Source organism: Acartia tonsa, chromosome 13, assembly GCF_053477335.1.
Source record: "Acartia tonsa isolate MP-2025a chromosome 13, ASM5347733v1, whole genome shotgun sequence".
Classification (NCBI taxonomy): Eukaryota; Metazoa; Arthropoda; class Copepoda; order Calanoida; family Acartiidae; genus Acartia; species Acartia tonsa.
The window spans coordinates 45,200,539-45,261,486 of NC_137272.1; the positions used below are offsets into that span (position 1 = coordinate 45,200,539).

The 60,948-nt window shown below is 30.9% G+C and overlaps 1 protein-coding gene and 2 long non-coding RNA genes across 3 annotated transcripts; all 3 read right to left on the reverse strand.

The window, feature by feature from the left end:
* Positions 1-15,255: 15,255 nt before the first annotated feature.
* Positions 15,256-16,779, reverse strand: LOC145303768 (uncharacterized). The gene is made up of 3 exons (XR_013873811.1): positions 16,673-16,779; positions 15,886-15,941; positions 15,256-15,337 (listed from the first exon to the last, which is right to left on the reverse strand). It is a non-coding gene; the product is annotated as an uncharacterized LOC145303768 (long non-coding RNA).
* A 1,415-nt stretch (positions 16,780-18,194) lies between these two features.
* On the reverse strand, positions 18,195-38,702 carry LOC145304187 (uncharacterized). The gene is made up of 5 exons (XR_013874020.1): positions 38,629-38,702; positions 24,990-25,157; positions 24,419-24,481; positions 18,775-18,897; positions 18,195-18,274 (listed from the first exon to the last, which is right to left on the reverse strand). It is a non-coding gene; the product is annotated as an uncharacterized LOC145304187 (long non-coding RNA).
* Positions 38,703-40,403: 1,701 nt separating this feature from the next.
* Positions 40,404-60,633, reverse strand: LOC145335336 (uncharacterized). Its single transcript, XM_080181072.1, has 7 exons — positions 60,592-60,633; positions 58,677-58,709; positions 57,057-57,151; positions 53,882-53,918; positions 52,709-52,738; positions 40,918-40,974; positions 40,404-40,481 (listed from the first exon to the last, which is right to left on the reverse strand). Exons 1-7 carry the CDS (start codon positions 60,631-60,633, stop codon positions 40,404-40,406), a joined length of 372 nt encoding a protein of 123 aa, XP_080037198.1.
* Between the last annotated feature and the right edge of the window lie 315 nt (positions 60,634-60,948).

Below are 60,948 nucleotides of genomic sequence, written 5' to 3' on the forward strand. Positions count from 1 at the left end.
ATGACATATAAAGATATCTTTAAAACATTAAAGAATTGCATGTTTAGGGTTTAGGGGGAATTAGGAAGGGTTTGCTGAGATCAGCTGAATTTGAGTTTCTGATTGTGTACATAGCACCTCATCCTATCTCAATATTTACTACTAGCTAAAAAAATCTAAATTTAAAAAAAATTTAATTTTAAATGTATAATAAGATATATAAGTTTTCCGGAATTTTAAAGTTAGGGGGTGATTTGAAATCTGCATCAAATTTTGAGGATTTTTTTTATAAAATTCGTTTTTTCTATAATTCTTTATCTAAAAGCGGAAATGCAATTTAAGTTAATTAATTTGATTGGTGGATTTAAAAAATCTGCGCACTGATTGGATGGCGTACATCATTCAACCAATTAGAGCCCAGGTAGTTTAAAATCCACCTATCCTATTGGTCAAAATTAATTAACTTAAAATGCATTTCCGCTTTTAGATAAAGAATTATACAAAAAACGAATTTTATAAAAAAATCCTTAAAATTTGATGCAGATTTCAAATCTCCCCCTTACATCGAAATTCCGGAAAATTTATATATCTTAATGTATAATTAATGTAAACTGAAAATAGCTTTCGCAATAGTTGGGTTAACTGCTGTACAACCTTGGAAATTAGGGAAGAAATGGACAATCAATTTTCAGTTGATCTTTGCTGACGTTGTTCTCAGTTCAAATAGTAGAAACAGTGATGTCAATGTCAATTTTTACGCGACTTTTAAAACAATTGTCAAGATTATTATTAATTGTAGAAGTTGATTTTTTCTAATAATACCAGATATATTAAGAGATACAGATGTACATCCCCAATGATAACTAACAAATGTGTTGGTTAATTAATTTGAAACCAACCAATCACAATTCTAAAAAAGTACCTAAAGTTTATGTAGCGAACGAATAAAAAAGTGGTTAAAACATTATAATTTACAGTTTTCTATTTTCATCCTTCTGATATCATCTTCCCTTTTATAAAAGTCGCAACAATATATTATTGTTTTATATAGTTACTAGTAAAAGTGGTGTTAAGAAAAAATTTTACCTGATATCACTTAAATAGATTATCAAGTTTGAAATTAGTCAGTTTTTAATTGTGTAGCATTGTGTATGAGTGAGGTTATATAAGCTTGGATTTTCATAATCATTCTGAAGGTATTCTTCTTACAAAAGTAACAGGATCCTATGCTGATGGATCTCACTAACCGATGAACTAATACTGTTCTTCTTTACAATCTAGCTTGTCATAGGTCCTTTGAATGTTTCTTAACTTTTTTTTAGAAGGTGGAGGTACCACAAACCCCTAAAAAATATAGGAATAAATTAAAATTTTTCTGTCATAGGATCTGTCTTACTGCTGGACCAATATGGTTTTCCCTTACAGATTAGCTTCTCATGGGTCCTGCTAAGGTTTATGACTATTTTGGAGGAGGGTACCACAACCTTTCCAAGAGAAATCCCCCTCCCCCAAAATTTAAAAAAAAAAGTAAAACTAAAATTGAAAATGGAGTGAGGGGTGGACGAAGCAAATTCAAATAAAACAGTTGTGTTATCAAATTCAACTCCCCCCTCCTCAACAGCCCATAGATGCCTCTAGAGGCTTAGTCGCTAGTATAGACCTGATGTACCATCAGATTTTTTATGCATGAATTTTGTTGGATTGTCAAGTTATACTAAGGTTTTACTGTTAATATGTACAGTAGAACTGTGAAGAAAGTACAGCAATAAATTAAAAGGAATTCATTTTATATTCAGAACCAATAGCTCTGCAAAAGTACTTTTGTTATCCTGAACTCTAAATATAACATCCTGACCAAAACAAGGAAACAAAGCAAAGAAAGGCATCAGCTTTTATGTGGAGGTAAATATATATAGATACAAGGATGACAACATAACTTAGAAACAAATATTGACAACTTTAAGAGTGTCAATATTTAGAGACTTAAAAAATCAAATACATGATATTTGATACCAAAGAACTAATGTTTTTTTTACTTAAATTTAGAGATATTTTGATATTATTATATTATTGTATGGTGTCTAGGGAGTTGAGGAATCAGAGTTTTTAAACATTGAGCATTGAGCAAAAAAAATATTAAGTAATGCTGTTGAATTGACAAAATTCTTATCAATACAATATCAGTGATAATTATTCAAGTTGATAATGTCTTCCTTCCTTTTGGTTGTTTCTCTCTCTATCTTTTATTAAAAGAATAATTTTCTTTCATGTAGGAAACCAGTATTAAGAGAAGATCAAACTTAAACTCTTGATCTCAACCAACCAGCACAAGATGATTAAGAAGATGGGCGAAATCTAATTGAAGAAAAGGACAAATCTAAATCCCAAGTTAGTATACTTCTGAAAACTAAAGACACTATGTTATCAAATCTCTTTGCTAAGGCGTTATGAAAAAATTCGTATTTGAAAATTTTCACATTTTCAAAACTTCATTCTTTGTGTAAATTTGATTTGGGACTATGAAGACATTTTTATAATTGGCAAGGATAAATATTTGTGATTTTAATTTCTATTAGTCCGTAATGCTATGTGGGAAATGGGATTTTCTCAATTTCAGTTAAAGCTAAGTCTCTGAGTTTTCTAGTCAATATTCCTATTAATAAGCGTTATGTATGTTTAAGTATTTAAAATAAATAGCAGTCTGTGTGCTTAAAATGTAGAAGTTTCCATGAAAACTAATATTGTTTGTTCTGTCTAGAAATGGAATTAGACCCAGAGAGATTGTTTTGACTGAAGAAGCACAAAATATAGCTCATTCTAAAGAAAATCATCCAGAAATAACTCTTAACCCCATAGAGAAAATGGAAAGCAGCCCGGTTGAGGTATTAAACACATCTAATTCACAAGAGGATTTCCAGTCTTCACAAGGTCCTGATAAAATTGAGATGAAAAGGAATCCACAAAAGAAAATAACAACATCTGATTCCTCTTGCACCTGCAATCTTAAACTTGGAATTTATCCTTTAACTTCTCTTAGACCAGAATATTCTAAAGTTGTGGAGAATATAGAAAATACAACCATAAACTTTCATGGCCCAGCTGGTTCAACTGAACTAATAAAAGTCAAAGAAAAAATTGATGAAATTAAAGAAAAGATTGCTGAATATTATTATGATAAAAACTGTCAGGTGATAGCTATTCCTAATAACTGGACACTACCAAAGAAGCCATCTGTTATTGGACTTCCAAACAAAGAGAAAATAGATGAAGAATTTTTAAACAAGCACTGTGAAGAACTTTTGCATCATGAGATTGTAAGATATGCTAGAGAGACAAAGAAAGAAGGCCTTGTGATGAATGGATTCAATTCTCAAGATTGTCTTAAAGTATTACTAAGAAAAGCTAAAGCTGCCAGATGTAAAAATATGTTTGCTGAATTTAATAGATTTGAAAAGGAGATCAAAGATATTCTTGGTATAGAAGATATCTCAGAGGAAGTGCTGACTAAGACAATGGAAGAGCATTACAAGTGGAAGGAAGGTGAATTGAACAAGAATGATGTTAAAAGCTGGCTGTTAAAGCAGGAAATTATATTTTAAATTATTTATATTTCATGCTACATCAGTCACATTTAAATTGTGCTAAGAGTTCTAAGTTTTTGAAAATTTTTATACCCTATTTAGGACCCTTCCCAGCCGCTACATTTATTTTGGGAAATACTGTGCCATTGCAGTACAATTCATTTAAATCTACTGAATTTTCAAAATTAACAATTCAGATTTTAAGCATGTTTGAATATCTTGTAAAGTTATTGAGATAGAATGATGGTGATTTTTCATAACCCCTCCCCCAACCAAATAGTGATAATTTAAAGACCCTCTGGAATTTACCCTTATTAACCCATTAGTGCTGAGCGCCACTTTTATGGGCAGATCGAGCTGAAAATCTCAGAGAAGCTATATACTGGTCAAAATGGAATTCAAATTTTTTTGTTTTGCTCTAGTGGCGTGCACAGGAAAGTTGCAAAAAAACCTGGTTTAGCATAGCCATAAATGCCCAACGGGCATTGAGACCCGTTTTGGGCGGTTTCTGCCGGCATTAAAACCCGTTTTTTTCTAAATACCCGGTTATTTCAACAAAAAAATGAAAATTTAATTTTTGAACGCCCAAAGTGAGATGAACACTTTTTAGAACTTTGATACCATCCGTAATTGAAAACTACACAACCTTATGTAATCTATAAAGCTACAAGTAATATATGAAGCGATTTATTTCAAATTTAGTGTTTCGGCTATAGGTACCATCCTTTTCGGTTAAAAAAACCCGTTTCTCGAAGTTTTAAAACACACACACTACAAAAAAAGAACATATAAAATTTGGGTGTTATATATCAGAAAAAGAGCACAAAAATATTGGAGGACACATATAGAGATTACTAGGGTATAATGATTAGGGTGGCTCAAGAATAATAAATCATAAACAAATATTTAATGGTTGAAAAGTTAAAACTGGGTAATAAAACCAAAACCGAGCAGGGTTTTAAAACTGTCAGGTATTTATGGCCATGCCGAACCGGGTCATAATAGGGCATAAAAAAAACGATAAAAAATCATATAAAAAATAATAATTTGAATAAAACGAATTCACAAATAGATGTACTTGTCAATAAACATTAGATTTCATGAAAAAAATCAGCAGCTTTACTATAAAACCAAAAAGTTAGAAGGGGTATTTTGAATTCACCAAAATTTTTCAATTTTGTTGAGCTATACTGGCAAACAGAAGTAAGCAAAACTGCCTGCTCCAGGGGGAAATTAAAACCAGGGTAGTAGAGGGGGGATTCATACTGAGAATGATGCAATTATGAAGCTGGAAACTGTTTTTTTTTAACATTTTCTGGAACCGGGTTTTAATACCCGGTTCGTCACTCATGGGTTAAATTAATTTATATTATAATTAAAATTTAATTGTTAAATATAATCAAAAACAGGTGTTAAGAAGAAATCAAAACATAAAAGAAATCCCATTTGAAAAATTAAATAGCTTTTATCAATATCAATACTACAATCTGACATTACAACAACATAAGCTAGAATGGGATATACTAGTCATCTTTCCTGATATAAAATCTATAATAAATATTGAGGTAAAGCTTGGTCCTCAAAGTAAAGGCAATAAACTTAATTTACTGCATGAAGCTTCAAATCAGACTGAAAAACATTTCTTGTACTTCCTAAAATTATTTGGTTCAAAGCTCTCTGAAAATTGGAAATTCATCAAGGCAGCCTGTGTCCCTTACCTGAAAGTACAAAGAGATGCTGATAATCCGTGCAAACAGTGCAAAATTTATATTCTAAATGAGAATGACATAACTAACATATCCACTTGGATTGAATGCTTGGCATTAGATAAGGTTCAAAATGCCAGATCAACAGACTATGAAAATTTATTGGCAACAATCATTGGACAATCCTCTCTTCAGGATTACTTCAAAAATGATCTTATTATATCTCCTTTAGATAATGCTAAAAGGATTGAGAGATCAATAACAGGAAATAATCTAGGAATATCAGGTGAATCAGATTATGATCATGAATATATGCTGAATACAGAACAGTATCTGGCAGTCAAGAACAAATCCTCTATTCTTGTAATTGATGGAGATTATGGAACAGGCAAGACATTTGTACTGAAAGAAAGAGCAAAAATATGTGCCAATCAAAACAAGGAAGAGAAAATAGCATATATAAATCTCACAGGTCTTTTCATTGACAATGGAAAATTTGACAGGAAAGATTACAATGAACCAACAGTCATGGATCTTATTTCACACAATGATTTTATTGGTTATAATAATATTGAAGTAATATCCTGTTATAGCCTTTTTAACAAAGCTTCTTTTCTAGAAAACACCACAACAACAGAAGAGGTACTCAACTATTCACTTAAAAATTATCTTTGCAAGCATAATTTTTTACACATTTTTATTGATGAAATGGTTCCTTTACATCAATCCTGTGAATCTTGGCTAAATTCATCTTTAAAAACTGTCTGTATTTCTATGAAGTTTGATGCTTTGCAAATTTTGAAGAGTAATGCTTGGATTGAGAGTTTAAAACAAACTCTTGAAGCTTCGCATATTCATTTGAAATTTAACATGAGAAATTCTGAAAATGTTATACAGACTGCATCTAGTTTTAGTTTTCATAAAAACTTTAGCTTATTGCCAAATAAAAATATCAAAGGAAATCAAAATTACTTTCATATTAGCAATGATGTGTATGACTTAAGTGTATTAGCTGTTGCTGCCTTAAAAAAATATTTTCCTGATGTTGACAAAGAAAATATTGTAGTCTTGACTTCAACAAAAGCACTTGCTATGGATATCTACAATAAATTAAACAAAGCTCTACCAACAAAATGTGTTTGCATGCATCCATTTTCATTCAATACTATCACAGATTATTTAATAAATCCCAAAGGGGTATTCTGTACATCAATAGATAGCTTTCATGGAGCCCAAGCAAGAAACAGTATAGTAGTTTTAGATAGCCCAGTTGATGCATACAAACGTAGAAACTTTATTTTGAGAACAATAGCTTTAGAGATTGTTATTGTTGGAGATATTAGTTTTGACCTTAAACCAACTTCAGCATTTGAGGAAGATAATCAATTCATGCCAGAATGTGTTTTTTATTACAAGAATATATACAAGTTTGACTACTCTACCCTTACCTATGCAGTGTTGAACAAATATTTCATCAATAAACTAAAAGATAATCTTGTCATTTTGACTCATGAAGGCAAAGATATATTTGCATTATTAGAGAAGAAAATTTCTGATATATCAAGTGATATTGTATGTTGTTTTTTTCATACAATACATAATCTTCAAAAACTGAAAATTGAAATCATTGATCTACTACAAAAAACTAATCAGATCATAATCCTACAAATTTTATGTGAATATGATTTTGTTGAAGTTTGTGACATTATTTCTAAGGCAAACAATATATTGTTGTTTGCTGGTAATGAAAATTTGTCCAATGATATATTACAAGAATACAATTCAAAGTGTAGAAACCTAATTCTTCAATCTAGACCAAAGATTGCGTTGATTATTGATGAGGGAAATTTTGATGCTTTTACTGACAATGATGATCCTTTCCTAAAGATGTATAAGGACTATGATCTTCACAATACTATTATTTCTTGTCAACATTATAGGAATAAACACATGTTAGATCAACCCAGCATTACCATGGGAGTATTACACAAGCATTTCACCAAGATACTGGAGGAAAATCTTGTTATATTGACACCTGAAGGTGATGATATGCTGAAATCATTAGAGAAGAGAGTCTTTGATTTTTCAAGTGCAATTCAATGTTCATTCTTTTCTGATAATATATTTCATGGGTCAAGTGAAATCAATGATTTACTACAAAAACCTGGACAGATTATAATCTTACAAATTAAAGATGGATATGATTTTGAAAATATGTATGACTCCCTTTCTATGGCAAAAAATTTTCTTTTGTTTGCTGGCGAGGAAGGATGGTCTACAAGTTATGAAGAAAAACAAAACATTGAAAACATTGTAAAGTTTAAAAACCTTATCCTTACTGTGAGACCAAAGTTTGCACTAGTTATACATCAAGGAAACGTTAGCGAGTTCAATAGCCTACCTGATTATCCATTTGTGAATATTATAGAGGTTGCTAATCTTCACAATTATATAAATATTGTTCCACTTGATTGTAAACATTACAAAAATATTTACAATTTTGATCTACCTACCCTCACCATGGGGGTATTAAACAAATATTTTGCCAACAAACTTAGAGAAAATCTTGTTATATTGACACAAGATGGGGAAGGTATGTTTAAATCATTAGAAAGAAAAGTCTCTGATGTATCAAGTGATATTGTGTGTTCTTTCTTTAATTATTGCTTAATTGATAATACAAGTGAAATCAGTAACCTACTACATAAATCAGGACATATTATAATCTTTGAAATTCCATTTTTTGAGAACTTGCATGAATTATGCAAAATTCTTTCTTTGGCAACAAATGTACTAATATGTACTGGTTCATATTGGTCATGTGAAGGTAAAGAGCAATACAATGAACAATGTAGAAACCTAATACTTAATATCAGACCAAAGTTTACACTGGCTGTACATTGTGCTAACATTAAGGAGCTTGCTGGCCCACCTGATTATCCATTTCTTAATATGATCAAGGACTCTAATCTTCACAATTATGTGAATATTGTCCCACATGATTGTCATCATTACAAGAATTTTCACAAGTTTGATCTTATGAACATTACCATGGGAGTACTAAACAAATATTTCAGCAAGAAGCTTAAAGAAACTCTTTGTATTTTGACATTTGAAGGGTTTAAAACATTTGAATTATTAAAAAAGAAAGTCTCTGATTTAACAAGTGACATTAAATGTTCTTACTTTGATATTACATATCTTTATCGCAACTTTGCTGAGTCAAAATTACAAAAAGGAAAAAATGATATAAAAGATCTTTTACAAAAACCTGAACAAATAATATACTTTTCATTTAGTGATTTTAATGAAGTTTGTGCCCTTCTTTCTTCAGCAAAAAATGTCCTGGTTTTTTCTAGTGAAGTGGTCAATTATTTGCCAATTGAATTCCAAAAGGAAGAGAATGCAAAATTTAGAAACCTAATACTTACAATTAGGCCAAAATTTGCAGTAGTTATACATTATGGAAACATAGAGGAGTTTACTGGCCCAACTGATTATCCATTTCTAAATATGATTGAGATCAATAATCTTGATAAATATATGAATTGTGGTACATTTTATTACAAGAATATTTACAAGCTGGATCTACCTAGCCTGACCATTGGAGTTTTAAACAAATATTTCTTCAATAAACTTGAAGAGAATCTTGTCATTTTGATCGATAGCGTTACAGAAGCTAAAGAAATGTTTGCATTGTTAGAAAAGGAAGTCTCTGAAATATCAAGTGATATTGCATGTTCTTACTTTGATACTGATAGAGAATGGAAAAGTGAGGTTAAACATCTGCTACAAAAACCTGAACAAATTATATACTTAAAAATTTCATGTTTAGATGATTTTGATGAAGTATATTTTGACTTTCCTTCAGTACCAATAAATGTCCTAATATTTACTGGTAATATATATTGGTCAAAGGAAATGCAAAAGAAATTCATTGGAAAATTTATAAATATTGGAACAAAGTTTGCATTAGTTATGCATGAGGAGGACAAGGGTGATTTTTCTGGCCCACATTTGCATATGATAGAGGATTCTAATCTTCACAATTATATAAATGTTGTTCCGCATGATTGTAATCATTACCAGAATGCATACAAGTTTGATATTCCAAGCCTTACCATGGCAGTATTAAACAAATATTTCAACAATAAACTTGAAGAAAATCTGGTTATATTGACCACAGAAGCTGATTCTAAAGATATATTTCAATCATTGAAAAAAAGAATCCCTAATGTATCAAGGGATATTGAATGTTCTTTCTTTACTATGTATAAAATTGGTAGTTTAAGTGTAATCATTGAGACACTAAAAAAAACTGAACAGATTTTAATCATACAATATAATTCTAAAGAAATATATGAATTGCTTTCTTTGGCAAAAAATATTCTATTATTTACTGAGGGTGATGATTTGCTAGGTGAAGTAAAAAAGAAATACATTGTAAAGTGTAGAAACCTCATACCTGCTATCAGACCGAAGTTTGCACTAGTTATACATGATGATAACATTCCTAAGTTTTCTGATAATCCACGTCTGAATATGATCACAGACTCTAATCTTCACAATTATATAAATTATGTTCTTAATGATTTTCATCATTACAAGAATATTGACAATCTTGATCAAACAAGCCTAACCATGGCAGTATTAGAAAAATATTTTTCTAATAAACTTGAAGAACATATTGTTATATTGACACCTAAACCAAATAGTGAAGATATGTTTAAATCATTAGAAAGGAAGGTCTCTGTTGTATCAAGTGATATTGTTTGTTCTTTCTATGATGAGTTTACAATTAGTTCAATTGGTTCAGCAGAAATAAATGCCAAACTTAAAAAAACTGGACAGATTATAGTCTTTAACATTCCATTTTTTGATGATATGCATAAATTATGCAACATTCTTTCTTTGGCAAAAAATGTTCTCATATTTTCTGCTTATAGATATCAACCAAGAGATAATAAAGTGAAATACTATGCAGGGTGTAGAAACCTAATATATAATACGAGATTAAAGTTTATACTCTTTGTACATGGTGGAAACATTGAGAAGCTTGCTGGCCCACCTGATAACACTCGTCTGAATATGATTGAGGATAATAATCTTCATAGATATGCATATAGTTTTGGTTATTTTCAAGATATTTGATGATAATAATGTAATTAATAAATTGTAAAATATGATTGTTATTTGAAGTTATTTAAAAGCAAAACTTCTCTGATTTTATCTTTGTTTTGTCATTTATAATAATTTGTGTTTAACATGATGATTGATAAAAAAATATTGGAATTCCTTAGATATCTTTATTTTATATTTATATTTAAGTTGATGTTTTTCTGAAGATATAATACACACTTGTTATAAAATCTGAAAATAATAAGTACAATTTACTATTCTTAAAATCACAATTTTGTTTTTATAGACAGTTTACATAATTGATATTCAAAATTATTGTAATGTATTAATGTAATAACATATGAAACATTTTAAAATAAAGTATAACAATATATAAATGGTAACTTCAGTAATCACTAAACCTCTCAAAGCAGATTGTTATAAAACAAATTAGGTCTTATCATAAAAATTGCCTTAGTTTACTATTTAGGGTTTTATTATAACTACTTACATAATACACAGGAATATGTAAGTGAGACTTAAAAAAAACTACTAAATTAATGATAATTAGAGGTGAAAAGCTGGTATAAAAAGCCTTTTTTTATAACATTATGATATTTTAATTCTTTTACCTCTAGCCACTATGGAAGGGCGGAAAATGTAGCAAAAGTTGCTTAGAACCACACCACGACATTTATAAAGCTTCCCTAAAAACTATAATTAATTCTGACCAACAATTTCCAAGATATCTAGCTTAAGAAAATAACCTTACTACTTTATATCATAGGATAGATTTTGCTTATGTGTAGATTATATAATACTCATTACCAAAGGGAATTGATTGAGCAATAAGGAACAATATACATTACAAATTACAATACTTTTTACAATTGTCAGAGATTCCAAGGGATAAGACAATGGACGATAAATTGATAAATTACCCCTTCTGTAGATTAAAATTATTGGTTGAAAAAATCAACTCTACTTGTTTGGAATCAACTCATTACCAAGAAAGTACCCAAAGTTTTAGAGCAAATAAAAATTAAAACTTGGTTATAAAACTTTGGGTTCTAGTATAATTTACAGTCCAATGTCCCATCCCTCCCTGGATATAACTTGAGATTTTGCATTTTTCTTGTGGTAGTCTTCTTTTCTTCGTTTTTCTTCACAGTTTTCTAGTTTCTGCATTTTTAAAATATTCAAAGAAGTTGTATCAACTTTTTTGCTTTTTATTTAAGATAGCTAGCCGGTCCTTTCAGTAAGTAGTAGATGTAAAATTTTTCATAGAATTCAGATATGCAATCGGTTTTTTTGTAGACCTCTTATTTTTTAAGTAATTTAAGTTTTTTAAAAAAATAATTAAGTCGGTTTTAAGGTACTAAAACGCAACAAAATAAAAGAAGAAAATAGCCAGTATAAACAAAAATAGTAAGATCTTTAATTTGACACCTTACTTTTAAAATTCTGTTGAGTAATTGTTGAAAAAATCTATTTTTTTAACCTCGGTTTAATCAAAACATTAAACCTAAATATTTTCTCATACAGACATAAAAAATATGGGTTCATATATACCATTAGAATGAGAAAAATAATATGAATCTATTGTAAGCAAAATTGAAAAAGTTTAAAAAAATTGTAATAAAAAATAGAAAAAATAAAAAAGTTATTTTAAGAATTGTAACTACTAAACTAGCCAATCACAAATCGCAAAAATTGACAAATTGGGAAGCTTAATCTATAAAATTAACCTATAGAATTGCCAGAAAAAAAGGAGAACGTTCATACAATATATACAATAGATACTACAATAAATATAGTGATATTAAAGAACATGTAAAGAATGAAAAATTATGAACAAATATGCATCAGTCTGTTTATAAAATTCAAAACAATGCAGTTAAAAATACATTATTGTTTCTTGTGTTTAAAAAATATCTGCTACATTGCATTGTCTTTTGTTTAGGTTTAGTTCAGGTTTGGTTCAAGCTAACCCTTTAAAGCCGAAAATTATGATTCTTAAAATAAACTTATTTTTTTTATTATAGTTTTATAAAACTTTTTTAATTTTGCTTAGAATAGATTCGTAATATTTTTCTGATTCTAAAGGTATATATGAACCCATGTTTTTTATGTCTGTTTGAAAAAATATTTAGGTCTAAAGTTTTTATTAAACCGAGGTTAAAAAAATAGATTTTTTCAATAATTACTCAACAGAATTTTAAAAGTAAGGTGTCAAATTAAAGATCTTACTATTTTTGTTCATACTGGCCATTTTCTTCTTTTATTTTGTTGCGTTTTAGTACCTTAAAACCGACTTAATTATTTTTTTTAAAAACTTAAATTACTTAAAAAATAAGAGGTCTACAAAAAAACCGATTGCATATCTGAATTCTATGAAAAATTTTACATCTACTACTTACTGAAAGGACCGGCTAGCTATCTTAAATAAAAAGCAAAAAAGTTGATACAACTTCTTTAAAAAATCAACAGTTTTTTATTTTTTATGTGGATATTTTGTTCGTTGATACCAGTTTCGTTCACAGGTTTTTACCAAGGGGGGAAGGGGGTAAAAAAAAGAAGAGACTTTCCAATTTAAATTTTTAGGGGGTGTTAACACCTACCATCGCCCCCATGGTAGGATGGATTAGATGATTTATAAAGTAATTGTTCAATGTTAATGGGAATCTTCAGAAGAACTTCAGACTGTTTAACTAAAATAAGGATGAAAACATCCATAATTAAGTAGCAAAGTATATAAAATCATGTATGCACAAACAAACATAGTGAGTTATAGCACATATGTTTAGTGATCATAAAAAGAGAAAATAATCTTTTACATTTCAACATAAATATGTAGCATAACCGATAACGTATCTTCTCAACTAAAAATATAAAATTATAATAAAATTTCCTAAAAACATTCTGTACAAAAAGTCAGGAGTTAAATAACTGAAAACCTTTCCTAACAAATTTATATTGCAAAATTTATAAAAGATGGGAGTAAAATATCATGGATCTTAATGGATAAGACAATTTGTGATAAATTGATATATATCCCCAAGAATGAAAAACAAATTTAACCCCACTGTACATTAAAATTATTGGTTTAAGCGTTTAGACACTGCTAGTTGTTTCACAAACCTATCAAAATGTAAAAAAAAATACCCAAAGTTTTTAAGCCAGCGAATAAGAAAATGTTATTATAAAACTTTGGGTACTAGTGTAACTAACAGCCCAATGTTCCCTTCCTCCCTGAAATAATATGCATAGAGAAAGATAACTTGAAGTATAAATCACAAAAAGTGTTAGATCGACCAAAAGATGTTATTATAAAGGAGGGATTCAGTGAGGGAAGGGACATTAGGCTGTTCATTACACTAGTCCCCAAAACTTTTATGGAACACAACTTTGGGGAATTTCATTGAATTTTTATATGTTGAGTTTTGAATGTTTGAAACACTAATTGCAATCTGAAGAAGGGGTAATTTTGTGTATCATAATTGGGAGATGTACACTGTACATCAATTTATCTCCAATAAATAACTAATATGCTAAAAAAAGTCATAGATAGACATTAGACAAATATACTTGATTATCCATACATTGTTTTGACCGTTTGTCTGTCGGTCATGGTATAAAGACATAAACATTTTTTTAAAGGTTTTGTGAGTTTTTTGATATGACAACTGAACATTTAGTCTATAACTTACGTTTGTCCATTACATGATTCTTTTTATGCTTTACTACTTATGGATCTAGTCATCCTTGTTAAATATATGGTTAAATTTTGATTTGATTTATAACCTGGGCATTTATGTAAAAGACAGTTTTGGATTAATGCTCGTTTTGGGAAGTTTTTAAACAGCAGCGCATAGATTTATCATCAAAGATTATATACAGAAATATTATTAGCATTGTCCTTTATTTTACAAGTTTACCCCTAGAATAAGTCTAGCCTCTAGAGGCCTCTGTATGGTAAGATTGAAAAATTAGCATAAAACCTTCTTAGGAAGTATTTTAGTTTTTTTAGTATCACCAAAGATTATATAGAAAATATTATTAGCATTGTCTTTTTTTACAAGTGACCCCTAGGATAAGTCTAGCCTCTAGGGGCCTCTATATTGTAATATTTAAACAATAGCTTAAAACCACCTTGGGAAGTTTTTTGACAGTGCATAGATGTATCACCAAAGATTATATGGTGCCTTCACACAAAGTTCTTGGTGAGCACTGAAATATTTTCCCCCGTCCACCTTTCAAGAAATACATTTAAAATAAGAAAAGTTTTTTTTACTTCTCTTAACCCTCAGGAACTATAACTGCGTTGCCGTAACCCAACTTAACTTTGCCTAAAGTGTAAAACCCTCTTCTTTATAATTTACTGAACTTCGCTATAACATTACTGCGAGGTTCCTTTCACTAAGAGAGGAAAAGTAAATTGCTGGTTACCCACCCACCCCCCTTCCTACCTATAAATTTTCAAAATATTTTAGATTTTGAAAAAACCCACAACCTAAAAAATGCCCTCAAGCTAACAGTTTTGAAAATGAAAAAGATCAATTTTCCTATAAATTTAAAAAGGGAAATTTTTTAGGTATATATTTTGCTGGATAATGCATGGTAACAAAATCTATGAATAATTTCTTTTCCAGTATCGCTTCGAATCCGATTGATATCCGGTGGATTAGAACCGGTTTTCAGACATACTGAAAAAATATGTCTTGCATCTCATTGTATCCAGTTTTCTACGAATATAAAAATGTACAATCATAAGATTAAAACAAGTTTATTTAGCGGTAGTCCGTGTTTTAATTCTTACAATTGTTTATTTTTATATCTGCGGAAAGCTGTATTAATAACTATTGTTTTATTTATAATTAATATTTGAATATTTTCCTGTTTAGCAGTTTGTAAATTTGATCCGGCTGTACTGCTACGAAGTAGTTGATCACTCTATAAATAGATAGATTTATGAATTATAAATAGATAGGGAGATAGATACATATATAAATAGATAGATAGACAAATAGATAGTTTTATTGATAACAATAATTCCTAAATTTAATCTTGTTGAAAAACTACGAAGTAGATAATCACCTTAAAATAGACACATAGATACATTGATAAATAAATAGATAGGTACAAAGATAGATAGATAGACAGAAAGAAAGATATAAATAAAGTTAGATAGATAGACAACAAGAAAGATATAAATAAAGATATATAGATTGATAAAAAGATAGATAGTTGTATACTAATGGATAATTTTTGTGATACATAGAGGAGCTTCGCCACTTATAATCTTAGGGCATAAATTATAAAAATTCAATTTCAAGCAGTTTGACTAAAACAATGTGTTTGATTGTAGCCTTTAACTCTAATGGACGCGAACGTTTTTTTTTTAATATAAATTCATAATGAAGTATTTCTTAATATCACCATCCTGACAGGCACAGGATGCCAGCAAACCTGGCAGGATCATCCAGGTTAACTATCGTTACCTTGGAAATATGTAGGTAGTGCCTTGTCCCATTCTTACAAGCGGGATTTGGAAACCCTAAAAATGGAAACTTAATTTTTTTGAGGCTCTGTATTGAAAGGGAAAGAGTGAAAAATGAAAATAGCCTTAAACCATCAGCATACTTAAACTCTCCAAGCGCTCCAACATGGAGAAACCAATCGGTTCATTGGCTAGCAAGGATTTAACGAATACAACCAAAAATTACTAGTGGCTGCGCCTTTATAGGCCTCTTGGGGAAAGTGGGGGAAGGTAAGTGGAATCTTCAATTTTTAATTTAGCTTTAATAAGAAAAGTAACTTCTCTTGGGATGGAGAGGTACCCTCCCCATATAATATAGTCATAAACCTTCCCATGACACATAAGAAACTACCCTGTAAGGAGAACCATAAAGGTTCAGCGGTTAGAGAGATGTTTAGCTACAGACAGATAGACATCCTGTTACCTTTACATAACAATTAAAAGCTACTGTACCTGATTTACTGTTTTGAATATCCTTCTTGCTATAGAGCTGGAAAAGTGGGTTAGGCATTGGGCCTTCATTGTTAATATACAATTGGTCCACTGGTTAGCTACAGACAGACATCCTGTTACTTTTATATAAGGATCATAGCTATTATACCTGATTTACTTGATTTTGAACATCCTTCTTGCTATAGAGCTGGAAAAGTGGGTTAGGCATTGGGCCTTCATAGTTGCTATACAATTGGTCCAGCTGTTAGCAACAGACAGACAGACATCCTGTTACTTTTATATAAAAGCTACTTTACCTGATTTACTTGGTTTTGAACATCCTTCTTGCTATAGAGCTGGAATAGTGGATTAGGCATTGGGTTTTCATTATTGCTATACAATTGGAATGAGGGTTTGTCTTTTGGCTCCTTGTTTTAAAAATACTTACATTTTACATATATTTATTATAGAGGGGACATTAGACGGAAAATTACACTGGTGCCCAAAGTTTTATAAACCAAGGGAGTAAGGGAGGGGACAACAGGCAATTAATTCAATTTGAGAGTTTTCACTGAAAGGCAATGAAAACCAGATTTATCCAGAAAATTTGAAGAAAATATTAAAGTATTCATGGTAATATTAAATATTATTTAGAAAAAAATTTAGAAAAAAAAAATTTATTTAGAAAAAAGCATTTACTTGAAAATTAGGTAAACAATACTCACTTTATACAAAAAAAGGGGGGGGGGGATTTGCATATCTTTTTCCCCTGTGTGTAACCCCTGTAGGTAATATCAGCAGTGCCCCAACCTTGTGGGCTACAAAGTATCCCAATAAATCTAACCTAACCTCAGTAATTAACAAACAAAAGAAAAACTACCCCCTCCCTTTTTTCAATCGTAAAAAAAGGAGCGGAGGGGGGTGTTTGTGTAAACAAGACTTTTTAAGGGAATACACCGACTATTTCAGAACAATATGTTTGTGTGTCTATCTATAAGTTTCAGTTTGTGTGTCTATCTATAAGTTTCAGTTTGTGTGTCTATCTATAAGTTTCAGTTTGTGTGTCTATCTATAAGTTTCAGTTTGTGTGTCTATCTATAAGTTTCAGTTTGCCAAATTAACAATTTGATTCGATATAAGCTTTATATTTATCTGTAATTCTACCCATCCATTTGTTTGTATGAACAGTTATCACTCCAAATTATTTGAACATAGGAGTATTCTTTAAAAACTTTTCACTAATGCCTCACTAAATCAGTGAGGATTGCTGAAATTTTTGGTGTAAAATCCTCTAAAATCGCATAAAAATCTACAAAAATTAAACCAAATCTTATGTTAATAACCCAAAATTTTTGTCGATTTTAGAGGATTTTTTAACAAAAATTTTTATCGAGCATCACTGATTTTAGTGAGGCATTGAGCCAATCTACCTCAGTTCTTAGAAGAGTTTTAGTATATCTACTTGCTTTCAAAATTGTATTCTTTTTTCTTTGTTATAAACTCGTATTATCTAAAGAAACAAATCTTTAAACACGTTTGACCTATTTATTCTGAATCCTCTGACGTTATTGTCCTATTCACAAAAAAATTATTTCAGAGAAAATATATGAACGTCGGCCTTACCTTACAAAAAAAGGTGATCATCCACAAAGTACCTAGTCTAGGAAAAAATCCCCCCTCCCATCCATGGTTTATTTTAAAATAAATTGAAAATGAGAGGGTAGTGTTCTATATTTTACGTACGGTCAGTTTAGGTTAGGTGTTTTAGTTACACTGTAGCACTACGGGTATTGGTCTCGCAGAGTTAGGGCCCTCTTTTTATCTTAAATTTTAAGTTTCAATATTCAAGTATTTCTATTCCTGGTAGTTATTACTGTAAAGGTCAAAGATGGAGCTGGGATGAGATGGTCCTGCAGGTACTAAAATATAGATAGATAGATATATTTTTGTACTTAGAGACTTTAAAATTTCATAAAGATCCGCCGCCGTTTTTCTCCGCCGACCACCAAATGCAGCGGCTGGCAGCTGCCAAATACAGCGGCGGCCGCAGAATTTATGTTTTGAAATTTCTAATATAAAATTTATGTAAAGATAAACATTTTCTGTAAAAAAATTGTTCTTCTAGCTTCAAAAATAAGAAAATTACAACCGTTTGAAATTTTTAAGTAAAAAAGGACCTAAAAACAAAGGTTGTTGAATAAAAGGGTGAAAGAAGCAAAAATTGACTTTGACTCACTTAGAGTCGGAAATTTATTATCAAACAGGGGACTTGCACAATTTGTTTTTATCTCCCTAACTCCTATAGGGACTGAGATGATATGGGGGGGAGGACTTTGAATGCCCTCCCCCCAACCAATAAGGTTAAGCAAGGGGCCCAACTGTTAAGGGTTAATAATTAGACAAATAATTATATTTTTACCTGCCGCGGGTTCGAATCCATTCAGTTGGTTAGCCTGTTGTAGGCCACCTAAGTTTGGCAGGTTCTGGACAAGGCTGGGGTACAGTTTTCCAAGTTGGGATAGCAAGTCTTGCTTTGTAGCTCCTTGAAAAAAAGTAGATTTCCCGATGATGATTGTCAAAATTACCCCTTTTGTGGATTGGAATTAGTGGTTGAAACGTTTGGACACTCAACTTAATGAACCAGCAAATAAAAATTCTATAAAAGTCCCCAAAGTTGTTAAGCCAACAAATAAGAAAACGTTATTATAAACAGTCCAATGTTCCCTCCCTCCCTGCAGAAACCTATAAAACTAAGAAACTGTTAAACAGATATACAAACAAAACGATAAGAAGTACGGACCATATTAAAAAAACACGTTTTATTCTTAAAACTTAAGATGCATTGACATAAATATTTTTTATCTACCCATGGATCTAAAGGGATAAGACAATGACCGATAATCTGGTATACACACCACATACCCAATTATGATACAAAAAGTTACCCATGTTGTAGATTTGGTGGTTGAAACGTTTGAACATCAACTTAAGTAAACTTTGGGGACTAGTGTAATAAACAGCCCTATGTCCATGTCCAATCCCTCCCTGCAGAACCTATACAACTAAGAAACTGTGAGAAAGATAAAAAAACGAACAAGAAATACAAAATTAAAAAACACGTTTTATTCTTAAAACTAAGAATGCATTCAATTGACATAAATGTATGGATGTAAAAATACGTGGATATATTGACAGGGTAAAATTTGTCGTCAATTTAGGTTGATAACTTATGCCTCATTTATTGATCAGTTCATTTATCTAGTAGGAGAATTAGGTATGGGGTAAAGAGGGCGGATGGAGGAATCATTATTTTAGCCAGCAGAGAGTATCAATTTATCGGAGTACATAAAAATTGAGTGCAACAGTCCAATAATAATACCTCCCTTCTTACTAGATGAACAAACTGACTAATAAATAATGTTCATATCAACAACTTAAATTGATGAAAAAAAGCTTCTGTCAATATATCCACGTATATTCTATATCCATTAATTGAGAATCTACCCACGGATAATTCAACAAGAAAAACAATATTAAATTTCACAGAATTTTTACTTGCGCTTTATGTATAAGAATTTTCAATAAAATAAACGTGGAAATATCAACACGTGCGTGAAAAATTGTCTGTATTGATTTCATGTGTTGATTTAATTAAATTTAATGTTTTAAAATTGAAGCTTTTCTATAATTAGGGTCTGTCCGTCCGTACGTCCGTCCGAGACAGATACCTTTTTTTGATAATTTAGTCATGTTAGAATTGTCCTATCAATTTCAAGCTTTGTATGGTGATTCCTGTAGTAGTTAGGTACGATTTAGAAAGCGTAGCAACTCTATAATCATTACCAGAATGTCCGTACGTCCATTTTAAACATGTTGATTTTTTACTTTTTTCACAACACATTTTTATGTGATCTAATTATCCGATTGTTCTGATTTTTGGTATATTGATTCCTGAGACAACAAAGTATAATATTATAAGTAAAGCAACTCTATAATCAAGTCCTGAAATGCAAGTATGTCCATAAACATTATCCTGAATCAAGAAGTTTTTCAACAAATTTACTTACAATTTTGCTTCGACTCTTATACATTTATATTCTGATTATTCAGTTCTGACACTATATAAGTGTTTAGGTCCATTTGTTCTACCGTTTCAGTGCTTCGATTTCATGGATGTTGTCATCCTTGTTAATCAACAGAGAGGGAGGGGACATTGGATTGAAAGTTACTTTGGTAAGATTTATAATTACGTTCTTATTTGGTTGGTTCCAAACCAGTGGTGCCTGAACTGTTCAACCAATTACCTAATCTACAGAATGGCTATTTTTTTTATTATTATTTCAATGTTTTACCTTTTTTGTAACAATTAAAGGCTTCGTTATAATATTTTTTACAATTTGGGGGGTTATCAACCCCTTCCCCCATCCCCTATTTTTATCGTCTTTGAATTAGAGGCGAACTTTTTAAGCATGAACTATCTTGTTTTGAATTCATTTGTCATAATGTAATATATTACTTTTTTTTTTTAAATCCAAGCTTTTCTAATTATAGGGCCGCGTCGGTCCGTCCGTCCGTCACGGACAATTTGCTCTTTTGGTTAATTTAAATTGATTAGAATAGTAATATCGATTTCAAACTTTGCATGATGATTCCTTTAATACTAAGGTGCTATTTAGGAAACATGCAACTCTGTAATCGTTACGAGTAGATCTTTTTAAAACATGTTGATTTTTTTACTTTTTTACAACATTTTTTGTATGCTATAATTATTAAGATAGACATGGAGAAATTATCCTATCATTTTCAAACTTTGCATGCTGATTTCTATGACATTTGGATACAATTAATAAAGTGTAGCAACTCTATAATTGCTACCAAAAAGTCTGTACGTCTGATTTTTAACATTTTGATCTTTTGTCCTTTTTTCTCATTTTATATTAGAGATTCGCCTTTATGGCTGTTTTCATGCTTGTTCATTAGATATTTTATACATTTTGTTACGAAGGGCATCTTTTATGTTATAAAACATGTTAAAAATTAAAATACTTAGTTATATAAAATAATTAAAACTATTCCTATAAACATTTTATATAATTTTAAAAGGAATTTTACTAATTAAGTAGTTTAATTATGCTAATAATAGAATATTAGTACTTTTTAACCAAAAAATTTAGTCTTTAAAAATATCTATTAATATTAGTGGAATAGTTATACTTTTTTTTGTATGTCATATGTTTCATAGAGATAGCGGACATTGGTCTCTTTATTACTTCTTTATTAAGGTTAGGTTTCATTAAGTTGAGTGTTGAAACGTTTCAATCACTAATAATAATCTACAGAAGGAGTAATTTTGTGAATCATCATTGGGGATGTACATATATTTATCGGCCACTGTCTTATCCCTTTAGATCCTTGATTCTTACATATCAACGTGACTCTACCTTCAATAAATGTCTTAAATAGATAAATACTTGTTTATGATTATTTCTATGAATTAATCAAAATTCCTCCCACTAGTTTAATTATATTTATCCAGGGATCTAAAGGGATAAGACAATGGCTGATAAATCGATGTACATCCCAAAAAATGATACACAAAACTGCCCCTTCGGTTATTAATATTATTGGTTGAATCATTTGAACACTCAACTTAATGATCCAACCAATCAAAAGTCCCCAAAGTTGTTAAGCCAACGAATAAGAAAACGTTATTATCAAACTTTGGGGACTAGTGTAATATACAGCCCATTGTCCCCTCTCTCTCTCTGATATTAATCTCTATCTCATTAAAGTTTTATAGAATAAAGTAAAATAAAATCAGTTTTAAAAATGGAGTTAAGTTTTACATGTAAATTTCAATGTGTTGTATCAACTCTCAATTGGTTCTTTGAAAATTCACCAATAGTGTCGGGAATATTAACACAAGTAGCAGAAAACAATTTGATGGCAGACGAAAAAGTTCCTTGGAATAGGGGGGCAGGTAGTTATTTGTATAAACATCTATACTATAGATCTGTTATCAACCTTTAAAGATTTTAGTGGCTGGTAAATGGTATTTAATCCCCTTAAGGCCTTACCCCTCCGGGAATCCCTAACCCTTTGGAGTCTATCCCTGGGTACCTTTAGCCTGCAGGGCTTCCAGTTACCCAATATAACCTAACCTAACCATGTTTAGAACTCTTTGAAACAATTTAGAGCAAAAAACTTATTACATGTGTTATGGTAATAAGATGTCTGTAACTTAAGATATTCCAAACCGCTAGAATGATATGGTTTTCTTTTACAGTGAAGCTTCTCGAAGGCTCTGGAAAGATTTATAATTATTATGGGGAAGGATACCAACACCCTCTCAAGAAAAATTATCTTAAACAAACCTATCCCTCCCCCCCACTAAAAAAAAATATTTACTATCTATAGAGGCCTCTAGGGGCGTAGCTACTAGCAGATAATAAACCAATCTTTGATGACTTCTCTAATATTCTTTTTAATTATCTTTCCAATCAAAATTAAATCCCATTACATGGAAAAGAGGTTTAAGATAGGTTTTCGGAATTTTTAATCTATTATAATTATAGATATTAAATGTTGTTATTTTGTAATATATTCTTAAAGTACAAATATCAAATTCAGGAATCTAAAGGGATAAGACAATGGCCAATACATTGTTGTACATCTTCAATGATGTTACACAAAATTACACCTTCTGTAGATTATATTTAGTAGTTGAAATGATTTAAAATTTAACTTAATAAACCAACCAATAAAAAATCAATAAATGTCATAAAAGTTGTTACGCGAACAAATAAGAAACTTTATTATGAAACTTTGGGGACTAGTGTAATAAACATTCCATTGTTCCCTCCCTCTCTGATTAAATTGCTGAATCACAAGAAACATAATATATTTTAATAATTAGAATTAATAAAAACGTTTTAACATTTAAAGAAGACCAAAATTGGGAGTAAAAAATCATGGAGGGAGGGGACATTGGGTTGTTTTTTACACTTGCAAGTTAGTCCCCAAAATTTAATTGTTTGTTGACACAATAATTTTTGGGACTCTAATTTAATTTTGATTGGTCGGTTCATTAAGTTGAGTGTCTAAACTTTTCAGCGGCTAAGTGTAATCTAAATAAGGGGTAATTTTGTGTGTCATGATTGGGGATGTAAATCAATTTATTGGCCATTGTCTTATTCTTTTACATCCCTGGTAAGTAATAAAGTCGATTTGATCCCTCAAAGTACCTAGTTAAGCACAGAATCCTCTCCCCCCCCCCCTATAACCTTATTTTGAAAATCACAAGGTTCAGATTAAAAGTACGTATCTTGTTAACTTTTATTTAAATATTTTTACTAAATTCTAATATTTTAAATATTTAGCTTAAATTCCTAAATTGTATAAGTATATTTAAAATATATTTAACATTAATATTGAAATTATTTGTTTTTTTTTATGTTAAGATATTTTATTGTATAAAATACAATAATGTAGACTTTATTGTATGGGAAAGATTTCATGTAATATACTTCTTTTACAAAGCATAGACTATGTACCTATTTTTTTGAAAATCTATAGTTTTAAATAAGATAATGTTAAATTTATACCATGGGATCGAAAGATATAATATAATATATTTGCTTTTATATTTTTAGGCGAAGTATCCAATGTTTGAAAGTTTATTGTATGTATTGTATTGTAATTAGGATAATGTGGACTTTATTTTATCAGAAAGATTTTAAAAATATACTTTCTTAATATGAAAATTTATTGTATGAAATAGGATAATGTAGACTTTATAGTATCGGAAAGATTTAAATAATATACTTCTTTTCAAATGCATAGCCTATCTATTAGCTAGTTTAGAAAAGAAATTGAATGATTTAAAAAATCAGTTGGTTGGGGTAGACAAAAGTCAGTTTGAATAATGAACAGTAAGACATATCCTCTTTATAAAATAATCAATACTAAAAATTTGGTATGTTTATTTAGATTATAAAAATCTAATTTTAGAAACAAACCAAATTATAAAAGAAGAGGAAAAAATATGACTTCAATAATTATACCTGAAATTTGAGAGATTTCTTGTTCAGGACTAACTAATCCAGCCACAGCAATGGATTGTCCACCTAGATAGATAGATAGATAAATATATAGATAAATAGATAGATAGTTATATAGATGGATAGATATATCTTCTTGTTCTGGGCTCACCAATCCAGTCACAGCAATGGATTGTCCACCTAGATAGATAAATAGTTGGATAGATTCGTAAAAACTAGCAATTTCTCAATTTATTTTAATGTAAAACATTATAAATACTTTATAAAAATTTAAAATTAAATTTTTTTAATTGAACAAAAGTATTGCTTTATTTAACCCACTATCCTATGAAAGAAATTAATCACCAACAAATTATTTTTGTCTTTGGCTTGGAAAGAAAAAAAAATTAGCGCCGCCTCATAATGCTGTGAAAATCTTTATTATTAACGAGATTTTAGGCTAGTACATAAAGTCTTAAGATAATAGCCAAAGTAAGAAAAGACGCATTTGTTCTAGAACCAGAAGAATAGTACTACCTTTAGATAACACATATGATATATAAATAAATTGATTATTGGGATTTATAGACAATACCTGCAATAGCAATGCCGCCAATGCCCGCCTGACTTGAGGCACTGGGCGCTGACACCGCCAGTCCATTTTGTCCTGCCAGGGAGGTAGAGACAGGTAGGGAGAAGGATAATCCATTAGTACCAACTATGGCGGTACCGATAGGTGCTGATTGAGCTGTCCCGTTTTTACCTAGAAATAATTTGTATATTAATCAATAGGATAGATTTATATTGTAGGTTTAATGTAAACAAAATGTACATAAAATATAGATAAAATGTAGATAAAATGTAGATAAAATGTAGATAAAATGTAGATAAAATATAGATAAAATGTAGATAAAATATAGATAAAATAAAGATAAAATGTAGATAAAATGTATATAAATGTATATAAAATGTAGTTAAAATGTATATAAAATGTAGATAAAATGTATATAAAATGTTTATAAAATGTAGATAAAATGTAGATAAAATGTAGATAAAATGTAGATAAAATGTATATAAAATGTAATAATATAAATTCCGAGAGCCGGCTCATTGGGACAAGTTTTGAGAGCCATTGTTGAATCTTATATGTAAAAGATTTTAGCTAAGATAAGCACCAAGTCATAAATACCTTGATCTAGAGATAAGCATTGGAATCTAATATGTGGTGGCTCTAAATATTTTTTTAGAGACAGTTTAAGAGTTTTTACATATCAAGACCCAAATATATATTGTTTAAATCACACAACCTTTCCAAAGTTTTGATAAAATTGATTAAAAGGATGAAATTATTAAAAATTAGCACAGCAGGATAAGTAATAATAATATTTTTTTTTATTTTTCAGTATTTAGAATGAAATGAAACTATATGAAATAATTTTCATTTTAGTATTTTTTTTACAAAACCGAAGTTTTTCTACATATAAGTTAAGTCCGTCCGCCTGTCCGTACGAGACAGTTATGTCCTTATTGATGAACATTGTCAAATATAGAGTGGCTGTACATAAAAATTGCAGAAAATTATATCTATCTATCTATCTATCTATCTAACTATCTATATATCTATCTATCTATCTAACTATCTATCTATCTATCTATCTATCTATCTATCTATCTATCTATCTATCTATCTATCTATCTATCTATCTATCTATCTATCTATCTATCTATCTATCTATCTATCTATCTATCTATCTATCTATCTATCTATCTATCTATCTATCTATCTATCTATCTATCTATCTATCTATCTATCTATCTATCTATCTATCTATCTATCTATCTATCTATCTATCTATATATCTATCTATCTATCTGTCGTTATCTGTAACAGGAGCCAAGATAGAGGGGGGCTCTTGAAGCCCCCCCCCCCCCCACCGATCTATTAAGGTGGGAATGGGGGCCCGATCTGTAAGGGTTAAATAAGAACATGTTAAAATAGTCCTATAATGACGTCATTAGATCCATCTCTTTTTAAGGGGTTTCCTTTCCCACTTCTCCTCTCACCTCTCCCTGACGTCATGTCATAAGGAAAATTTTCTAGGACACTATCAACATGTTCTTAAATAATAAAGTTCAATTAATTCAATTTCTTTAATAGCAGCGAAGCTTCTCTTAATTTACTTTGTCTATTCATCAGTCCGCCAGTCTGTAACGCTATGGGGACATGCAATTTTCTCGGCTGCCACCGAAGATAGACAGCGAATATTCCATATCAGTGAGCATTAAGTGTTTTCTTCTACTGTAAAAGAAAACAAGGATGATAACATCCACAAAAGCGAAGCTCTATAAACAAAGAACAAAAGAACATTAACCCTTGTAGAGTGTCAAAACTGGATAATCAGAATTTAAATGTACATAATTCGAAACAAAATTGTAGGTAAATTTGACTGACAGACAGACAGATTGAGTTATACAGTAGCTTCGCTATTAAAAATCTATCTATTCATTTTTATTAGTGGATGACAATGGATATATAGTGGATACTTGGCTATTATGGCAGTTCGTTAATCCAGTAGAGGGGTAGTGGATTGGGTAAAGGGGGTGGATGAGGGGGATCGTTATTTTAGTCAGCTACAAGTCTTTAATAGAGAAAATTTTTGATATTGTATTGAGTTAAGTTTTTTTTATAAAATGAAAAAGGGACATTTAAAAATAAGACTTAATTTAAAATGTTAATATATATTTGTCCATCCTTTACAGACAAACAAATCAACAAACTAAAAAAGAAGTATAAGATAGAGAAAGTATGGTGCGTTTTAGAAGAGGGATTTAAAGGGGTAAGACAATGGCCGATAAATTCATGTACATCCCCAAAGTTAATTCACAAAATTACCCCTTCTGTAGATTACAATAAGTGGTTAAAACATTTGGATACTTAACTTAATAAACCAACCATTAAAAATTTGGAAAAGCCAAAGAACAAGAAAACGTTATTATAAAACTTTGGGGACTAGAGTAAGTAACAGCCCATTTTACCCTCAATGTCGGGGTTTAGAAATAGTTTTAAAATAAACAATTGAATTCAAAATTATAGCGAGTATTAGTATGGATATACCCACCTAAGAAATGTAAGTTAGATATACTAACCTATCCTGTATATAAGAGAGTTCACTGTAATGGTTTGGTATCAAGGGCGTGCAGGAGGAAAACCCCATTTTCAACTTCCTAAATCTCAAGTTTTCTATCCTCTGAAACCCTGAGAGGGAGAGGCTTAACAACTGTGTTGACTTTTATAGGATTTTGATTGGTTGGTTTAGCAAGTGTCCAAACGTTTCAACCACTATTTACAATCTAAAGAAGGGATAATTTTAAAGAAGGGATCATTAACCATTACTAAGATATAACCAACCGTTGTCTACTTATAAGCCTTCTATACTACGATAAAGGAGCTCTATCTACCAGCTTATACCAATAACGAAATTAATTCGGGAAAAAATCACGAAACTTATACGTCTTTTTCAGCTGTCGTTGGGGGGCAACACATCGTAAAATTGACGACCTCTCCATTTGCCCCCCAAATATTATTTTAGATTATTTTCGCTTGTTGGTTATACCTTATTCCTGTCTATCTACCCTTTAAAGGGCACATTTACCACGTAGACTAGCTTAGTAGGCACTTTTGTGTTGCCATTTGACACTAAAACCTCCACCAAGTCCATATAGGGTCATAGTGGACTTTCGGAGATAGACGCACATCATAGTTCCCCTAAAAAATACACTATACTTTGAAATTTCACTTTTAAATGTTTAAAAACATTAAATACCAAATTGAAAAAATCCATGTTTCTTCGATAACTAGCGAACGGATTGAGCTAGAATCGATGTTAGGGTGTCTAAATGACCGTCTCAACCCCAGGAACTTACACAAAAAATTTGAAGACTCTGGAACAATTTTAAGATAGGCGGACCAAACGATTTGTGTTTTTGACTTACAGATTTTGGCTCAAATTTAAGCTCAAAAATTGAAAAAAACAGTTTCTCCTAGGAAAACTTTTTTGTCTTTTGAGCTACAGTCGATGTTAATACGGCAAAATGTTCGTCTCAACAAGCCACATTTAAGTTTTAAATATGGGGTCAAGATTCCAACTCCTTCTTTGTCGGGCCACAACTTGAAAGTTTGATTTTTTACTCCTCGACTTGTATCGATGGACACAAATCATGTGGTCCGCCTACCTAAAAGTTGTCCCAGAGTCTTCAAATTTTTTGTATGTGTTCTACTCATTGAGACGGTCATTTTGCTGTGTTCTGTAGATCTTCTGTAGCTTAATCCGTTATTCGATGGTTATCTAAGAAACTTGATTTTTGCTGAGAGGCCGAAATTTTTAAGCCTCGACTCGTATCGATGGAACATAAATCGTTTGGTCCGCCTATTTTAAAATTGTCCTAGCTCCTTTAATTTTTTTGTGTGAATCCAGCAAACTGAGACGCTCATTTTGCCGTGTTTAGATCCACTCTAACCCAATCCGTTCGCTAGTTATCTAAGAAACTTGATTTTTGCCGCGGGTAAATCTTATTTTCTCTCTCAGAGTTGCTATGCTTTTAAAATTTTACTTAATTATTATTGGAATCATCATGCAAAGTTTGAAAACAATAGGACAATTCTAACACGTCCAAATTATAAACTGATGACCGTGCAGACAGACCCTAATTAGAGTTTTGTTTAAAAAAGGTTTTCTAGTAAAAAAAAGTCAAACTGTATAATGTCAGGGATCTAAAGGTATAAGACAAAAGGTGATAAATTTATTAACATCCAAATAATTTTACACGAAATTACCCCACTTGTAGATGAAAAAATGGGGTTGAAACGTTTTGACACTCAACTTATTGAACCAACCAAAGTCTCCAAAGTTGTAAGACTAACAAAAAAGAAAATGTTATCATAAAACTTTGGGGACTAGTGTAATAAACAGCCCAATGTCATCTCCCTCCCTGGTATAATGTAATTATTGGAAGATGTATAGCCAGGATGTGCATGGGTCTTACAAGTTTTCAACAAAAATTTCAGCTTTCTACCTTAAATAGTAGTCAAGAAATACACGTTTCCCATTAGTTATAAAGATGGACGCATGGACAGACGCACCAAGTTATTTATAGAGTAGCTTTGCTGCTAAAAAAGATAACATAAGAAGCAATTTAAAGATAAAGATAAATAAGATATTGTTATAATATAACAAGGGATCTAAAGGGATAAGACAATGGCCGATATATTGATGTACAACCCCAAAGATGATACACAAAATAACCTCTTCTGTAGATTACAATTAGTGGTTGAAACGTTTAGTCACTCAACTTTATGGACCAACTAATCAAAAGTCAAGAAAAATCCCCAAAGTTGTTAAGCCAACAATTAGTAAACTTTATTTTAAAATTTGGGGACTAGTGTGATAAACAATCCATTGTCCCCTCTCTTTCTTAGGTTAACACTAAAAATTTCAGCTTTCTACGAAATTGATATTTCCCCCTAGCCGTACAGATGGACGGACAGATAGACACACAAAGTTATTTATAGAGTAGCTTTGCTACTAAAAAGAATATAACATAAAATGACATTTAAAGATTTTTTAATAACAAATTGTTATAATATAACCAGATATCTAAAGGGATTAGACAAAGGCCGATAAATTGATAAACATCCCAAATTATACACAAATTACCTTATCTGAAGATTAGTGAGTGAGACGTTTGAACACACAACTCAATAAACCAAGCAATCAAAATTCCCTATAGGCCATAAAATTATTAAATCAACGAATAAGAAAACTTTGGGGACTATTGTCCCCTCTCTCTCTGCAGTTATTTCCTATATAAGATTATAATATATTTGTGCGAGGGAGGTAATGAAAATAGCTTAAATCCACCCAGTAAGATATGTATAAAGCTGCCCTTAAAAGAACAACTAATTGAGTTTACCAATTTTCATGATTTTTAACTCTAGACAAAAAAAAACTCTTAAAATACTTCAAATTATTGAATATGTTTTAACTGTATCTATCTATCCATATATCCATCTATCAATCTATCCATCTATCCATCCATCTATCTATCTATCTATCTGTCTCTTTATCTATCTCTATCTATCTATCTATTAATCTTTTTGTCTGTCTATCTGACTATCTATCTATTTATCTAAGGAAGTGATAATCTGTGTCTGTCTCTACCAAAACAAGGATGACAACATCCATAAAAGCGAAGCGCTGAAACGGTAGGACAAACGGACATTAACACTTGTATAGTGTCAGAACTGAATAATCAGAATATAAATGTATAATAGTCGATGCAAAATTGTAAGTAAATTTGTTGAAAAAATGCTTGACACAGAATTATGTTTATGGACATACTGACATTTTTAGGACTTAATTATAGAGTTGCTTCGCTTATAATATTGTATTTTGATGTCCCAGGAATCAGTATCCAAAAAATGAGATCAATCGGATGATTAGATTACATCAAAATTTGTTAAAAAAGTAAAAAATCAACATGTTTTAAACGGACATTTTGGTAATGATTATAGAGTTGCTACGCTTTCTAAATCGTACCTAACTACTACAGGAATGACCATGCAAAGTTTGAAATCGATAGGACAATTCTAACATGCCCAAATTAACGAAAAAAGCTATCCGTTACGGACGGACGGATGGACTTGGACAGACGGACGGACGGACCGACCCTAATTATAGAAAAGCTTCGCTTTTAAAAATTACCCCTCACCCTCACAATTTTTTGTTTAAAAATTGAAATGAAAATGGGGGTAATCAACTCCCCCCCCCCCCAAAAAAAAAACCCATCATTTTACTCTTTCTTTTAGAATTTAACTCCCACCCCCACCTCAAATGCCCTAAGAAAGCCTCTAGGGGCGTAGCTGCTAGTATTAAGATAAAAAGCTGAGAAAAGCGGTTATTAAGCATAAATATTTCATTGCAGAGCTACTATTTAGCTTTTTTATCATTCTAAATATATTTCTTTATAGCTGGACTATATATCTGTCTATATTTAGTAAAAGTTTTACATTTAATTTTAATGAAACTGATAACCATGCGCTTTTAGCACTTTCAGACAAATGTCTTGCAATCATAAGAAAAGTTATCTGTATTGCTACAAGTCAAGTTAATTCACGAGTCAAAGCTAAACAAACAAAGACAAATATGTCCATAGCTTAAACAACATTGCATCTTAATTAAAATAAGGCTACATGGGACAATATAAAAGAATATAAAGTAAAGGATATTGAAAAAACTGTACAAATATTATTTTATTCAAACCCTCTGTACCTTTAATTCATGTGTATTAGGTTTAGTATATTCGAAATTACTAGTGTGATCTTTTATAAACCTATTCATTTCTTTCCACCCACTTTAGCTGTACAGGGATATAGGGACATTACAAAGGATAATATTTAAGAAAAACCATAGGAATGAGGTTGCATTGGAATTAATTACATTGGTATTCAAAGTTTTATAACCACATTATTTTATTCATTGGTTGAAATACTATTGTACTTTAGTTTATAACTAGTCCTAACTTTTCACCAATAACCAATATTCTACAGGAGGAATAATCAGTTTATCTTCATTGGAAATATTCATTAATTTATTGCCCGTTGTCTGATCCCTTAAAAGTCCTAGAAATACCTAACTTTAAGCATCCAAAATAAGATATAAAAATTGGAAAGAATTTTAATAAATATAATAGGTTTGAAATCTGCATAAAATTTTAAGGATTTTTTATAAAATTCGTTTTTTATATAATTCATTATTTAAAAGCGCAAAATACAATTTAAGTTAATAAATTTTGACCAAAAGGATAGGTGGATTGAAAACTACCTGCGCTCTAATTGGTTGAATGAAGTACGTCACTTAAGCTTCTCCAATCAGGGCGCAGATAGTTTTCAATCCACCAATCACAGATGTCAAAATTATTTAACTTAATTTGTATTTGCGCTTATAGATAAAGAATTATACAAAAAACGAATTTTATAAAAAATTCCTTAAAATTTTATGCAGATTTCAAATCTATTATATTCATAAAAAAATCTTTCCAATTTTTATAGCTTAATTCAAAAGTCAATGCTTTTCAGGGCTCGGCAGCAGCTCGTCAGCCGCCTGTAAAACACATGAAAATCAATATTTTACATTTTAAAAATCAGCTGAAAGTCTAAACCTGACCCAAATAGGGCAATAACTCTTTTCAAAAAAATTCAAGAGCATAAACAGGTTTTAATTTGAGGCTTAGTCGCGGCTGCCGAACCCTGTTGCTTTCTCTTAGCGGAAAAATCTTTTAGAAAAGTTATTGACAGGGTTTACTGATTAAATGTTTATAAATTAACATTGGAACATTAATTGCTTGGTCAAATGATTTTAATTTCTTTGTTTCTTTTTTAATTTCCATACTTCTTTTTTCTAGTTAATTTTTTAATAATTAAATAGATAATGAACTAAAACAAATATTTGGTCACATGGACATACCTACCTCAAAATAGCCTAAAACCAAACCCAAGATATACAACTACATATAACCAGCTATAATATGAATATATGACATTAAATTTAAGGTTTGATGCCCGTCTGTGTTTATGATCTTAAAAATAATATAGCAATCAGTTTAAATTTTTTCCCAATGGATTTAGGCTATTTCACTGGGCACAGTACCCTAAAAATTGAGGAAAATTTATATCTGTATACAAATTATTTCTTATAAATTACTTTTGAACCGAATTAATGATTTAAATCGTCGTGCAATAAAATGTACATATTACTAAAGAAATCGTGATCATATGATAAAAAGATGGGGAAAAATTCTGTTAGCAATTGCCACCCTTAAATATTATAATTCATATAACTGTCAAAACATTTAGGTTTTGAAGCCCTTATTAAGCTTTGGAATTGTGTTATATCAACAAGAATTTGATTATGTTGGTTATTAAGTCAATGTAAAATTTGGGGATTTATGAATATTTCCATGACAATTGAGAATTTGCTCTATAACTTCCCTTTTGTCTGTCAGGCAGAAAGTGTCATGTGTGACATCATAAAAATAGGTCTAAATCCATCGCCCTTTCCCACGTATTTTTATTACGTCACACATGACACTTTCCGTATCTCCATATTTTTAGTACACTATGAGCTTTACTTCTTCTGGATGTTGTCATCCTTGTAGAGATATTACTAGCGACTGCGCCCCTAGAGACGAGGGTCAGTAATATAGCATTAAATTATCCAGCGACCTATATTTAGCTTTCCTAATCAGACAAGTAAATACCAAATTTAATTATAATAGCACCAAAATAAGTTTATTGTTATTTTTTTAAAGACTTTTAAAAATTTGGGTTTGGCGAATCATCAACGACAACTGGGAATTTTATTACAGAAATATAATCTTTACCTTTTCAAGTAATAGTTCACGAATTCTAAAGGATAAATCGAAAGAAAAAAATATAAGTTATTTCAAAAATGTATAAGTTATTTCAAATATATCCTATCGTATAAAGTAGTAAGTTAATTTGTGTGTAGCTTCAGATTTCGATAACCACTTAACTGATTGAGTTCTCCTTTATCATTCTATAATTTATACCTATATAATTTAAGATTTAAAAAAATACCTCTTATTACTGAAGCAGATTAGATCAGGGAGGAAGGGATGGGAACACTGGATTGTAAATTCTATTTGTCCCCAAAGTTTTACAATCATATCATCTCATCCATTGACTTTTTTGTTAAATTAAAAATTAAAGCAACTGTTCTATCATAATAAGTTTAATTATGTGTTTAAATCAAACTTTTGTCCAATGTTTAAGCCCTGAAAATCCCAGGGCTACACCTATTTTTGTCTCAAGTTAAGATAACAATTTTAGTATGCCTTTAATTACACTGCTATATAGTTTTGTCTGTGGTTTTAACAAGGATGGCATTTTGCAAGTTTCGTGCATTTTTAGAGTATGAATAACACTCCAATGTTTAATATATAAAAGAATAGTAAAATATAATACAGACAGACAGACAAACGGACAGACAGACAAACAGACAGACGGACGGAGAGACATCATTCTACTTTGTATTATAGATTGTTAGATTTTGACTTATGTTTGAATTTCAAATATAATATTAAATATTCATTATTGCTAAATTTGGGTTTATTAAATAACTCATTTCATTAAAGTATTTATAACAGAAAAATTTTCAGCCAATGAAATTAAATTTCTAGTATATTGTTGAAATAATAGCAAGTTATAAGTTTAACATTAAAAGCTACACATTTTGCTAAATTGAAAGAATCCTTAAATTGGCTTTGATACAATAACTTTAAAACTTGATAATATAATATGATAAATTTAGAATTTACATAATATATAATCACTTATGGGATAACAATATATGTTTCCCCCCAAACAAAGAGCGCTTATATGCCTCTAGGGGCGTAGCCGCTTCTAGTACAGTGTTCCATACTATAAAGTAGTAAGGTTTTTTTGTCTGAAGCTAAAAATTACAGAAATTGTGGGTCTTAATTGGTTATACTTTTCAGGAAAGCTTTATGAATAATCTTGGGGTGAATTTATGCTATGTGTCTTACATTCCCAACTCGCCCTAAAGATTAGGGGCGAAGCAGTTTGTAGATTATACAGTAAAAGTCAAATAGTTTCCAAGTTTAAATAAAAAAAGAAATATTTTCCGTTCAGAAAAATTCAGTTGAGCAATTAAGACTATCTTTATTGCTAATCTATACATATGAATTTTTAGGGAAATTTGAAATTTACACATTTTCTATACAGTAAAAAAACGTTTTTAAAAGTCAAGCTTTTCTATAATAATGGTCAGTCTGTTTGTCTGGAATGAATAGCTTTTTTAGTTAATTTAGACATGTTAGAATTGTACTGTCAATTTAAAAACTTTGTATGATGATTCCTATATAAGTTAGGTACAATTTAGAAAGCGTAGCAACTCTATAAGCATCTGTTAAGTCCATTAAAAACATGTAGGTTTTTAACCTTTTCAACAACAAAATGTGCTATAATTATTCTATTCATCCGAGTTTTGTAATAGTTATTTCTTGCATCGTATTATAAACGGCTTTCCGCGGATATAGAATGTACAATTATAAGATTAAAACTAGTTTTTTTAGCCCCGAGGTGCCGAAGGCACCGGCTAAAAAACTGGTTTTAATCTTATGATTGTACATTTTTATATTCGTAGAAAGCTGTATATAATACGATGCTAGACTTAGTTTTTCGTATGGATGAGAACCAGTTCCTATCCACCGGATTCGAATGAATACGAGAATAATTATTCTTCTTACATCAAGGTATAATGTTATAAGCTAAGCATCTGTAAAATTAAGCCCTAAAAATGTAAGTACATCCATAAACATTATCCTGTATCAAGCAGATTTTCAAAAGAATTACTTACAATTTTGTTTAGACTCGTACATTTATATTCTGATTATTCAGTTCTGACACTCTACAAGTGTTACTGTTCGTTTGTCCTACTGCTTTGAATTTATAGATGTTGTCATCCTTGTTTTACTTTAATTTACTTCAACTATTTTACACTTGAAATTGCATGCTTTAAAAATCTTTAATAAAACACAAAGTATTCACAAAACAAAAAGAGGATTTTTAATAAATGTTTTAGAAAATTATGTTACAAAATATAATTTAAAATTTTACAACAAAAAAAATGCTAAAATGTGTATATGTATTTGTAAGTGGGTGTGTGATCTATCTATCTATTTATCTGTTTGTTTATTCTTCAAATATTTTAGCTGTTATTAGTTCGTTGGAAATTAATTGCCTCCCATGCAGTTTAGGATAAACTTTTAAACAAGGACAATCATATCTGTAGAAAATCTTGAGAAAGTAAAACTAGATAATTTCCTAATTAATATATGTACAGTTTAGTCGGGGTTTATAGATGCCATTGAAATAAAGTAGTATGCTTTTTTGTCTGTTACAAAGGATCTTGCTAACTGTTTAACCGATATGGTTCTTAAGGTCAGAAGTTTTTTTTAATTTTGGGGTGGGTATCTTCACCCTCTTAATAAGAGATACCTCCCCCCCCCCCTACCTTAAGTGCCCCTAGAGGCATCTATGGAGTGTAGTATTTAATATGTCTTTTATGGCTTGTAGACCGACAGACTGATAAAACTAGTTGTAAGTTGGATGCGCTGTGGTAAGGGCTTCCGTATGTAATTATAACACAACACATAATACACACACACACACATATACATACGCAACCCATACATATTGCTTAGCCTAAACATATCTAATATCTATCTATCTATCTTTTTTTCCTTCTTTCCATTGATAATTATTACATACGAACTTACGAAGGGAAAAAATGATATTTAAAGTGATTTTTTTCAACTTTTTTATAAAGGCAAAGTTGTTAGGAATTGCTTTGAGTACAACATATTAAAAATTTAGCCTACTAGGATTAATGTCTATTGTTTTATCTTTTACGCGGAAATTTACAGTCCCCAATGTCTAATAAGATGCTGTTATAATACTTTGGGTACCGCGGAATTTTACAGTCCCCAATGTCTAATAAGATGCTGTTATAATACTTTGGGCACCGCAGGAATTTTACAGTCCCCAATGTCTAATAAGATGCTGTTATAATACTTTGGGTACCGCGGAATTTTACAGTCCCCAATGTCTAATAAGATGCTGTTATAATACTTTGGGCACCGCAGGAATTTTACAGTCCCCAATGTCTAATAAGATGCTGTTATAATACTTTGGGTACCGCGGAAATTTACTGTCCCCAATGTCTAATAAGATGCTATTATAATACTTTGGGTACTGCGGAAATTTACAGTCCCCAACGTCTAATAAGATGCTGTTATAATACTTTGGGTACCGCGGAAATTTACAGTCCCCAATGTCTAATAAGATGCTGTTATGATACTTTGGGTACCGCGGAATTTTACGAGATCTTAGTTGACAATCTCCACCCCCCTCCCCCCTCAAAACAACTTAAAACTAACCCAAGACCTACATTAAACTTCCCTGAAAATTTTGTATTGATCGGTCCAGCGGTTAAAAATTGTGTGATTTAACTGTTTATGAGATCTTTGTTAACACATACATACAGACAGATAAATTGATTTATAGAATAGTCAATAAGATGTTTGATTTCGCAGTTTTATAGATCTTAAAAAAAATACATAAATCCCAATAAATAAAATCATTCAAGCCGTTTACAAGATTTTAATTAACAAATATAATAGGTTGCGCGATTTTTTAGCAGTATATTTTTCAAGTATTTGAAGAGTAATTAATTATTTATAAACAATACTTTCTTATCTTTAACATCTTTATTACCGTTACATATCAAATTTGTAAAGTGGCTCCTAAACACCAAAAATCTTTGAAAAAAATCGCCTTTGAAGACATGAATTGACTCCCAAAATTCTGGGATTATATATGTAAATTTGCTTATAATCTTTACTATAATACATATGAGATTCGATATTGGGAGCCAGAAAAAAATAGGAGCCGACTCGCGAATTTTGTATGTATATAAAATGTATATACAATGTATATAAAATGTAGTTAAAATGTAGATACAATGTATATAAAATGTAGTTAAAATGTAGATAAAATGTAGATAAAATGTAGATAAAATGTAGATAAAATGTATATAAAATGTAAATAAAATGTATATACAATGTATATAAAATGTAGTTAAAATGTAGATAAAATGTAGAAAAATGTAGATAAAGTGTAGATAAGAGTCGGTTGGTCAATTATGTGATATTAAAGAACAATACTACTCCAGAATTTGAAATGTCTGTCCGTTTGTAAAAAACAATTGGGAGGAATTTTAAATTTCATGATAAAGGTTTGAGATTCACTGTACTAACAAGCATCCAGTTTATAATTTACTTGGTCTTTAGGTCAGTCATGTACAAATTTTAAGCTTTAATTTTGTTATATTTATTTTCTATTACAATGAAAATCTGATCTATAACTAGGTTAGTGCGTTTGTCAATCAGAATTTTTATGGAGGTCTCGTCATCCTTGTTATTTACTGAGTACCCTTCCCAAAAAATAGCTATAAAACTTTCAACGAAGTAGGAAAAGCTACATTGAAGGAAACCTATGTCGGCTCAGCAGTTAGCGAGCTACTTTGGTCCACACAGAGAGATATCCCATTACTTTTATAAAAAATTTAATTTACCAGCTATGGCAACAGCCTGAGGTCTTGTCTGTGCCACTGGTAGTCCAGCAGTTAACTTCCAATCCTGGTGTTTCACATTATCAACAAAAAATTATTTTTTTAGCAAAGTTTCTTTATGATGAGGGCCAGTCAGTCTGTGATGTATATCTCTTTTCGTTAACATCAACATGTTAGATTTATCCTATCAATTTCAAACTTTGCTAGAGGATTTCTATAACTGTTAGAGAAAATGGCTTTCACATCCTTATAGTCACATGCCTTGGAATACAAGAAACATTAGAAACAATTTATTTCCTATAGTATTATTATGAAAATACATTTAGGTTCTAAATTTTGTATTACAATATTATTGCTTAAATAGACAAATTGGCTTATTTAACAGTTATATAATCTTTAAATTAAAACTAATTGTTGCAGGAAACAATATGCAAAGTTTGCTATCAATTGGACAATTTTAACATGTCTATATTAAGAATAAGAGCTAACTGTAACAGACAGACTGACTTATCCTAATTATACAAAAGCTCTTATTTCTTTTGTATATACTAGCAGCTACGCCCCTGCAGAGGCTTCTAGGGACACGTATAATTGTAAAATCTATTTTGAAATCAGCTATTTACAAAAAAAAAATTTCTTTTTAGCTAATTGCAAATTTATCCGCAGGGCGGCGTTATTTTTATCGATTTATCTGGGAAGTGTGGTCGTACCCTCCCCCAAAATAGTTATAAACCTTTCCGGGACTTAGGAGAAGCTACCCTGTTAAGGAGAACCCAATTGGTTTAGCGGTTAGCGAGATCCTTCGGTACAAACAGACAAAAGCACATCCTGTTACTTTCTTATAAGGATGTATACATTTCTTAATGTTGAAAACACCCCTGTCCATTATTTCCGTGTAGGATGAGATCATGCTGCTGTTGAAAGTTGTTTGAGAGATCCTGCTCAAACTTTTCATATTCTGTCTGTTCAAGTGTCAGTGCAGGGGTGACTGCTGGATCCTAGGATTATAAATATTCAGACTGTTCTGAAGTATTATGGTATTAAGAAATAATACCTAAAAAATACTTTCTTGTAATTTGTACACCAGTCCATACCTCTCTGTATGTGTGTATATAAAGATTATAGTTTAAGATTTCTACTAAGAGAATATTTTTATAGAATTTTGATTGGTTGGTTTTTTAACTTGAGTGTTTAGAGGTTAACTACTAATTGTAATCTACTGATGGGTATTTTTGTGTATTCTCAAAGGAAATATGCCTTAATTTATCGACCATTGTCTTATCCCTTTAGATCCCTGGATTTTACCTGATTATCCCCAAACAAAGGATCAGTTAATTCATCAGCACTGTCATTCAATTCAATTGGTCTGTTTTTTGTATAATTATACAATACAGAAATAATATTTGATAAAATAGCATTAAACCGTCCCGAATTTATATAAATGATTTGTTGTATTTATCATCTTAGACATATAATAACACGACGACTACATGTCCGTCTGTCTGTCATTGTGTTTATAAAGATCTCACTAATTGCTGAATTGATATGGTTCTCCTTTACAGTGAGGCATCTTATATTTCCTCGAAAGGTTTTTAGCAATTTTGGGGTAGAGTAACACTGCCGTTCCGAGATAAATTGCGCTTCCCACTACAAAAATTTGTTTTTTTTCCTAAACTAAATTAGAAGTGGGGAGGGGGTAAATATCAACACCCCCACACCCTCTTTAATGTGCCCCTCGAGAACTTTAGGGGCATAGCTCCTATTATACAAATATATGATTAAATTTTTTTTTCTGTATCATATAATTTCCTAAAATTCTGATTTTTATTGCCAGAAGGAAACAGATCTTTGTCAGTCTAAAAAATAAAATTTTATTAGCTCCTCTATAATTCAAAATGTCCGTTTGTCTGTCTGTTTGTGAGTAGATATGCCACAAAAACTAAATGTCTGTCTGACTGTCCATCTATCTATTCTGCTACAATAGAGTTTGTAATTATATTGAAAATATGATTAATTTTCGTGACTGTTATATCAGATAGATGACTGAAACCTATTGTGAAGATTCACATAATTAATCAGTATTTACTCTATGACTTACATTTATCTGTTTGTTTATAAAAAAGAATAATAATCTGTAATACACAAATAATAAAAAAATCAATTTATAGGCTTCCTAAATTAAAGTCTAAACAAGTCTAATGGAAATCAATCAATAAAAATCAATACTATGTCCAGAGGGGGTTAGTTTGCTTATCATCATTGAGAATGTAAATCTCTGTGCCACAAACTTACCAAAAGGTCTTCATCCAAGTATTGTAGAGCATCTTCGCTATTAGTATATTCATCATACTACAACAAAATAGATAGATAGATAGAGATGGATAGATAGATAGATGGAAATGGATAGATAGATAGATAGAGTTAGATAGATAGATAGATAGAGATGGATAGATAGATAGATGGAGATAGATAGTCAGAGATGGATAGATAGATAGATGGAGATAGATAGATAGAGATGGATAGATAGATAGATGGAGATAGATAGATAGAGATGGATAGATAGATAGATAGATGGAGATGGATAGATTTATAGATATCATCCAAGTATTGTAGAGCATCTTCGCTATCAGTATATTTATCATACTAAAACAATATAGATAGATAGATAGATAGATTGATTGAAAGATAGATATATAGAGATGGATAGATTTATAGATATCATCCATGTATTGTAGAGCATCTTCGCTATCAGTATATTCATCATACTAAAACAATATAGATAGATAGATAGATTGATTGATAGATAGGTATCATCCAAGTATTGTAGAGCATCTTCGCTATCAGTATATTCATCATACTCACACAAAATAGATAGAGATAGATAGATAGGTTTCAAAGGAAAACTGGAAAAAATGGTGACTAAACCTGTATTGTATTATGTAAGTGATTTCTATTGCAAAAATTAATTAGAACTAAAGGTTTTTAAGAACATTTTAAAAAACGTCAAACGCTACTCACATTGGAATGATGCTTTTCACAGGGATGGAGGGGACATTGAGCTGTAAATTACACTGGTACCCAAAGTTTTTATGACAATGTTATCTTATTCTTTGGGCACGTTTACTAAATTTTCATCGGTAACTTTAAAACTAGGAATGTTCAACTGTTTCAACCAATGATTTTAATCTACAAAAGGGGTTATCTTGATTATAATCATTGGGGATGTAAATCAATGTGCTTCTCTAATGTAATAAGTTGGTCTTGTTTGATTTGTGTAAGCTTCACTTTACTGGATGTTGTCATCCAAGTTGGAGAAAATGCATAGTGATGATTTCTATGGATATTTATATTCTTAGTCAACTTAAAAAATGCAAAAAAATCTTGAATTATTATAATGTTCATTATAATCATCTAAAAAATCTTTTCTTTTAATTTCGAAATTAAAATCTAATTGTTGTCAGGGATATTAATGGAAAAGACCAATGATGATAAACAAAATTATCCCTTTTTATATTATACTTATTGGTTTAGATGTTTGGACACTTCTAGTTTAAAACTAACCAATCATAATACAATAAGTCCTATAAGTTTTCATGCCAATGAACTAGATGATAAGGTTTTAAAGCTTTGGAAACCCGTGTAATTTACAGTCCAATGTCCCCTCCCTCCCAGAAAATTCCTGATAGTAATGTCAAAAGTCTTTTGAGTTCCTAATTTAAATCTAATTGTTCCCCTCTTTTTTAAAAAAGGTGTTTACAACAACCTGCAAATTATCTAAAATCAGGGATAAGACAATGGCCAATAAATTGATGTACATGACCAAGGATTGTACACAAAATTACCTTTTCTGTAAATTAAAGTTAGTGGTTGAAACGTTTGAACACTTAACATATTGTATTAGCCAATCAAAAGTCCCCAAAGTTGTTAAGACCACGAAAACTTTGGGGACTAGTGTAATAAACAGCCCATTATCCTCTTCCCTCTTATCCAAAATCCTAATGGTTTAAAGTTTTTGCAATTATATAAGATTTTAAATAAACTTTTTAAAGTACATCATAAACATTTTATTTAATTTAAATTGGAAAAGTTATTTGTTAGGCATTTAACATCTATTCCTAGGGATTTTCAAGTTTTCTATCGTTAACGTCGTTTTTAACAGTGTTATGGCGGTGTTTTCGTCTTTCTCATTTTTTAGTTGGTAACTCTTATGACTTCACAGATATTTTTTTACTATTGTGGATGATTTTTTTTCCTTTCTATAAGTTACAAGAATATTTTGCCTTTAATCTGGATGACTATAGCAAAAATATTTAGTGAGCTCTGTATATTTAGAAACGAAGCTAGTACAATGGTGACTTCTACAACGATTATCTGTATAATTACAACTAAAATTTAAGATTTGTTAAGATTTTAATAATGTCATCTTTGTTACATTAGAGACAAAATGATATGTAATCTGAATAAATGACTTTTAAGTTCAAACAAAGACATCATCCCTAAGAAATGGAAAAAGTAAGTTAAAGAACAGAGGTGGATTATTAAAAAAAAAATTGCCCCACTAAGCGATTAGTGGGACAAATGTTTTTGAAGAATCCACCTCTGATGTCAAAAGTAGATACTCTCTAATAAGGGTATCTTTACAAAAAAAAACGTTCTAATGGCCAGACGGACAGGCAAAAACCAAGGTATATAATAGAAAAGCTACGCTAGTTAAGATCAATGTAGGATGATATAATTTCTTATTTATTTCTTTCATCGTATTATAAACGGCTTTCCGCGGATATAGAATGTACAATTATAAGATTGAAACCAGTTTTAATCTTATGATTGTACATTTTTATATTCGTAGAAAGCTGGATATAATACGATGCTAGACATAGTTCTTTCGTGTGGATGAGAACCGGTTCCTATCCACCGGATTCGAATGAATACGAGAATAGTTATTTCTCGTATCGTATTATAAACGGGGGGGCATTGAGCTATAAATTTCAATAGTTACTAAAGTGGTGATGTGTCTATTATAAAATAATAGTTATTTCTCGCATCGTATTATAAACAGCTTTCCGCGGATATAGAATGTACAATGGGCTAAAAAACTAGTTTTAATCTTATGATTGTACATTTCTATATTCGTAGAAAACTGGATATAATACGATGCTAGACATAGTTTTTTCGTATTCATGAGAACCGGTTCCTATCCACCGGATTCAAATGAATACGAGAAAAATAATTAAAGTAAGCATGTATAGAATTGAATATCTAATTAGATTAATAAAATTTTAAATTATCAGCTACACCCACATAAACGAATATGCAAAAATGTAGGAATCTTAAGGGATAAGACAATGAACGATAACTTGATATAAGCTCCCATAATAAAATGTCCTTTCTGTAAATTAATATTATTGGTGTTAAGTTTAGACACTGTTACATAGTTTAGAAACCAAACAGTCAAAGGCAAAAAAAAGTATTCAAAGAAAAAAGTAATTTATTTGAATATTTTTTTTTAAATGGAAAGTTTTATTTGATAACTATCATTTTGTACAACATAAAAAGCTTCCATTTCAGTGAAAGTACTTTTGCATTTTACAGTTGTAATTTGAGCATTTTTAGCATGATAATTATGTACAATAAGCAAATAAGCGATGCTTTTCTATAGTAGGATAGTTATTTTGAAATGCCTTAAGGTTTTATTAGTGATTCTTGTTGCAGTCTTTTTTATTTAGTAATATAAATTTGAAGGGCAAGAGACACTCTACTTTTTTTTAGGTTTTTGAAGAAAAAACAAACCAAAAAGATTAATGTAGAGGGTGGTCTCTTCTTTAAAACCTTTCCTGGACCTATAGAGAACCATATCAGTCATCGGTTTGTTAGATCGTTTGCTAGAGATATAGAGAGGCATCATGTTACTTTTATATAAGAATTATGTACAAAACATCATAAGAGCTTGTAATGGTACATAAAAATGTATTTTCTGCAGTTAACCCTTAACGGTCGGGGGGGGGGGGGGGCGTTGAACGCCCCCTCTCTGGTTTTTTCTATCTCATTTTCTGTGTGTGAAAGATAAAGAGCCCAAACTGCATGACTTTTTTAGTATGGGTATGACACATAACTGAGAGTTGGAATTTTTTGAATATCTCCATCCTGGCGGGCACAGGATGCCAGCAAACCTGGCAGGGTCATCCAGGTAAAGAGCAAAAATATTTTTTTGACTTAAAGAAAGCATTTTATCCTACCAAAATACTAAAATATCCTCTAGTAGAACATCCTCATATGAAATACAGGTGTTCAAGTCAATTTCAGGTTACAGGTATGATCCTGCAGGTCCTGATCCTCCAGGTCTCCAGAATTCTTTAAAAGGTTCCTGTATAGCGTATTAAAATTTCATAAAGATCCGCCGACATTTTCCCGCCGACCGCCAACTGCGGCGGCAGGCAGCTGCCAAATACAGCTGCGGCCGCTGAAATTTATGTTTTGATATTTCTAACACAAAATTTACATAAAGAAAAACATTTCTGCAATAAAATTTTCTTCTAGCTTCAAAAAAACAAAAAATACAGACGTTTGAAATTTTTAAGTAAAAAAGGACCTAAAAACAAAAGTTGTTAAATAAATGGGGGAAGGAAGCGAAAATTGACTCACCTAAGGTCGGAAATTCATTACCAAACAGGGGACATGCCCAAAATTTTTTAGCCCTCTAGCTCTAATGGGGACTGAGATAATAGCCCCCCCCCCCCCCCGACTGATTAAGGTGCGGCAAGGGGCCCGACTGTTAAGGGTTAATTAAAACTTTTTAATTTTCATATTAAATTAATCTACACCCACCTACAAGCGGATCTAAATTTATAAGTGTTATTTGAAAATGATAATTAAATTTTAATATCCTTTTACATGAAGTAGTAGGTTTTTTTGTCTAAAGCGTAAGATTTCATATTAAGTTCTCCATTTTATGGAAGCTTCCCATAGATCAAGGGTAGGATTTGGGCTATTTTTTTAGTATCAATATGGTTTTAGGCCATTTTTTTTCTGTTTTCCTTAGCTTTAGGAATATAGAAGACCTAGAAGCTAAGGGCGCAGTCTCAAATTAAAAAGTATTAAGCTAGTAATTAAAAAGATTAAATCTGCTTTTTGAATCCAATTGGACAATTCTAACTTGCATAAATTCACGAAAACTCTACTTAAAAATACAATTCATTGTAATTAATATTTCACTTGAAAGAATATTTATAATTCTCAAATAAATTTCTAACGAAGAAGGTATGTAATATTTAGTTGCAAATTTAGATACGTATCAAGTTCTAAAGATACAAAAAATGTTGACAATTTAAATTATTAAAAAGTTCAATTGGTAGCCCCCACCCCAAAAATACCTATAAACCTTCAAAGGATCTAAAAAGAAGCATAGTTTAACCCTTAATAGTCGGGCCCTTGCCGCACCTTAATCGGTCGGGGGGGGGGGGGGGGGGGGGGCGTTGAACGCCTCCTATAATCTCAGTTTCTATAAGAGCTAGAGGGCTATTTTTTTTTGTGCAAGTCCCCTGTTTGATAATGAATTTCCGACCTTAATTAAATCAAATTCAGTTTTTGCTTCCTTCACCCTTTTATTTAACAACCTTTGTTTTTAGGTCCTTTTTTACTTAAAAATTTCAAACGGCTGTAATTTTCTTATTTTTGAAGCTAGATGAAAATCTTTTTTTGCAGAAAATGTTTATCTTTATGTAAATTTTATATTACTTAAAAAGTCACGCAGTTTGGGCTCTTTATCTTTCACACACAGAAAATGAGATAGAAAAAACCGGAGGGGGGGGGGCCGACCGTTAAGGGTTAAAGGAGAACCAACTGTCAGCGGGATCCTTAGGAACAAACAGTCACACATCCTATAAATTATTTATATGTTTTTTTTTTATAGGAGTAGGTAAATATTGAGAAGCAAATTTATCGGCCATTGTCTTATCCCTTTAGATCCCTGCCTCCTTAGTCAACCAATTAATTAAATGTTTTACTTTAGTCAAAGACGCACTAATTACCCTTCGTAGGAGAAGGGAAGCACTATATAGACCTTTCCTTGATGTGACAATGTAAATTAAGGAATGAATAGCACTGAACTTAGGGGACGTACATTAGGCACAAGGTTATGTAAACATACATACTTTTATTTTAGTATAGGGAAGCTTTGATCCTAAAAATATTCCAACTCCAAAGAAAACGTATGTGAAGGGAATTATTTATATCTTTGAATATATTCATAAAGACGAATCTTTTCTATATTTGATATGCTTTTGTAGAAACGGTTAATCTTTTTATAAAGAAAAGAATACTTACCTTTAATACAGTTCATATAAATAAACGTTTGAAGTTTCTATAATAAATGAACTTATTAAAAATTGGTGCTTTTTTAGGTTAGGTTAAGAAAATGTTAGAAGAGCCCTATAGGGTACTTTATTTTTATTAGTTGGTTCCAAACTAGCAGTTTCAAAACGTTTTCACTAAAGATTTTAATTTTCAGAAGGAGCAGTTTTTTTATAATCATTGGGGATGTATATCAATTCATAATCATTTATAAAATTAAAATTAAAATTAAAATTTTCCAGTATATCTTTGTATTGTTTAATTAATTAATCTTTTTGGTAATCTAATTATATAATTATCTTATATTTCATTCAAACTAAAATGAATTAGGTTATCATTTTGTAAATTTCCACACATAATAGATATAATATTATAGATACATTCTCCCCAAATCAGCCAATAGGCAAACAGTAGAGAAATAATCTTGCCATACTATTGGTTAGAAAGTGTACAGATTGTAATAAAAAAGTTCAGATTTTTAAAATTTTGCTCCCATAATGAGTCAGCTATGAATAGTCGCATAAATATAAGCGATGTCAGCTGTTAATAATTGAACTACTTAAAATAAAGTTACCTTTTTTCGGAAAAGTTCTTCGCTCGTATTATTGGAATGATTCTTATACAACAAAAAGAAATATTTTAGTAAGGGGGAAGTCAGGAAGGGAGGGTACAATGGATTGTTTATTACACTAGTCCCCAAAGTTTTATAATAACGTTTTCTTATTCGTTGGGTTACCAACTTTGATGACTTTCAGTGTTCAAACGTTTCAACCACTAAGTGTAATCTACAGAAGGGTTAATTCATTGCTTTATTATTAAGGATGTACACCAATTTATTGGCCATTGACTTTTCCCTTTGGTTCCTGTTAATTAAGTCTGCTAGAATTACCCTTTTTTGTAATAAAATAAATCACTCTCCCCTCCCCCCAAAAAAAATTGTTCATATTTTCTTTCTAAATCAAAGTGAAAGTGGAGGGTCGAATTCAGATCAAATGTTAATCTATTTTTCGGAGAACAAAACAAACAAAAAGTTTTTTTGAAAAAAGGGGGAAAAATACTTGTACTTAAAGTTTTGAAAAACTTTCCTCTCCTTTGTTGTTTAGAAAACTTGAAAAAACGTGTTCAGGTTTTACCTTCAGTGTCTAAACATTTCAACCAATAATTATGATATACAGAAGGTATAATTTTGTTTATCGTTAGTCTCGTCCATTTTCTTATCCCTTTAGATGCCTTAGTTATTTTCAAGATGTTTTTTTAAGTCTAAAATATAAAATTTACCAAAGGATTACTTCAACTATAGTTATAAATATACAAGTTACAAGATAATTTTATTTTATGAAATTATACTGGTACCTATAGTTTTGAAAAACCTTACTCTCATTTGTGGTCTGAAAATCTTTGTCAACTTTATTTATAATTATTTATAGTTCATTGTCTTATCCCTTGAGTTATTTTTAAGATGCTATTTTAAGTCTAAAATATTAAATTTATCATAAGATCATTAACAACTTCTTATGAATTGTTAAATGTTAAACAGTTATACATTCAATACGTCAACTATAGTTCTAAATATATACAAGATACTTGAAGATTTTTATTAGATTTTAATGGTACCTATAGTTTTGAAAAACCTTACTCTCATTTTTGATATGAAACACTTTAACACCTTTGTTTTCAATTATTTATCGTACATTGTCTTATCCCTTGAGTTATTTTTTAAGATGCTATTTTAAGTCTAAAATATAAATGTATAAAAAGATCAGAAAGATCAGAAAGAACTTCTAAGAAATTGCAGTTATACATTCAAATACTTCAACTTCTAAATATATAAGACACTTAGAGATTTTTAAGAATCATACTAGTACCTATAGTTTAGAAAAACCCTACTCTCATTTGTAGTCTGAAAAACATTGGCAAATTTGTTCGTAATTATTTTTTGTTCATTGTCTTATCACTTGAGTTATTTTTAAGATGCTAATTTGAGTCTAAAATATGATATTTACAAAAGAATCAGAAAAAACAGTCATACTTTCAACTATAGTTCTAAATATTTATGATAGTTAAAGGATTATGCAAGGGTTTACATATTTTTGTTTTCAAGTTTTTAGAGCTCATCCAGTTTACAATTTACTTGGTCCGTCAGTCTGTTGGTCAGGCTATAAAATATAAAACTATTTATTTTACAAAAAGGTTTCGTGATTGTATACTATTTAATAGTTACATATTCTCTCTCTTTTTTTTATGACCACTAAACATCTGCTATTTTACTCACTTTTTTCTATTTGTCCATCTGTAATTTAATATTTGTGCTTAACCAGTTATGGATGTTGTCATCCTTGTTAGAATAGATATTGGCCTCGATAGAGCCTTATGTATATATACTAGAATTTAGTTGATCTGTAGGCGTTTTCCTCTTAGGAAATTTTTTTTTCAATTGTGAAAATTTGAGTACCCTACCCCCCCCCCCCCCCCCCCCGACAACGAACAACTATTTTAGGTTAGGGAGCCGAGCGCTGCGGCTAGGCAGGCAAGGGGGCCGAGCGCTGCGGCTAGGCAGGCTAGGGAGCTGAGCGCTGCGGCCAGAGTTGTTCGTTGTCGAAGGCGGGGGGGGGGGGGGTACTTAAATTTTTAAAATTGAAAAAAAAATTTCTAAGAGGATAATACCGATCTGTATTAGAAGGGGTAGGAAAGGTCAGTAAAGTAGCTTAAAACCATCCCAGGATCAATGTGAAGCTTTCCCCAAATGGAGAAATCAATCTGCTCATTAAGCTTTACACACAAAAAATAATACTTTATATAATTGGATAGTACACTATTGACCAATGGATGTATTATTACTTGGATGTTGCACCAGATTTTCATGTACTCTAATAGAGTAATATTCACGGATGGTTGAAATAATGATACCTACTATCCTAGTATCCACTTCCTTTATCTCATTCCATATTGGATAAACAAACTGACAAATAACTAAGGTTCATATTAGCAACCTAAATTTATGAAAAATTTTCCTCTGTCAATATATACACGTATTCTATATCCATTACAGTATAATAAAAAAAGAATTAACCCAATTAAAAACTAGATTCAACTCAATTTTTCATTTGATTTCTTTTTAAATTTACCTTTTTAAACGTAAATCTTCAGTTAGTACATTTGTATATTTTTATCGATTTGATTGATGAAATGAGATTTTTTGTTTGGAAATGTTTTTCGTTTTTCCTTTAATTTTTTATAAGTAACATTTAAAATTCATTCGAATCCGGTGGATAGGAACCAGTTCTCATCCATACGAAAAAAACTATGTCTAGCATCGTATTATATACAGCTTTCTACGAATAAAAAAATGTACAATCATAGGATTAAAACCAGTTTTTTTCGGCACCTCGGGGCTAAAAAAACTAGTTTTAATCTCATAATTGTACATTCTATATCCGCGGAAAGCTGTTTATAATACGATGCGAGAAATAACTATTTTATTACCCCTTCAAACGCTAAACAACACAACTTTAGAGAAGCTAAAATAACAGGGATTCTAAGGGATAAGCCAAGGGATCTTCAAATTGATTAAATAACAAGGATGACAACATCCATAAAAGCGAAGCACTGAACAGGACAGGTAGGACAAACGGACATTAACACTTGTCGAGTGTCAGAACTGAATAATCAGAATATAAATGTATAAGAGTCAAAGCAAAATTGTAAGTAAATTTGTTAAAAAACTGCTTTATACAGGATAATGTTTATGGACATACTTACATTTTTAGGACTTGATTATAGAGTTGATTCGTTTATTACACTATACTTTGTTTTCCTAGGAATCGTACCTAACGACTAAAGGAATCACCATGCAAAATTTGAAATCGATAGGACAATTCTAGCATGCCCTAATTAACGAAAAAACCTATCCGTTACGGACGGACGTACGGACGGACCGACCCTAATTATAGAAATGCCTCGCTTTTAAAAACATTACACCTTCCAAGAGAGGGGAATTAGAACTCTGTAAATCACACTAATACCCATAGTTTTATAACCACGTTGCCATACTAATTGGCTTAAAAACTACAATTAAAATTTACAAAAGTGGTAATTTTGTTTATCATCATTATTTCGTGCTACTTCCTACATGATCATATTCATGTATATAACCACAAAAAAAATATTCCTAAACATATATTTGTATAAGCTAATTGATATACGTTAAGTACACATTAATAATGTTACTTATAAAAAGGATTTTTACATAACAGTACAGAGATTTGATGTATAATATGAAGAAAAAAAATTGTTTTCTATTCTAGAAATTTTAAGGGGAAAGATGGACGATAAATTGATGTAAAACTTAAGATAATAAGAAAATACGAATATGATTAAAGTCCCTCCACAGATTATGACGTCATACGATAGAATAGCCAATGAAAGGCCAGTACACACTGTAATTGACCAATGGTAAAATTTATGCTGGCCTCTCACTGGCTATTCTATCGTATGACGTCATAATCTGTGGAGGGGCTTCATCTTCAGAAAATACCCTTTCTGTAGACTAAAATTATAGGTTAAAAAGTTTTGAACTATCAATAAAAATGCGGCCAAAGTACCCAAATTTTTTGAGTCAATTTATAAGAAAACATGTCAAGTTTTATTATTGGTTGGCTTAACAAATTTAGAAACTTATTGTTTTTTTGATTGGTTGGTTCATAAGTTAACAATCCAAGGTAACCACCTATTGTAATCTACAGAATGTGTAATTGTGTATATTTTCATTGGAGATGTACATCAATTTATCGGCCATTGTCTTATCCCTTTAGATCCCTTAAAAAAGAAATATTTCAAAATGTAGCTCTGGTGTTATTATAAGTATGTTTTTTTGAGAATAAATGTCCTTATGATTGATTAATTATATTGACAAAAGTATACATGTTTTTTTTCTTAACAACACTTTTACATAAATATATATACATGGCCGATTCCCTATAAGTGACTAGTTAAACATAAAATCCCCTCCCCCTTTATTTTGAAATTAATTTATAAAAGGTACGTCGATTTTTGTTTATTTTAGAAATATTTATGGTCAGGTTAGGTTAGGTTTTACGAGGTATTTGAAAACGCCGCAGGGTTAGGGCCCACTACCAGAGTAAGGCATGGGATAAAGCGTTGGATTTTTTTCCATTTTATTGTAAAAATAAAGGGGGTGGGGCTTAAAAGTGCTCAGCATGCTATTGGAGTGAAATCACGCGACAATTTTATAAGTATTTAGTAAAAGTAATTTAATTCTCCATTTTTCTTTTTTCTAAGACAACCAGAAGTAATATGCATAAAATTCTTTTTGCCTGTAATGAAAAAACATTTATTGAAAGACGAAAAAGATGAATTTTTCGTCAACTGTATATGTGAATCATTATGCTAAGTTTCAATTCGACACGACAATTCTAACATACGCTAATTGTAGAAAGGCTACACCGTATAAAAAGAAACGGGTATAGTCCCTTTGGTAACATCGCACCTTATGGGGCGATTCTTCGTATTTTTCACAGTAGCTTTTCTCCTATTTCTAACCCATGCGGGGGACTCTAACCCTGCGGGGCTAATTACCTAACCCTTTAGGGCAATCACCTAACCCAATATAACCTAACCTAACCTAAAATAACTTATAAAAAGCCTATTTAAAAATACGACGAATCGCCCCTTATGGGGCGATGTTACGAAAGGGACTATTTCCAAAACTAATCACCTGAATTTCGTTTCCATTCAAAACCTCAACCTAAGAAATCAATTATTAAAATTTTGTCATTCATAGAAAAATAAGGATGACAACATCCATAAAAAAGCAATGGATAAAAAAAATCAAAAATAGACGACAAATGGAAAAAGTGATTAAGTAATCAAATCTCGAAACATTTTAGAAATAAGAATTTGTGTCTTTTAAATTTTGAACAAGGTATGGGAATCTCCACCAAAAATTTCAACCGCCTATCATAAAATCATAAATCTCCTCCATTGCTATTCGGACTGACTGACCGACGAACAGACATAGATAATAATAGAGTAGCTTCGTTTGTGATTTTCATGTCATTCAATAGAGAAATTAAATTTGCTCTCAAAAAAAAAAAAATTCTCAGTTGTCTATCTTTAATAAATGCTAGGAAAATTATTATGAAATAGAAATAGCGAAATAGAGATAAAGAAAGAATCATAGAAAAGTTAGCAGGGGCGTCCAAGCTTTTTTATTTGGGGGGGGGGGGATTTTGAAAATACAAATTTGGGGGGGGGGGGGGTAATCTTTATTTCATAGAGGCATTTTTTTTATTTGGAGAGGGGGGGGTAATCACCCCTTTACCCCCCCCCCCTCCCTTGGACGTCTATGAAAGTTAGGGAGTAAAAGATAGGATAGTTATTTCTCGCATCGTATTTTAAACAGCTTTCCGCGGATATAGAATGTACAATTATTTTTTAGCCCCCGAGTTGCCGAAAGCAAGGGCTAAAAAACTGGTTTTAATATTATGATTGTACATTTTTATATTCGTAGAAAGCTGGATATAATACGATGCTAGACCTAGTTTTTTCGTATTGATGAGGACCGATTCTCATCCACCGGATTGGAATGAATACGAGAAAAATAAAGAAAGAGATATAATTGCGTCACCAACAGACATTATAAATTGTAGAATAGTTTTTTTTTTACAGTATGGCTTCTAAACAGATTGTTAATATCCGGTGGATTAGAACGGTTCTCAACTATACTAAAAAATCATGTATAGCATAGTATTACAGACAATTTTCCACGAATATTAAAATAAAATCATTACCAAAATAGTTTGAACGTCCGGGCTAACACAACTGGTTTTATTCTATTATATTTTCCTTGAATATCCGCGGAAAGCTGTAATAAATAACTATTACCAACCTGAGTTTGGGAGCTAGATTCAGGAGTAATCTGTCCACTGAAATATAAAAAAGGAATCATGTATTATGGAAATTTGATATTTATAGTTTTATAGCAAGACTGACAGACCGACGGACCAAGTAAATCATATACTAGATACTAATTGATGCAGGAAAAGTTTTAGTTGCTATCTTCAATGGCAGCTAAAAAAAACATGACCAAGAATCATATCTTTACAGAAAAAAAGTTTTAGTTGTCTATCTCGAATAGCAGTTAAAAGACATGTATACTTCATAGCATTACAAACGTACAAACTGACAGGTAGACAAAGTTAGTTTTAAAACAATTCTGCTACTAACAAATGCTTTGTTAAAGTCAAACAAACACAAATTAAACACAACATTGAAATAATTATACAGGATAAGACAAATATTAGGTACATTTACAAATTGTGATTGGTTGGTTCAAACAAACAAATTCAGATATTTGAATATTTTGTATATCATAATTAAGGATGTTTATTAATTCATCGTCCATTGTCTTATCCCGAAAGATCCATGATACTTAAGATTTTATTCATTAAAATAATTAATTTTCTCTCCTAGCAAAAGATGTATTACTGCTTATATCTTTCTATTTATCTTTGCATCTATCTATTTTTATTTTTCTATCTTTAATACAAAGTAGAACGATGTTTGTCTGTCTGTCTGTCAGAATCTTAAGATCTCAGTAACCACTAAACCGATTGGGCTCTACTCTTCAGGAAATATAACTAATGGTCCTGTGTTGGTTTTAAGATATTTTCTTGCGGGGTGGCCGAATACCCCTCCCCCCCAAAAAAAAGAGTTACAAATCCTTATTTTTTTACTTTTGATTTTTGATTTTTTCAAAAAAAAAAGTTGTCAAAATCAACCCACCAACCCGTAGAGTCCTCAAGAATGTGTACTATTATATTGTGGTTACGTACTACTGATTTTAATAATAAAAAGTTTCATTTTTTAAAAATTAATTATCAAGAAATTTAAAAGTTTAAAAGTTTTTGAAAATAATAATTCCATCGTATTATATAAAGTTGTAAGATTTTTTTATATGAAGCTTTAGATCTAAATAACCAATGAAACATTTGAGTTCTTCTTTTTTGGTAAGCTTCACATAGCTGCTGTTATAGTTTTAAACCAATTTATTTTCAGGTGGTTGGATGGTTTTAAGCTATATTTCTTGCTCTTAGAATGTATCCCTAGAGGCTAGGTGCGTAGCCACAAGTACTTGTAAGAGTAGTTGTTGGACCAAGTAAATTATACAACTGTTGCTCTAAAGGCATTTCTAATTATAGAGTATCTTCGCTAATACAATGGATATAGACTAAACGTGGATATCATGTCAGAAGAAAAATCGCGTCAATTTAGGTTGATAACTCGGAACTCATTTATTGGTCAGTTTGTTCATCCAGTAGGAGAGGAGGTGATGTGGTAAGGGGGTGGAAGTTGGGAATCATCATTTTAGCCCCCTTGTAAGTTCACTTTATTAGATAAAAGTAATAATATATCCATAGATACTACAATAAGTTGTAGCTGTATTTAAACAAAAGAAAACTTAATGTATTATATGAATGCCTCTTAAGAATTTTTCCATTGCCTAAAACTTAATTCTTAACTGGTTAAATCTTGATTCAAATCAGGGAGGGAGGGAACATTGATCTTTTGAAAAAAAAACAGGAATTTTAAGGGATAGGACAATGGTCGATAAATTTATGTAGAGCCCCATTGATGATAAACTAGTAGATTAGAGTTATTCGTGGAAAAGGTTTGAACCAACCAATAATTATTTACGGAAAGCTTTTGAGTAATCGAATAAAAAAACATATTTTTAAAACTTTGAGTACCTGTGTAATTTACAGTCCAATGTCATCCATTAACAATAATGTACAACAAATCCCACTTCTCCCCACCCCACTGGCAGAATCCAATACACGAGAATTGTGGGTATATTAGAGTAAAAGAATATTTCTAATATTAGCCAATAGCGTCGGAAATATTAACACAGCCAAGTCACTACAAAAGAACAGAAAGCATTTACATGCCGACGAAAAAGGTCCCCACTTTCACATCTATACATCTATTGAGGGATGACAGATTTTTTCTCGCCCATTATCCTATCGCTTGATCCCTGTAGAACTTGAGATTTGCTGACGAATAGAAATGAAGCAAATACTTGGAAGAAAAGGGTTTATACACAGGGAGGGAGAGGACATTGGACTGTAAATTACACTGGTACCCATAGTTTTATAATCACTTTATCTTATTAGTTGGCTTTGAAACGTTCTTCTGAAAATACTTCTTCTGAATTTCAAATGGTTAGCTTAAAACTAGAAGTGTCCAAAACATTTCAACCAATAATTATAATCTACAAAAGGGATTATTTTGGTTATTATAATTAGGGATGTTCATTATTTAATCGACAATTGTCTTATCCCTTAAGATTCCTGAATTACTTAGAAGAAAAGGATTCATACTCAAGGAGGTAGGGGACATTGAACTGTAAATTACACTGGTACCCAAAGTTTTATAACCATGATATCTTATTCGTAGACTTAAAAACTTAAATTACTTTTAATGAATTTCGATTGGTTGGTTTCAAACATTTGAACCAATAATTTTGATCCACTAAAGAGATTATTTTATTTATTATCATGGTAAGGTGAATGGTCATGACGTTACATTTTGAGTGACTTTCCTCAATTACAAGGACAAAATTGAGTTAAGGAGTAGATACTCAAACTTCCTGAAAATCTTCACAAGAAATTTTAGATACATTCTCGTGTTTAATTTATAGTGCAATGTCGACTCCCTCCCTGAACGAACCGTACCAGGACCCAAAACTTACACGGAGGATTTGTAGAGTAGCTTTGCAGCTAAGTGTTATATCATGAAAAAGATGAAAAAAAATGAAGATTGTTATCAATATTATAGAACGTTATAACATTATAATATAAAAGTAACAGAATGTATGTATTAGCCGAAGGTTCTTGCTTAGCGCTGAACCGATATGGTTCTCCTTTACATAGTAGCTTCTCATTGATCCTTGGATGTTACCCTCTCATAATAAGTTACAAACCAAAAAGAACCACATTGGACACACAGAAAGACATCCTGTTACTTCTATATTAGGATCTATCTATCTATCTACATATGAATACCTTTTAAGGCCATACAAAGAAAATATGTTGACCGGTTCTAGGACAATAGCAGATAAATCATCCTCGAGACGTCCATACGGGTTCATTACAACTTTCTGAAAAAACAATTGTAATGTTATTGGTTGAAAAGTTTAAACATTTCTTGTTTACAACCTTCTGCAAAAAACCAACAGGGATATTAGGGATAAGGCATGGTATATAAATCATCCTCCAGGCGTCCATATTTCTAAAAAAAAAAGGGATATCAAGGTATAAGACAATGGCAGATAAATCATCCTCCAATCGGCCATACGGGTTCATTACAACTTTCTGTAAAAAAAACAGGGATAAAAAGGGATAAGACAATGGCAGATAGATCATCCTCCAGTCGTCCATATGGGTTTATTACAACTTTCTGTAAAAACAATTGGGATGTTATTGGTTGAAATGATTGAACATTTCTAGTTTGGACCATGTCAGGTCAGCCTGGGTTATAATGGGTACTTGCTAGCCCACAAGGGTTAGGGCATCTCAGGAGATTTAGTGCTTCAGGGATAGTACCAACAAAACAAAGTAATTGTGTTTAGTGCACTAGGAAAATGGAGATAGATGTCACCGCGTTTGGCCTACATATTCTATTGACGTCTTAATAGAGGGAAAGAGAAAGGGAAACGTCATTAGAATAGCTAGGCCAAAAGCAGTGACATCCATCCCCATTTTAAGGGCACAATAGACAGCTACTAATTTGAAAATTATACATATTCACATTTTAAGACAGTCGTATTATAAATTATGCGATTATAATTTCCATATTCGCACATTGCCGGATCGTCATTTCAAAAAAGAGAAATTCTTTGGCTATATCAAATTATATGAATCACAGTGCAAATAAAGGTGTCAGAACCTAAATTGGGATATAGTGCATTTCATTACCCTAGGTTAAAATTAAATTTGAAAATTTCAAGTTCAATTTTCACCCACTAGGAGTTACCGCATAATCATGACAAGAAAAGCAAAGATTGTTTATTTAAAATTTTGAACAACTTTGCTTTTATAAAGTTCTTCATTAAACCACTCCTGAAGTGAGTTAATTAATGGCCATTTTTATCAATTGCTTTGCTAAGGTCACGGAAATTCAGCCTTAAATAAATCATATATAGAGAGGTTTCTTGTCATGATTATGCGGTAACTCCTAGTGGATGAAAATCGAACTTGAAATTTTCAAATCTAATTTTCTCAAAAACCGCTGCATTTTAGATTTTATTGAAAAGTGAAATGAAGTTACCTAACCTAGGGTAATGAATTACACTATGTCCCAATTTAGGTTCTGACACTAAAGTCAAAGCACCTTTGAAGGCACTGTGAAATGCAAGAAGTTATATGAAATAATAATTATTAAGTTGCAGCGCTAAACATCTTGATGCTTTACAAAGTGTCTTAATCAATCAGCCATGCGACGTCATAAAAATAAGGAATTATCAATTTCTTTTGTATGGGATTTCCCAAATCTCCTCTCATCCCTCATTTTTAAGACGTCACATGGCTGATTTTTGAGACACTTTGAAAAGCTTCAAGATGTTTAGGGCTGCAACTCAATAATATTTCATATAATTTCTTTCAAGTAACAAAATTGTAAATTACCTGTAAACGGCGTCTGGGGTTAGGTGGATAGACCTACAATAACATATGATAATCTATTATGGAAATTTTTTGAATAATGTTTTTATAAACAGTATAAAATATAGTTTGTATCTGCTTTCTACCCTATAGAGAAGGCTCCTGCCACGTTTTAATTGATTCTGTTGACATATCTTTTTATAAAAGTTATGAAAGTTTGTAGGTGGGTGCATTTATCCTCCTCCAAAATAGTTGAAAACCTTCTCTGGACCTGTAAAATTTTTTCGCTGTAAAGGAAAACCATATCAGTTCAGCAGTTAGCAAGATTATTCAAAAAAAGCTTACAACTTTATATAATAGGATTGGAAGAAGGTAGTATCAACCTTCCAAAGATAAATCTGCACTAAAAAATTAACACTTAAACAATTTTTTACCCCTTTCCTCTTTAAACTATTAAAAAGTACAACAAAATTTATATTATTCCCTCCTATATATAAGAGAAAAAGTTTATTAGTACATGTCAAATATTTCGGATTTATCTGGCAAAAAGTGTATTTTATCTATTTTAATATATTTGCTTATATTTAGTAAAAATTTGATACCAATATTTTAGTTTACAAGGATGAAAGCATCCATTAAAGCAAAGCTGAATAAATATATAAGGTAAGATCATACTTGGCTAAGGGTTTTTTAGTGATCGAAATGACCTTTGGGGAAGAACTCCGAATAAGTTTATTTTTAGTTATGTGGGTAGCTGTCTCTAGTGCCCTAGCAAAATGGGGATATATGTCACTGCTTTTGGCCTACCTATTCTATTGACGTCAGGAAATACCCTATTCCTCATCTATTTTCTAGGGGGTTTCTTTCCCCCATCCCTTTATCTTCCCCCCCTACTATAAAGTTAATAGAAAAGGTAGGCAAAAAGCGGTCATATCTATCCCCATTTTCTTAGGGCACTTAACAAAGCTACAATGTTATAAAGTACGTATGGACATACTGACCTAATTGTATAGTAGCTCTGCTACTAAAAATGACATTCAAAAATGAAATATAATATCCATTAAATTCCTAATTTTCGTCAAACTTTTAAAATCCTTTTTGTAAAGTACATCTTTCATTATGACGTTTTAAATTTTGATTAGTTTTTTTTGTAAGTTTATGGAAAATTTACCATAAGAACAATTTCGGGAGGTATTTTTAAAACATTGTTTAAATGCATTTTTTATTGATATTTTACAAAGGATCAATGTACTTTTTAATAAAAAAGAAAACAAAAATCATGCTTTCTTTATCATAGTGATTTTTAATTCAATTTCCAAATATCCGTCTGTACGTCCGTCTGTCAGCTATGTTTTAGGAGAATGTCATTTTCCTCGGCTGCTTTTAAAAATAGACTAAAACATGATTCTTACTTATTGGAGTATTTCTTTCTTCTTTTAAACGTGCCATTGCTTTTAATATAAGTTTAGAGAAAATTTACTTTTATTTGGTTAACATTATTAAATTATTTTATGTATTTAATTTATATTGATTTCTTATAAAGGGAAAATATACTTAAAAAGACAAAAAAATTTGGCTTTCTGACGCAAAATTTATGACTTTTCGATTTTTAGTAGCGCAGATACTCTTTAATTACCGTTTGTCAGCTTTGGTTTCGGGGGAAACGAGACATTATATTGGCTTCTATTTAAAATAGACAGAAGTAACTAAAAACCAGTGATTTTCCTCCTTCTTTTATAAATGTATAGATGTTGTAGTGAATGCTTATGGGAGGGGAGTACATAGTTTTGGTAGGGAAGGGAAAGAGAAAAGAAAGTATTGGGGAGCAACAGAAAGGGAATACAGGACAGACACAAAAATATGGAGTAGCTACGTTACTCAAGAAGCTTTGTGTACCAGTGCAATTTTCAGTCCAATATCTCCTCCCTAAGAATCTTACCTGAAATCCTTTATTTTTCTTGTCCTCTTCCTGAAAATTCATAATTTCAGCAATTTCAAACAACCGAATCGATAAGTTTCTCCGTTACAAGATGGCTTCTCATAGGTCCTGAGAAGGGTTAAAGTGATAGAAACTCCCCTCCCCAACATCAAGTGCCTCCAGAGGCTTCTAGGGGGCGTAGCCACTAGTAGTGCATAATTCAAGGGACAAACTTAAATCGAAATATATCTTCATTTCAAAAGGTATAATAGATGAAGTTGAACAAAAGTTTTATAGAAAGCTTACTTTATCCTAAGAAATCCAACTATTCATAGCTGACTATTCTACCCAATAATATGACCATATTGTTCCTTAACT

What these genes read in the sequence shown, in the direction of transcription:
- LOC145335336 (XM_080181072.1), bottom strand. Translation starts at nt 60,633, where the DNA reads ATGAATTTTCAGGAAGAGGACAAGAAAAATAAAGGATTTCAG. An exon ending in AATCTAGCTCCCAAACTCAG is followed by an intron (nt 52,739 to 53,881) that starts GTTGGTAATAGT and finishes TTGATTTCTTAG; the next exon opens with GTTGAGGTTTTGAATGGAAA. An exon ending in ACTTGGATGAAGACCTTTTG is followed by an intron (nt 40,482 to 40,917) that starts GTAAGTTTGTGG and finishes TTTATTTTTTAG; the next exon opens with ACTGACAAAGATCTGTTTCC.